General features: G+C 47.7%; 13 protein-coding genes across 13 annotated transcripts; 4 read left to right on the top strand and 9 right to left on the bottom strand.

The window, feature by feature from the left end:
- Positions 1 to 8,996: 8,996 nt before the first annotated feature.
- FOBCDRAFT_139104 (uncharacterized protein) lies at positions 8,997 to 10,121 on the bottom strand (the record flags this gene model as incomplete). Its single annotated transcript, XM_054706179.1, has 1 exon — positions 8,997 to 10,121. The coding sequence occupies one exon, from the start codon at positions 10,119 to 10,121 to the stop codon at positions 8,997 to 8,999; it is 1,125 nt and encodes a 374-aa protein (XP_054562154.1).
- A 2,029-nt stretch (positions 10,122 to 12,150) lies between these two features.
- On the top strand, positions 12,151 to 12,571 carry FOBCDRAFT_277317 (uncharacterized protein; the record flags this gene model as incomplete). Its single annotated transcript, XM_059611539.1, has 2 exons — positions 12,151 to 12,385; positions 12,534 to 12,571. The coding sequence occupies 2 exons, from the start codon at positions 12,151 to 12,153 to the stop codon at positions 12,569 to 12,571; spliced, it is 273 nt and encodes a 90-aa protein (XP_059467657.1).
- A 3,863-nt stretch (positions 12,572 to 16,434) lies between these two features.
- Positions 16,435 to 17,953, bottom strand: FOBCDRAFT_228296 (uncharacterized protein). Its single transcript, XM_054706177.2, is given in 3 exon segments — positions 16,435 to 16,878; positions 16,944 to 17,717; positions 17,730 to 17,953. 2 exon segments carry the CDS (start codon positions 17,487 to 17,489, stop codon positions 16,702 to 16,704), a joined length of 723 nt encoding a protein of 240 aa, XP_054562152.1. The 5' UTR covers positions 17,490 to 17,717; positions 17,730 to 17,953; the 3' UTR covers positions 16,435 to 16,701.
- Positions 17,954 to 21,987: 4,034 nt separating this feature from the next.
- Positions 21,988 to 22,683, bottom strand: FOBCDRAFT_204579 (uncharacterized protein; the record flags this gene model as incomplete). Its single annotated transcript, XM_054706176.1, has 1 exon — positions 21,988 to 22,683. The coding sequence occupies one exon, from the start codon at positions 22,681 to 22,683 to the stop codon at positions 21,988 to 21,990; it is 696 nt and encodes a 231-aa protein (XP_054562151.1).
- A 5,682-nt stretch (positions 22,684 to 28,365) lies between these two features.
- On the bottom strand, positions 28,366 to 29,147 carry FOBCDRAFT_296356 (uncharacterized protein; the record flags this gene model as incomplete). The annotated part of the gene is made up of 2 exons (XM_054706174.2): positions 28,366 to 28,805; positions 28,880 to 29,147. 2 exons carry the CDS (start codon positions 29,145 to 29,147, stop codon positions 28,366 to 28,368), a joined length of 708 nt encoding a protein of 235 aa, XP_054562149.2.
- Positions 29,148 to 33,247: 4,100 nt separating this feature from the next.
- On the bottom strand, positions 33,248 to 34,159 carry FOBCDRAFT_93791 (uncharacterized protein; the record flags this gene model as incomplete). Its single annotated transcript, XM_059612269.1, has 1 exon — positions 33,248 to 34,159. A coding segment is annotated over one exon (912 nt), but the record flags the coding sequence as incomplete, so codon positions are not given.
- A 291-nt stretch (positions 34,160 to 34,450) lies between these two features.
- On the bottom strand, positions 34,451 to 35,375 carry FOBCDRAFT_296346 (nucleoside phosphorylase domain-containing protein; the record flags this gene model as incomplete). The annotated part of the gene is made up of 2 exons (XM_059611885.1): positions 34,451 to 34,494; positions 34,554 to 35,375. Coding segments are annotated over 2 exons (861 nt in total), but the record flags the coding sequence as incomplete, so codon positions are not given.
- Positions 35,376 to 37,887: 2,512 nt separating this feature from the next.
- FOBCDRAFT_296340 (uncharacterized protein) lies at positions 37,888 to 38,358 on the top strand (the record flags this gene model as incomplete). The annotated part of the gene is made up of 1 exon (XM_059611884.1): positions 37,888 to 38,358. Exon 1 carries the CDS (start codon positions 37,936 to 37,938, stop codon positions 38,356 to 38,358), a length of 423 nt encoding a protein of 140 aa, XP_059467654.1. The 5' UTR covers positions 37,888 to 37,935.
- A 150-nt stretch (positions 38,359 to 38,508) lies between these two features.
- Positions 38,509 to 39,522, top strand: FOBCDRAFT_139552 (uncharacterized protein; the record flags this gene model as incomplete). Its single annotated transcript, XM_054706173.2, has 1 exon — positions 38,509 to 39,522. One exon carries the CDS (start codon positions 38,509 to 38,511, stop codon positions 39,520 to 39,522), a length of 1,014 nt encoding a protein of 337 aa, XP_054562148.2.
- Positions 39,523 to 40,238: 716 nt separating this feature from the next.
- On the bottom strand, positions 40,239 to 42,769 carry FOBCDRAFT_321522 (uncharacterized protein; the record flags this gene model as incomplete). Its single annotated transcript, XM_054706172.2, has 2 exons — positions 40,239 to 41,364; positions 41,427 to 42,769. The coding sequence occupies 2 exons, from the start codon at positions 42,767 to 42,769 to the stop codon at positions 40,239 to 40,241; spliced, it is 2,469 nt and encodes an 822-aa protein (XP_054562147.2).
- Positions 42,770 to 46,692: 3,923 nt separating this feature from the next.
- On the bottom strand, positions 46,693 to 47,643 carry FOBCDRAFT_242119 (uncharacterized protein; the record flags this gene model as incomplete). The annotated part of the gene is made up of 4 exons (XM_054706171.2): positions 46,693 to 46,717; positions 46,939 to 47,451; positions 47,504 to 47,564; positions 47,640 to 47,643. 4 exons carry the CDS (start codon positions 47,641 to 47,643, stop codon positions 46,693 to 46,695), a joined length of 603 nt encoding a protein of 200 aa, XP_054562146.2.
- A 6,766-nt stretch (positions 47,644 to 54,409) lies between these two features.
- Positions 54,410 to 55,651, bottom strand: FOBCDRAFT_139046 (gag protein; the record flags this gene model as incomplete). Its single annotated transcript, XM_059608023.1, has 1 exon — positions 54,410 to 55,651. One exon carries the CDS (start codon positions 55,649 to 55,651, stop codon positions 54,410 to 54,412), a length of 1,242 nt encoding a protein of 413 aa, XP_059465479.1.
- Positions 55,652 to 68,249: 12,598 nt separating this feature from the next.
- Positions 68,250 to 69,555, top strand: FOBCDRAFT_204572 (peptidase S8/S53 domain-containing protein; the record flags this gene model as incomplete). The annotated part of the gene is made up of 2 exons (XM_054706167.1): positions 68,250 to 68,546; positions 68,602 to 69,555. 2 exons carry the CDS (start codon positions 68,250 to 68,252, stop codon positions 69,553 to 69,555), a joined length of 1,251 nt encoding a protein of 416 aa, XP_054562142.1.
- Positions 69,556 to 69,881: the final 326 nt, after the last annotated feature.

The following is a 69,881-nucleotide window of genomic DNA, read 5'->3' as shown; positions in this document are numbered from 1 at the left end:
TGTTAGGCTTGATCAATGTAAAGAAGTTTTATATACTAGTGGTAATTGTATAGGGCCGACGCGATATGAGGTCGTCGTTGGTCCTGGAACGACGCGGTCCTGGAGCGCCGTCGTTCCTATACTTGTCGGTCCTATTCTGGTTGGTTGTTGAGGTGGAGATTTTTGTGGGGTACACGTGACGTAACCGCTGGGATCGTAACAAGACGACGATTAATACCATAGAACGTCACCGCCAGTACTAAGACCACATAAGCCTAAGGGGATTATCTGTTCTATGCCAGAATTAAAGGAATAAGCCAGGAAGATAACCCTGAGTTTTATTATTATCCTTATCTATAAGGTTAACCTGTAGTAAGTTATAGGGTTATCCTATAGTGATTTAAAAGGCTATCCTGCAATAAATCAGAAGGCAGCTAGGGTAAACCATAGGGTCATCCTGCTATAAATCAGAGAGTTATCTTATAGTAATTTATAGGGCTACTATAATAACAGACCCTGCCTAATAAAGCCAAGGCTCTGATACTTATCTTAAGTATTTATCTTTCTATATGCTATTAACTGCCAAGGGATACTAGGCAGAGACCTATCTAGTCTAGCTAATTTTATAAACCAGAAGGCTATTATAATAAATCAGAGAATTAACCTATAGTAAATTAGAGGATTATCTTAATAAGGACCTCGTTAAAATAATGAGGAGTGTGACGGTTGGGTTTCCAAACAGGTAAACTAGTCCGTACTAGGTTTATGTTTGCAGATAACGTAGGGCGTGATGCTGAGCGATGCGAAGTGTCACGTTTCTTAATGATCAAGTAATGCGTGTTAGGCTTATTGATGTAAAGATGCTTTATTGATAGCTGGTGAGCTAAGTTCTATGAAAGTGCAAATGAATGTGTTCTATATACTACTGTGTGTGATGTGAGGACGACGATATGTGCGGACGCTGTCGTCCTTGGGACGCTTCGTTCCATGGGACGACGGCGTCCCTACGCTGGTCGTCCCTGCATGGTTGCATCGTGATTGGTTCTTGAAAGGAGTGAAATTGTGGGGTACACGTGACGTAACCGCTGGGGTCGTAACACGATCTCTCCCCTCCGTTGGGCCTCGTCCTCGAGACCTGCATACCCTGTCCATCCCGAATTTCACTTGGTGCGTTCTAACCTAAACCTTTCATCATCATGTCGCGAAATGTCTGACCGTGTCTCCAAACAGTATTCTCGCAAGACCCACGCGGAACGTGAGTTAGAAAAATTAAAAAAGGAGCGTGACGTTGCCAAACTTGCTGAGTCCGTTGCGTTGTCCGGCGAGCAAGCGGATATGCCGTGCACCCGTTGTTTTAGGGCAGGTAATGGGGACAAATGTTTGATGTCTCCCGATTCCAGTCGTTGTAGCGAATGTGTGCGCAAGAGAAAACCTTGTGATGGTACGCGGGTGGCGTCCTCTCGTGAGTTCTTTTCTGTGTTTTCTTGTTTGTCGCTGATTGCTTTTAGTATCTTCCCTTATGAAGCAGGAGAAGAAACTGGAGGTGGATGAGGATGAAGCGAGCGATGACCTTTTGAAGCTTCATGAGGAAATGGCGGCCTTGCAATCTCGTCTTGCTGCGGCTGCTGGGCGTCTGTCTCGTATCCGGAAGATTCGTGCTAGGGTGAAGGAGAAACGTTCTGAGGCCACTCGCCGTGGTCTCCAAGAAGTCGAGAAGGAGGATGGTATCTTGTCCATGTTGGATGCTCATGAAGATGCCGTGGTGCGTGATCTCCAGGTGGATCATGTTCCTAATGATGTTGACTGGTCTTCTCTTGGTTTGGGGGATGATTTTCTGAACGCATCGCCTTTGTTTGATTTTGGTGAAAGTTCTTCAGGAGCCGCTGGGCACCAACAAGGTGCTTAGTTGGTTCCCACGTATTCTCGCTTTCTGGGTAGTTTTTCCATTTCACCAAGTATTCCTTTCTGCCGTTTTCTTTGCGCATCTTCCTGATTTCTTCTGCTTCGTATACCTCTGGTCCTGTGATTTGTCGGGGTTCGTTGCCGGTCTTGACATGTATTGTGTCGGCGGCTGATTCTAACATCGAGATATGGTAGATTGGGTGACATCTGATGTTCGGGGGTAGATCTAATTCGTATCTGTCTTCCCCTGTCTTCCGTTTGATCTTAACTGGTCCTAGGTACTTGTAGTCCAGTTTGTGACTTGGTCGGTCTGTTTTGATGTTTTTGGTGGATAAGTAGACCATGTCCCCTTCCTTAAAGGTTGGTCCCTTCAACCTTTTAGGGTCATAGTGTCTCTGCATCCTTTTTCTGACGAATTCTAGCTCTGTCTTGAGTTCGTCGTGTATTTCCTTCAGCTTGTCGCTTGCGATAATGGCTGCGGGGTTCACATTCTTGGGTTCTTGAGCGTCGTAGTACGCGTTTGGGGTGAATCCGGCGTTTGCGTCGAACGGCGTGAGTTTCGTACTTTCGTTGTAGGCGGTGTTGTAGGCTAGCTGGGCGTTCGGTAGTTTCTCAACCCAGTTATCCTGTTCGTAATTGATGTAACACCGAAGGTACTGTTCTAGCACTTGGTTCATTCGTTCTGTCTGTCCGTCTGCCTGTGGTCTGAAAGCCGTTGTGAGCCGGTGTTTGACTCCCATGAGTGCCATAAGCGATTGCCAAAATTTAGAGGCAAATGTCGGTCCTCTATCCGATAGGATTTCCTTGGGTAATCCTCGTTCTCTTACTACCCTGTCGTAGAAAATGTAGGCCATGACTTCTGCGTCCGTTGCCTCTCTGTAGGGTAAGTAGATTGAGAATTTCGTGAGTCTGTCCACGATAACCATGATACTGTCGTAAAAGATTCCGGTTGAGGGGTCTTCAGATAACGGTAATTTAGTTATGAAGTCCATAGTGATTGAACTCCATGGTCGTTCTGCAACTTCGATTGGTTGTAGTTCTCCGTAGGGTTTGTGTCGTCGTGCTTTCGTTCTAGCACAGACATCGCATTGTTTGACAACCTCTTCTACTACCTTTCGTGTCGTGCGATATCCTTGCTGTAATAGCCGTTTCAGGGTCTTGGTGACCCCTGGGTGTCCATGTAGTGGATGTGCGTGGAATTCTTGGATAAACTCTTGTGGATCTCCTGGAATTTCTTTGGTGTCTGCTGCTTGTATCCATCCCAATGTTTGCATTTGTTGGGTGAATCGGTATTCTCCCTTTTCGTTCTTTTCTAGCACTTGTTCTCTTGCTTTGGTAGTGCCAGTGTCGTAATCTGGTCGTCGACTGATTGCGTCTGCTCTTCCATTTTCGGATCCCTTGCGGTGGATGATTACAAAATCAAATTCGCATAGGTACTCTGCGTAGCGTAATTGTCGTCGGTTGAGTTCGTGTGTCGTGGCGAAGTACGAAATATTTTGATGGTCGGTGTAAACCTTGACCTGATGTCTACTTCCCATTAAGTAATGTCTGAACTCCTTGAAACAGTTGACAATTGCTAAGAACTCCTTGTCGTAGATTGGATAGTTAAGTTCTGCTCCGTGCAACTTGTGTGAATAGAAGGCAATAGGGTGCAATTTTCCTGTGTCGTCTCGTTGACCGATTTGCCCTCCTAGTGCGAAATCCGATGAATCCGTCTCTAGTTCGATTTCCTTGTCGGGATCGAACATCGCTAGTACGGGTTCGCTGAGGATTGATTGTTTGAGCCCGTCGAAGGCTTCTTGTGCCTTGTCGTTCCAGGTGAAGGGCTTATCCTTCTTCGTAAGTTCTGTTAAGGGGTTCGCGATCTTGCTGAAGTCCTTAATGAATCGTCTATAGTAGTTGGCAAAGCCTAAGAAGGCTTGCGTTTCTTTGACGTTGTTGGGTACTTTCCATTCTGCTACCGCGGATATCTTCTTCTTTTCCATTCGGATTTCTCCGGGTGTGATGGTGTGTCCCAGGAAGTCTACCTTCGTAACGTGAAAGTGACTTTTCTCTGGTTCGACCAATAGCTTGGCGTCTTGTAGTGTTTTCAAGACCTTGTGGACGTGTGTTCCTTGTGTTCTTTTTCGTTGTCCGAGAAGATTAGGATGTCGTCCAGGTAACAGACTACAAAGATGTCGAGGTATTGTCGAAGTACGCTGTTGATCATCCGCTGAACGTTGCGGGTGCGTTGGTGAGACCGAAAGGCATTACCAGGTATTCGAACAGTCCGAATCTGGTTCTGAACGCCGTCTTCCATTCGTCTCCTTCCTTGATACGGATGAGGTTGTACGCGCCTTTAAGGTCTAGAGCTGTGAAGATCTTTTTGCCTTGTAACCGATCCTTGAGTTCCGTGATGAGCGGAAGCGGGGTTCGATCTTTGATGGTTTTCGCGTTGACCGGTCGGTAGTCGATGACGGGTCTATCCTTTCCGTTTTTTTTTGGTACAAAGAACATGGATGATGCTGAGGGTGAACTAGATTCCCTGATATAGCCTTTTGCTAGCATCTCGTCGATGTATTCCTTCTGTACTCGTAGCTCTTTTTCGTTGAGCGAATACAACTTCTGAAATGGTAAGTTGTCGTCTGTGAGATTGATTTCGTGGTCCCATTGGCTGTGTTCGGGGACTCCTGTTTCTAATTCTTCTCTGAACAGTTTGTCGTATATCCGGTATTCTTTCGGAATGTTTTTTAGTCGGTCCTGGCTTGTCGTTGGTGGTTCGTCCTTTCTTGGATCTTGTTGTTGGAGAATGCCTAGGATTTCTGTTTTATTTCTTTGGCCTTTCTTGTGCTTGTGTCGTACTCCTTTTGGAGGTGGTGGAATCTTTGTTCCATGCCGGTCCACGCTTTCTCCTTTAGTCGTGGATTGAGATCTCTTCTTGCTCATCGTGATCGTTTTACTATCGCTGTCGGGGTCACTGGGGAAAGTGATCTGGCCGGTCCTCCAGTCGATGTGCGGGTTTTGTCGTCTAAGCCAGTTCATACCAAGTAGAATGTCCATATTCTCTCCCAAAGGTATGATGTCGAAGCTTATCCCTTGATTCTTTCCTCCGATACGGACCTTGAGGTGATCAATCTCTTGATCCACAATACCGTTGTTGTAATCAAAGTACTGTCCTTCCGCATTCACAAGTCGGTATGACAGTCGCTTCTTCTTCCATGGTAATCCTAGCTTTGTGACTATTCTTGGGTCGATGAAGTTCTTCTTTGCTCCACTATCGATCCATGCGTTTAGCCATCTTCCCTTGATCTGAGCTCGTAGCACTAGGCGATCGGGTTTGTTGTCTTGTGTGGCTCCCAGAGCACTTGTAGGTACGGGTCTTGTCCGTCCTTGTCTGGCGCTTTCCTGTGGCTCTGTTGTTACAGGAAGCGTATCTCTTTTCCCGAGGCGTCCTTGTGAGTTTGTTCGCAGTCGCTGTCTGCGCATTCTTCGCCGTCGGTGCAATCGTTGCTGAATTCGTCGTCGAATAGTCGCTGTTGAAAGCGTATTTCCAATTCTTCGTATTGTTTTTCAGATGTCTTTAGACGTGCTTCATATTTTTCGGATTCCGTCATCTGTCTGTCATGTAACGCTCCGATGTTTTCGAGGTATAGTTGGTGACATTTTTCCGGATCCGTACATCCTTCGATGTGATCCACCTCGCTTAGTTCTTGTCGTTCTTTCATGAGTTCTAACTCATATCTGCACCATCGTCGCCATGCTTTCTTTTGTTCGTCTGTTGGCTTCCCTCTGGTGTCGTGAGGTTTTTTGAAGAATTCCTCTATGGCTTCGAGTTCGCTGTCTGGCATCGTGTCCTCCGAACTGGTGTCGTCGATTGAAGCCTGATCGAATCCTTCGCCGAAGTCGATGGATTTGAAGGTGCTTCCTTGTTTCGCACATTCTTTCAAGGTCAAGGCTTCGAGTTCTTTTTCAACTTCTGTGATTTCCAGCGTCATTTGCTTGATTCCTTCGCAGAGGTTCTTGTTCTTTTGGATCTCGCGATAGTACGGCATATGGAACCGTAATTCCACTACTCCGAGATTTTCGTACCATAGGTGTACTAGGTATCCTTCTGTTTCAGTTGCTAGGTAGGGCTTGTCGTTCGGTGTGCCAGGAATCGTCACAGGAAAGCAGTCGTTGTCTTCCTTGTTTTGTCTATGTTCCTTACACCAATGATATTTGCATGAGAGCCACGATAGTTCCTCATGTTCTGAATGCGTTGGAAATGTTCTTACATCGTCCTTGACGTTGAACTTTGGTTCCCTGTGGAGTGGGTTTGTAGCAGTGTCCATGTGGTAGGCGCGTATGTTCAGGGGTGCGAGTTTGTTTGTTTCGCCATGTTCTCTGGCTTCCTGGGTGTACCTGTCTTCGGGTGAGGTCCACATCCTGCTGCCTGTTTCGTCGAACAGTTGTTCGTAGGGTTGTTGCCATTTCTGTTCCAGGCGTTCATCTTGTTTGCGGAGGTATCGTGCGGTTTCTCGTGCTACTCCTCCTCTGTGTCCCATGTGGCGGGATTGTCGATGGTGGTAGGTGCGGATCTTTGCTCCTGCCTCTCGTGCCTTTTGGAATGCCTGCTCGGTGTCTTGTAGGGTGACTCTAACTGGGATATCATCCACTTGTTTGAGTACTTCGGGTTGCTTGCCCTTGTTAGGGGTAGCGTCCTTCCCTTGTAGACCCTCTAGGTATTCCTTTGTTCCTTGTTTTGAGAGTCTTTGTTCTCTCATCATGCCTAGGGTTTCGGTGGGTGCATCTTGTGTGCTATTCTTCTTGTCTTGCTTGTATTTTCTGTGTCGGGCGTTTGTTCGTTCTCTGTATTCAGGATCGTCGCGAAGTTTCTGTTTTCTCCTTTCGTTGTATTCTGCCATCCTTTTGCGGTATGCTTCTTCGTCTCGCATCCTTTGTGCATGCCTTTCTCTCTGGAGTTGATTTTGGATTTCCCTAGTTCGTGGTTCTGGTTTCTCTTTGTTTGCTTCCTCGTAAGTGGGAAATATATCCCGGGGCTCTCTGATTGAGCTGTCCGGGTGCGGGTTCCATTCTTTTGCTGGCGTGTAGTCTTCATACAGGGCGGTGGTTTCCGCCATGTCGTACAGACTTCGTGTCATTCCCAGTGTCTGGGTCTTGATGGCCATCTGAGGGTCCTGTTCGTTAGTTGCTCCTAGTGTTTGCTTACCTCGATTAGGGTCTCTAGGTTTCTTAGGTTCCGGGCATTTGCTGGCCATATGTCCCATCCTGTTGCAATTGTAACACCTGATTTTGGACATGTCGCGGGGTCTTCTGTTGTTGTCTCGCTGTGTGGCCCCGAGGACCATGGGTCCAGGCTCAGTTCCGTGTTGAGTGTCGACGTGTCTCTTGCGTCCTTGATTGGCATTTTGCTGTTTGGTGTTCCACCGGGGGTTGTATGATCCTCCGTGTTTCTCAGCCTGTTTTTCTTTACGTCGTTCATACTGCTGGTTGTCGATTTCTACAGCGATGCTGGCAAGTTCGTTTAAATCCTTGGGCTTGGGCCTAATGTTCACCATGGCATCCTTTACTTCGGACTTGAGTCCCAAGTATACCTGTGCCATATGGGCCTCTTCGCCCCAGTTTAACTTGGCTGCCTGGTAGCGGTATTCAGCTAGGTAGTCTGCAGCTGATCCTCTTTGTTTGAGTTGCCGGATCTTCATTTCCGCCATTCGTTTTTCGTCCATGATTCCGAAAGCATTCCTGAGTTCGGATTCGAAATGTTCGTATTTCTCATAGACATATTTGGTCATTTGCTTCCGTTCGTGGGGTGGATTATTGACATAGTCGCGGATGATAGGCTCCATCATTCGTAACGCCTTGTCCTTGAGGAATCCCATCCCGTGTCGAACCCTCAGTTCCTCGGTGGTGAACTGAATCGGGTAGTACATTTGGTAACTCCGAAGGCTGGTGAGGAATCCTTGTAATTTATCGGCGTCGCCGTTGAACGAGTCAGGCTGACGGGGTCTAAGGATCTCTCCAGGGTCTTTTCCGGTAGCAGTAAGAGCTGCGGTGTGTTCGATATGTTCCTTGTACAGCTTCTGACTGTTCTCAGCTGTTTTTCCGAGTGACTCTGCAATCTCGGCGAGGTCGGCCACCTTCTTCTCCAAGGCCTCGATCCTGTTTTGCGCGATCTTGGCGTTGTTTTTGGCGTTGTCCAGGAGGGTGTCATGCTGTTTTCCCAGGTCACGAAGTCTTTTCTTGAGCTTCTTGACTTCGTCCTCATGGGAATTCGGATGAATAGGAGGACTCTGTATCTCGTCCTCTTCGTCCGTTTCCATTGGGACCTCCTGCAGTTCCTCTGCGAGGGGTCGTGGTTCCTCAGGGGGAGTAACGTGCTGGGCACGTCCTGCGGTTGAAGGGCGGTTTGGAGTAGCAGGTGCCATTGCGTGGATATTGCTCAGCGTTACGCGGTACGGTCTGAACAAGAGCTATCAACGTGTGACGGTTGGGTTTCCAAACAGGTAAACTAGTCCGTACTAGGTTTATGTTTGCAGATAACGTAGGGCGTGATGCTGAGCGATGCGAAGTGTCACGTTTCTTAATGATCAAGTAATGCGTGTTAGGCTTATTGATGTAAAGATGCTTTATTGATAGCTGGTGAGCTAAGTTCTATGAAAGTGCAAATGAATGTGTTCTATATACTACTGTGTGTGATGTGAGGACGACGATATGTGCGGACGCTGTCGTCCTTGGGACGCTTCGTTCCATGGGACGACGGCGTCCCTACGCTGGTCGTCCCTGCATGGTTGCATCGTGATTGGTTCTTGAAAGGAGTGAAATTGTGGGGTACACGTGACGTAACCGCTGGGGTCGTAACAAGGAGTAGATTTAAAAGCTGCTGCAGTGATTTAAAGGATTAACTTATAGTAAATTATAAGGCGGCTGTAATAAAACTAGATACTCTAGAGCTTAGGGTTAATCCCTGCCTGTAGGCGCAGGAGCTTGGGGTTCGCTTGGGGTTCGCTTGGGGTTAGCTGGCTTTTGCAGGTGGTTCTGCGTGAACTGTAGTTCTGCGTGAATGGTCTGTGCGCCCGGCTCTTTGGGCCAATCAGCTTACATGGGAGCTAACCCCAAGCCCCACCCGCCGCTGTGGTTCAGCGTGAACCCGCCCGGGACTGGCGGCCAGGCCGCTGGCCTCGGGCTGAACTGTGGTCACTACGGTCTGTCTCGCTGACGCCGTAACCGCTGCTGTCGTCGCTATGGTTGCTGTTATTGTCACTCCGGCCGCCCTCACGGCCATCATGCCACGACTCCAACCGCTTCCAAATCGACATCAACGTTTTCCACCACGCCTTGTATCGCTCCCACGAATCCGGCTCCATTAATCCCTGAAACGGCTTGTCCGTCGTGATGGATGCCTCCCTGCGCTCAATCTCAAACAACTCGGCTGTACCGGGAAAACACCGACTTGTGGCGGTATATGCCTCGTCTAAAACCCGCTCGAATATCTCCCACATACGCTGCAACACTGGTTCGTCGTCACCGATCGGCTGCAATAATGCCCTTATCTCATCACGCTCAACCCCTTCCAAATAACGCGGCCAACCGCACCGGTTCAACCAACGCTCGGCTTCCCACTTGTCGCTGGCGGCCTGGATTCTTGCATTGGCCTCGCTCTCGAACTGATCCCTATCTTCCTGCTGGATCTTGTTCAAAAACTCGGCCCTGCTCTTCAACTCGTCCCCTTCTTCTGCCTCCTCTTGCTGTGGCCTCCTCGCCCTCGTCTCCTTCTCTATGCCACTGTGACGGCCGACCTCGAACCATCGCTTACCGTGCCCCCAATGGCACACCTGTTGGCATTGCACACCGGTCCTCCACGGGCACGGTTGACGTGCCTGTTGGGCTCGGTATCGGACGTCTCCACCCTTCTTCCAATCATTTACCCAACCGTGCCTGATGCGGCAATGTTCCTGCATCCTGCGCACCTCCCCGACCACATATGGACATTCGTTGCAACCTAACTTGCCTTGCTGCGGGGGCTGAATATGCGGGTTTGGCTGGATGGTCGGCGGCGGCGGCTCCCAATCTTTTAATTCGGTCTGGTTTCTGGCTATGCCTTGGATGGCTGCGACTTCCTTCTTAATGCTTTTTATCTTCTGACGGGATATCTCGCTATGCTTGGCTTTTAAATGACGCGGAACCTCGCTCGTAACAAATCCGATTTTGCATTTGCGGCAAAATATAAATGGATACTCGGGCAAATAAACAAATGGCTCCATCTCGGGTGCTGTTGTGTGACGAATAACACGATGTAAATCTGGGCGGACTGATATGGTTGCTGTTTTCTCCTCTGATTATATATACTTATTTAAATGTCCTGGCTGTTGATATACTGGTGGTTCAATCCCGGTCTGTAAATGGGTTTTTATTTTGTTTTGGTGCTTGTTGATGTTCTGGCGGATATATATGACTTGAATTTGCTTTTGCGGTTGCTATGGCTTAAACCTTATTTTCTGGTTACTATGACCCTATCCCTTACTATTACATGGTAATGAAACCAATGCAATCTGGTTGATTTTAATGATATTTTAATGTAAATATATCTATTATATTAACTGTCTATTGGGCGGCTGTTTATAAATATGCCTCTCCTGGCTCCTTCTTTTTCTATTAATGTTATCGCTGTATTCTGCAATTGCACTCTTTCTATCCGTCTGGCTCTACACCTGCCCTTTTAATCTGCTAATATGAACCTTAAACTTGACCTTCCTCTTGCTACTGGGCCTCTATTTATGGCACTCTATCCCGCGTTGGGGCAATGGATACTATATGGGTTGTATCTGGCTTGCTGGACTGCCGGGTTGGTTCTTACCTGTCTCATGGGATTACTCTTATATTATTTATATGTGCTTTCTATAATAAATATGCTATGTGGCATAACTATAATCGAAATGTAACTGTATTTACTTATATTTAATTGCTATATTTTCGAAATACTGCTGTATTGGTTGATATACTTCTGATATAATATGGCTTGGACTGGTGGTAACCCTTACCCCAAATCGGTATTCCCATATTATCCCCTACCGAAAATCGGTATTCCTCCTACCTTGATCTGATGTACTGAAACGCACGGGCCGTGCGGACTGGCCAATCATATAACACAATCTCAATCTCTACAACCACATCAAAAGAAATTCACCAAACTTCAAACTCATCGCAACACTGCAATCTGGCTTAAAATCAATTTATAGTGTAGGAAAATACTTACTTTATTATTATCTTTCTATATATACTACTTTTATGTATTTTACTTACTATAATGTCTTCGACCTTGCCCTCTCACTTTTTTCTACGACCTTGCCCCCCATAGTTCAATAGCGTGGTTTTTTTTTCTATGGCATTTTCTACGACCTAGCATGCAAAGTCGTAGCTGAATGGTTGATAGGGGATTCCAATGATGCCCTCCACGCCTCCAACGGTTATCTGGAACAATGTCAACACACCTCAGCTTAATCTACGGCAAATCAAGCAATACGAAGGTTATGTGGCCCTTCGTATTGAATCTTCAATATCCTCAGGCGTGCCTCTGACCCCAAATGTGTTACATCTTAACGAAAAAGTGCGAAAAGCACACACAACCCTTGCCTTGAACGGTATCACAGCTACTCAGGAGATGCGCCGTTTGAAGGAGAAGAGCCTACGACGTTCAGAACGGGACGAAGGAACTATTATCATAGCAAATTACGGGCCAATTACAGTTTATGATGCCAGACTTCGTGTCGCAAAGGATCAACATAATAGACGGGCAAATCAGGATGCAGAGCTTCGTCGTTATTATGCCAAGGAGGTCAGAGACGAGGCTGTATATCTACGGCGGTGGCTTTTCTCTGTAAGGAAGCTACTACGGTCATCTTTGAAGGAATATCATCCTATTGAACAACATAGGAGTCAACCTTCATACTCACAGGAAGTGAGGCTATTCACAGTCAGTGAATTCTTCATCAAGACTCAATCCGAGCTTTGTATCAAGTCTACAGAGCTTCTAGCTACAAGATATTGTGCTCACCGTGAGATGCACGCAAAGATGAAAGAATCCAAGCTATTGGCCAAGTAAGCAAGAGATGCATAGCAAGAACATATACCTAAGATCTTCCCTTTTTACTGGAATCCTTCTTCCTTTTGACTATAATATTAATATAGTCAAAGATGCAGTCGATTTGATAGCCTTATCTTCGAGAAAACAGCGTGGAAAGCAGAAAGCGTTGTCTGTTGATGATGATGAATTGGATATCGATGAGAGTGAAGATGATGAAGAGATTGAAGAAGAAGAAGAAGAAGAAGAAGAAGAAGAAGAAGAAGAAGAAGAAGAAGAAGAAGAAGAAGAAGAAGAAGAAGAAGAAGAAGAAGAAGAAGAAGAAGAAGAAGAAGAAGAAGAAGAAGAAGAAGAAGAAGAAGAAGAAGAAGAAGAAGAAGAAGAAGAAGATGAAGAAGAAGATGAAGAAGATGATGATATATCAGTTAAAGATACTATTGAAGTTAGGTAGGATGTCTTAGTTGTTGCGGAAAAGAATGAATAACATACCTGATTTTAATGATATATTATGGTGTTGTGGTTGTGATGCATTTGTCCCGTAGATGCAGATGGAGGGGTTAGTCCGGTCTGAATTATGTTACTAACCGAGGGAAAGTCGGTACCTTCATTTGGCGGGTTTTGCAGCCAAATTGAGGTACCCCAATTTTCCCTGTCAGCAGACCCTTTTCCCAGTCAATGAACCCCCCGTGCTTGGGCACGGAGCTTGCGGAGTGATACCACAAGCTAAGGGGGGCCGGTCTCTAGGCCGTACCCAAGTACCCTAAATGCTCTTAATCTACTAAAGGCAGAGAGGGCTGATTTTGTTATTGTCTATCCCTTTTGGCCTAGCGTTTTGAAGTGGTGCGCTAGTCTCTAAATTCATTAGTAGTTGCACGTTTCCGAAAATGGATAGATTTTGACCGCGAAATTCATGACTGGCTGAATGCAGGCCCCATACGTCCCAAAATGGCCATATTTTGACCGCTAAATTTTGATTGGTTGCAATTCTCCGGGTCGACGACAAGGTCAACAATTTGCAAGATAAATATATCAACAACAAGCAAGAATTACTTAAAGAAATATAAGCAAGGTGGACCTAGAGGTTTTATTATATGCTTGTACTCAGTATTAATGAGTTTTACATTATATCTAGTGCCTAGTTTGAGTCGGTCAAAATATGATGTTATACCTAAATACCATGCAGTACCCACCTACCGGTAATACCCACCAACCGGTAAGCAAAAAAAATATTTCCCCATACAAAATGCCTAGTTTCATTTACGCAGTACTTTGTCAAAAGAAAAGATATTTTCATGAGAGCATGCCCGTTGTCTAAATCATTGCATGGAATTGAATATTAACATTGCTTCTTCAGTGACGCATGCGGCATGGTCGCACGGCACTAATGTGAAATGTCTCAAAATGGCCCCCTCGTCAACCAGCCTCCCTGAAGCTTCATTCAGAATTTTCTCTTTCCCATCTTTCCTTCATCGCCTCCAACATGCCTCAATTATCTTATACGGAGGATGAAATTATCCAGGCTATGCTGGATGTCACAGATAATGGCCTCTCCCAGAACCAGGCTGCCCAGAAGAATGGCGTGCCTCAAACCACTCTCTCTGACAGGTTAAGAGGCCTACCGTCAAGATCCGAGATCACCCAACCTGCTCAGCTTTTATCCACGTCACAGGAGTCCAGATTAGTCACCTGGATACTTCGACAAGAGGCCTTGGGCTATGCTCCTTCCCACAATCAAGTTCGCGCCACCGTCGCTGCCCTCTTGAGACAGCAAGGCCGGGAAAGGCATATCGGTGTACACTGGCTAGCCAGGTTCATCAAACGCCATCCCGATATCGAGACGAAGGTAGGAAAACGACAGGAAGCTGCAAGGTTCAATTCTTTTACCCCAATGGCCGTCAATTGGTACTTTGGTATCCGGGAGAGCGAATATGGCTGGATCAAGCCGGAGAACACGGTTAATGTTGACGAGGGCGGTATCATGGCTGGTTTTGGTAAGTATTGATCACTCTTGCTACAAATCTCACTAATCCACTAAAAAACTAGGCTTGGATTCCTTGGTTATTGGCAGTAGCGATCCCAGGAGGAAGGCCTTCCTTAAGGGCGCGCAGTCCCGCACTTGGACTACCTTTATCGAAGCCATCACCGCAGATGGCCGTCTTCTGAAGCCTGGGATTATCTTTAAAGGCAAAGAGCTTCAGCAGCAGTGGTTTAGGGACGAGTTCAGAAAAATCGCCGACTGGTATTATATCACGTCCGACAACGGCTGGACAGACAACCATATCGCAGTCGAGTGGCTCAAGGAGGTCTATCTGCCTCAAACACAACCAGCAGATGAGTCTGATGCAAGGCTCATCATATTAGATGGCCATGGAAGCCATGTATCTGTGGGTGTCTACCTGTTCTAGATCGGAAATACCGCTGGCGGCGCTGACCCTAAATCCAGGATGAGTGGATGGCTACGTGTTTTTTGAACAACGTATATTGCTGTTACCTGCCTGCACATTGCTCTCATGGTCTACAGCCACTGGATAATGGTGTTTTCAACGCATCCAAGGCTGCATATCGAAAAGAACTCCAAAAACTGGCAAGCCTGACGGATTCTGCGCCCGTGGACAAGGTCAACTTCATCAAGGCTTATGCCAAAGCCAGGGAAGTGGGTATGACGAAGAAAAACATCCTTTCAGGCTGGAGAGTGACTGGAAACTGGCCGATTTCACGACGGAAAGCGCTCCTGCATCCTGAGATTCAGTCGGACAAGAAAGAAACGACGCCCGGGTCAGACGGCCACAGAGACGGGCAAGTCGACTCTGATCATACGCCAACGACCAGCCGCCACATCAGAGATCTGGGGAAGAACAAGAGCCCATCAACAAGAAGACGTTATTCTGTGATATCGAGAGGGTTTGAAGCTCAAGAGTCAAAGATCGCCTCTCTCGACACCAGAATAGCCAGTCTGGAGGAGGAAGTTGGCCGGTTGAGCAGAGGCAAGAAGAGGAAGGCGATACCGAATCCTAACAAAAAGTTCATGACATTGGCCGAAGCTCTAGTGGCTGGTGACGCTATTTCTGAGCCAAACGAAGCAATTGAAAGGGCAGATGCTGTTGAGGATGTGATCGAGGTAGGAGGGATGGAAGAAGATGAGAGGTCAAATTCGGAGGAGGAAGAATTAACTGTGGTACGCACGCGGGCAGGGCGTGAAGTTAGAATACCGCGAAAATACTAAAATCCACTTAATTCTAAAACGAAATTCGAATGTTATTTCACTCTTGTTATTTTTGTTGGATTTCCTACATCTGGTTGAAAAATTGCATTTTGTATGGGGAAATATTTTTTTTGCTTACCGGTTGGTGGGTATTACCGGTAGGTGGGTACTGCATGGTATTCATTATTCTCTTACTAACAAAAATTGCCCTTTTGAGCAATCCGAATGTATCATAGCTCTCATGTTGTGCCACCAAACGATATTAGGTAGTCGCAACGTAGGGATCAAGAAAGAATGGTACCTACTTGCAGCCCTCGACAGCGCTCTTGAATTCGTCAGCAATGGCTGGGCCGCTCAACCTAGGTTGCCCCAAAGCGTCGCTGAAGAGCGATGACGAGGCATCGACCTGTCATTTTATCACTGAATCCTCAATATTAGGCTACCGGTATTAGTGGGCCCGACGTAGTTGTTAGTCACGCGTACGGCTGGTTCCCCCAACCCGTTGGTTTGTGAGGCAACTAGCCCGGTATGAAAACCACCTGTACTTGGCAATGATCCAAACGCAGCGGTAATGATAAGCGCCACACGCTCCATAGCTTGAACACCGAACTCCGGCAGAGCTAAGCGAGCACAAGCAAGGACTGCTTTCAGGAGTTTTACAAGTCCGATTCGAGTCCGCTAAACGCCAGATAGAGTACAACAGTCTTTAGTGGGTTCCTAAAAGGAAGCCCTCTCCACCCCTATTGTTTTGGGGAGTATCTGATCTCGGTTGTTCATTGTGCAGACGTAAGAACGTGGCGTTAATGGCTTTGGCACAGCTTTTGAGGCGGTCAACCGTATCCGTATTCTAACGTCATTAATGACACGGAGATCCTTATTTGTCAGTTCGAGTCCCATCGCCACTTGAGAGGGTACTATCACGGGTAAGACAGGAGTTAGCGCTATGATCCCGTCTAAGCGTCTGGGGAAGCCCGGGGCTGTTGCTGGCAAACGTGCTAACGCAGCATTCTATTGGTATAATCGAGACTGCGATGGAGGATAAGTTATGCTTATGTCTGTCTAACTTATAACCTTCAAATACGTTCTAAACAAAAATATAGCATAGTCTCCATCCGCGCACTTTGCAAGTTTACGAAGAGGGCAAAGTAATATGGGAATTTATTCTGGAACGTTTCTAATGGGGAGCTATCACACCAAGGAAAAAGGATGACTGCATGAAAACGCCAGAAGCTCAGGGGTGTATATAGGAGGCAACTAGATAACTGTGCTGTTAATTTGTCACGGCATATATTGGCCTAAATCGCAAGAGCTCTTCATCGGGGTGATTGGATATAGGGTTTAGATAGAAACGCTTTGGCACAGGTAAACCAAGGGGTAAAGCTCAAGTTATGGAAATCGTTAACTGCTATCTAACAGGGCATAGCCTCTTATCAGAGGTGGCCATGTCAAAATGTCGACACGAATTTTAACGCGAAAGCCTCTCATAATGCAGTCTGTATACCCTACAAGTTCCTCTACTCACGGCACCAAGTCCAGCTCAACAGCATAATTTCGTCCTTAATTACTCAGCGGCAGGATAATACACGGGACAGGTGAAGTCCACCGATGTAGTTGTGGTAGAAGTAATCGTGGACGGGGGCGAACCAGGGTTCGGGTCGTCGCATCCGGTAATTGTAGACGTAGGCGGGGGAGTGACGATAGATGTGATGATGTTTGTGATCGTAGTGAGGCAGGTGGTCTATTAAGTTCGGTCAGTTAGGCTGCCCTATTATGCGGACATTAAGCCCAAGACTTATCACGTACCGTAGAGGTGATGGGTTCATAGTTGATGACCACTGGGCACTGGCACTTGGTGTTAAAAGTCCAATATTTTGCACAGTTGCCGTTTGATTTGCCGTAGCAGGGACCTGATCCCCAGCCTGTCCCTGCGGTGAGAGAGGCATGTGTAGCGATGTAGAGCTTAAGATCACACGCACGCCATGAGTCTTGAATAGGGATTCTGCAGGTAGCGGAAGTTTTGTCTGCGGAGAGTGAGCAGGCTTTATTGCCGAGAGTGTATGGGAGCTGGCCAGGGATTGTTTCGGTGGGCATGGTTGTGCCGATGTAGACATGGATGTCGGAGTATGTGCCGGTTGTCAAGGTCGGGTAGGTCACGGTCACCATGCCGTCAGATATGCCGACACAGACCTGGCCGTAAGGCTTCAAGTCATTTCCAACGACAAAACCATTGCATGTTGTCGAAGGAACAAAGACGTCTCGGGGGCTGAGTCCGCCCAAGGACGGAAAGGCTTGAACGGGAGTGGCAGTGGCCAAGATGGCTCCAGCGAGGAGATGAAAGAGTTTCTGCATTGTAGTTGTTGAACTAGGTTGCGTTTCAAATAGTTGTGGAAATGTCTGTTAGGAGTCGACTTCGCTGGTCCAAAGAGAGCTTCTTTATCACTTTTTATAGCGTTTTTTCTGCTTTTAACTTGATTCGAGATTTCCCTTCTCAGTTTTATGCGATTGGTGAGCGGAAATGTGCTTCTGTTCGCCACGCAGTCCATAGCTCTGTCAATAGTTCAGTCAATAGTTCAGTCAATAGTTCAGTCACAAAGGGAATAGTTCAACCACAGCCTCAGCGTCCTAATGTAGTGCGAACGACCGAGTAAAATATCGTACACACATATTGGATTATCACCAACGTTCGCAGCCATCTTTCTAAAGAGGAAAACAAGGCCCGTATATCTATCGATCGCAATACTGAACAGAAAGTTGAAACTAAAGTCCAGAGCTATGAGGCTGGCGATACACTACGGGCATGCACCTTAACGACGTTCTGTCTCATGGAATAGTAATCGCACTCGTGTCCCAATAAAAGTGAAACAGAATCAGCCCATTTTCGGCCATGGCTGTCCCGCCGAGCTGAAAATTAGTATGCCTCCATCCACGTGTCTCTAAAAATCGTCGGTGGGTAACGCCACACCTGTGGATTGTTTGGTTGAGGATCTACGTTTCACCCAATAGTTCGTTCCAGGCCGTCGGAGCGGCCAATCGCCGGGGTTTCCGGCTCGCCTTGGGGGCCCGGACATCCGGTGGGGCGCTATCGGCTGACACTTGACCCACTCAGTTATTGAACCCACGACCCAATTAATGGCTGGGAGTGACGTGCGACATACAGGCCCAGACCTAACGAGTAGGGTCCAGATTTCCGTTTGTGGATGATCGTTGTTCACATTAACGTGTTCTTTTGCCTGTTAACTTGCTGAATTATGTAATGTCATGCCATGACAGCTGAGCGCGATGACTTCAGCTGGTCCAGCCCGTCCGTTCTCGATAAGCTGCTTTCTTTGTAATTTCTTACAGACAATTAACCCTACTAGTGAAGCATATGGCCACTGTGGACCGATTATGACAAACCAACGGAGCATCTCCTTGACTGCGCGGGGGCTACCATCGCGTACCGGACCCACCTTTTCTCTCGTAATGACGAGGGTACAAGCGGGGTACGGAAAGGTCTTTGAGAAAGAAATTACTGCCAAAACACTATAGAAATTATTTTGAAGAGACCTATGACTTCTCAATCAATTCCCGGCGAGGCGCTTAACGCTTCTGATCCAAGTAGCTATATCACAGAGAAAAACAGCCGCCGTGAGCAGCCTAACGATGTTACGTGCCGACCGGTCTTCAACCCGGCCACAAGGTGCGGCGCCTACTTCCTCCCTATGGAGATGCCCTCTCGCGACCCTGTTATCAAGTCTCTGCCCCATACGCCTCTTGAGCTTTTCCAGATTTTCCTACCCTATTCCTTAGTTAAAATATGGGTTCAATACACCAATCGCTGGGTTGAAAGCTTGCTCCAAGACCGTCATTTAAAGCCGGCAGCCCGGCTTAAAAGCTGGGTTGAGACCTCCGTTGCAGAGGTATATATATGGCTTGCCATCCTGATTTACATAGGAATTCATAAAGAAGCTACGATCCATAGCCATTGGGAGACTTCTCACCCGGAGCATTATGCTCCTGACCACCCAATTCGCCGGCTTATGACCTATGACAGGTTTCAGCTTCTGCAGCGGCATATACGAGTCTTTAACCCGTTTAATATCTCTGATATACCTTCCGAGGGTATTCCAAGCCGTGGACAACTGGTCTGAGCACATACAACGCGTATCTCTTGATTTATGGACCCCAGGCACGAATCTCGCTGTAGATGAGTGTATGACCCGCTTCACAGGAAGGTCCTACGAGACAACAAAGGTCCCAAATAAACCCACGCGTCTCGGCTTCAAGTCTTGGGTTGCGGCTCAAAAAGGCTTCTTCCTGCAGTGGATTTGGCACCAGCCAAAGAAGAGATATGGGCCAGTTGCCCTGGTAAAGAAGAAGGACCCCATTCAGCTTTCTCGTCAGCTACGCAGTCAGAGAAGAAGGGGACTCTATACGCCTCTGAATCCGACACAAAGTGTGGTCGTTGCCCTAGTTAATAAGCTGCCCAAAGCCAGATATCACGTCTTTATCGATAACCTATTTTCCTCTGCAAATCTCTTCACACATCTACGAAGGCTAGGCCACGGGGCTACAGGCACAGCCCGCCGCAACTGTGGTATTTACAAGCCCTTTGTGCAGCTCAAAGTCGATAACACTGCTGGCCGGAACCTTCTTCGATTTGGGGAGGTACGAAAGGCCCCAACAGTCGATCACAAGGCAAGGAAGAAAGACATATTTACATGTAATTCCCCTACTAATTTGTCACTAACTTGTCTCTTGGCGTGGCAGGTGAATCAAATCGCGTGGAAGGATAACTCCCTCGTGCTCTTCCTGACTTCTGTGTTTAAGGGAGACGAGCTCGTTAAGCGCAAGAGGAAACGGCCCAACACAATGGAAGCTCGTGCACGCCCCATACAGCGTTTTTTTGGTGACGAAGCCGTGAAGGACTTTAATATCCCTTTGGTGGCTGCTATCTATAACGATGAAATGAATCATGTCGACCGAGGAGACCAATTGAGGGCATCATTAGGTTATAATCACCGCATTCGTCGGGGCCCTTGGCAGGCTCTAGCTTGGACTTTCCTCCTTGAAATAGCTCTTGTTAATAGCTATCTTCTTCAGCTTCACAGCAACCCAAGTTGGAAGAGATGCAAGTCACAAACGGCGTGGAGAAGCTGTATTGTTGATGCCCTCATCGCCGCTTTCAGCCCTGATTACAAAGGAAGGAAGCTATATAGATCAGGTCACGATAACCTCAGTCATCCGGACCATCAGCTTATCTACAGAGGGCGCACCAAGAATAGCCGCTGCCACGCCTGCCTAGGCCATCGCTGTGGTGTTGCGAGATCACAAGCACAAGAGCGTGCCTTGGCCGAGATTAACGGGAATAGGGGCAGGAAGGAGGCGCCAAAATCGAGGTACGGTTGCGGGCTGTGTGACGTTGCTTTATGTAACTCGGTGTATTGCTTTGACTTATATCACCATAGAAAATAGGTGGGAAAAGAAGTACCTTTCATTTGCGGCATTTTGATTGGATCAAGCCCCTGTCCGGTACGCGATGGTAGCCCCCGCGCAGTCAAGGAGATACTGTAACTTATGAGTGCCCTCAAACCTGCACCACGTACCTGTTAGATACGCGTGTAGGGTTAATATCCAATTAAAATAGGGTTAATTTTCACACTTGAGGATCAATCTAGTCCCCAGGAGCTTCTGTCTCTGTTCTGTCCTTTTAGGTGTTTTCCCCGCTACCCGGTATTGATATATCTGGGGACCCACAAAATACACGTTTCTTTTATCGAGGCGCTATCACTAATCCAACAGTACCTTGCCCCACACCACCCCTGACATCACAAAGGCATGAGCGGGGTACAGTTCAATAAAGCAATTTCTGCCAAAACACCGTACAAATCATTTTGAAGCCAATAATGAATTTCCAATCAATTCTAGAAGAGAGTCAGGTACTTAATGCCTATGATGACAAGAGCTGTATTAAAGAGGATCACAGTCATCAGCTACACTCAAATGACCCTACGTGGATAGCTGTTTTCCCTGCCGAAACTGACCGCGGCACCAACTTCGAGCCTTTGTACGTAGAAATACGCAGCTTTCGCATCATCACACTGCCGCCAACACCTCTGCAGCAGTTCCAGCTTTTCCTTCCTATTTCCTTCGTTGAGAAACGGGTCCAATATACCAAAAGCTGGGTCGCGTAGTTTAAGGAAAATGACGTTGTTGATAGCTGGAAGCACCCGATGACGAAGAATGCAAGGCTGCGCGCATGGCAAGGAACCTCTGTTGCAGAAGTATATGTCTGGCTTGGAATGCTAAATTATATGGGTATACATAAGGAAAGAGCGATTAAAGCCACTGGAGTACCCAGAAGCCGGGGCAGTAACGCCCTGAACACTCAATCATCAAGTTCATGCCATATTGGAAGTTTCAAATCCTTCATCGCTCCCTTCGCCCCTTTTACCACACCAAGATCGATGAGACAGGGCCTCTTCCGAAGGTATTCCAAGCTTGTGATGAGTGATCTGATCATATAATGGCCGCGTCTGCGGAGATCTTCTTCCCGGCCTCTCATCTGGCTGTGGATGAGTGTATGATCAGCTATACGGGCAGATTTAAGGAGACAACAGTAGTCGCGGGCAAGCCTATCCCCCTAGGGTTCAAAATCTGAGTCATTGCACAACAGGGCTTCTTTATTCACTGGCTGTAGCACATCAAAGGGGCAAAATACGGTGCCGTCGGTGTTGAGCTTCCAAATCCGAAGTCATTCTCACGAGGCCGCGGTAAGAGGGCATCACAAGCACTAAAGAAGGAGCCCCAAAAAGAATACAAGCCTATCGCCTTAAACTCGACATCACCCCATTGTAGTATGAGAGTCTCACTGTCTCTTGGTCTTGGTCAAAGCGGAAGGCGCTCTGGGTCGATTCGAGTTGCTGCGGGCTTGCAATATTGGCGGTTGCCAGGTATAAAAGGTTATCGACGAACTTGATTGAGACTCTTGTTGGGACGATTGGACATGCTCTATTTGTGGACGTGATGCCAACGCCGGGGCTGCTGCTTGCGTGGGCTGTGGTATATCCCTTTGGTATTTCGAATGAGCATGTTGGGGAGACAGAAGCTGGAAATGATAAGCCTGCGAGACAGACGTGGGCTGCTGCGCCCCAGTCATCTGTGGACGCGCGCCTCCGCTACCCATGCGGACGAAGATAAGAGGAATCATGGCGGGCGGGACACCGCCTTGCAGAGATGTGCACAGCATGTCCATCTCGACCTTTCTCTGCTCAAGGCGTAGACTCTCCTGCCTCGTCCTCTCCTCTGCCTGTCTTCTCCTGTCCTCCTCGATACTGGCTTGCAGCCAATCCCTCATAGATTCCTCAGCTCCTCGCCATCGCTGGGGCGGGTCGGGGAGCTGGGGCCAGGAATCTCTCCGCTGATGACTCCGGGTTAACGAAGGCGGCAGCAGACATGGAAGAGGCGTACGGCACGTAGGCGAAGGAGGAATGGCGGTTGCAGGACGCTGGGGAGGAAGGGTCATGGTCGTCAGAGGAGGCAGGCCACATTGAGGAGCCGGCATCGCTGTGTTGGCGGGCTGGACCCGGATAGATGGCCGGCACCGATTTTTTGGCCAACTCTTCGATCAGGCAGCCCCCTCGAAGCCCGAATTTCGGGATCCAGCTGACCTTAAACCATCCGATATGCAGTATTTCAAATTGTAGTCGCTTTGGAAATCGATGGATGGAAATAGGGCGGAGATAGACGCATACGTGAGAATGAACAGGGAGTAGGCGACAATTTGGGGTACACGACAATTAAGCATAGAAGAGTAGGGAAAGCTGTAAGAGAGAAGTCTGTTGACCCCACAACCCCATTTTGGTGACCGATTTGAGTCAAATCGCCTGCGAGTAGTACCTCGACTTAATCCGGGCTTCAAGCTATATTGAGCATATTGTCCCTATTACATATAGTTAGCACCAGCTTCATCCAGATCATAGGCATGTCTTTATGCAAGATAATGCCGCTGCCCATACTGCAACAGAGACGATCGCTGAGCTTGAAGCTCGAGGGATTAAGATAATCGCCTGGCCACCTTTTTCACCAGATTTAGACCCAATTGAGACTGTATGGAATGAGATGAAGGAATATATTCAGACACTTCCCAGAAGATCAATCGTATGATTAATTACGAGCCGCAGTTAAGGAAGCTTGAGAATCAATTGATGATAGCTTCTTATTACAGCTATTAGAGTCGCTAAAGGATCGTTGCCAAACTGCTATTGAAGCTAATGGAATACATACTCGATTCTAGATGACCATAGCTAATTTTGAAGACGATACATCAGGAGCCGGGAAAGTGACCCCTCTGATTCCTGGTTCCGTGTGCGGCGAGCTAACATCCTTTTGCCCTCACGTCATTGTAACCTCGACAAGCCAGCCGCCATAGCTGGTGCACCACACGGTGGCAGTCCAGGTAGCATCCAAAACCAGCTGTGCACTGGTTTTGCCGCCGCCACAGATCATAAGCTTATCACAGGTGACGCTGCAATCAGGATTTCAATGACACTCTGGAGCGCTTTGCTGGTGATGTTAGCCCCACAGGCCGCACTAGGCGTCGACGATGACCACCATAGGTATAATCGCTGCTGTAATAAGTGCAAAGCGCTTCATCATGGTATATCACCCTAAAGGTTACGATTATGTCCGGATATCAGACTTTTGCAACACTGTGGCCCAGTTACAGTAGGATACCACCACCCTTAAGGCCAGATGACAGCTCAGGGATTCATACTACCTGCCACGTAAAGAATTTCCCTAATGGAGTTATATAGAATGGTAAGCGTGACGTTGAAGAAAAAGCCATATACACGTTCCTATTGTAAGTGGCTAAGCTATCTACTTAAGCATGCTTTTGTGGAACACCCTGAAGTAAAAGTGGAAAGTGTATCTCTACGTGTTCGGACTGTTTGAACTCTCATCTGAGAGCCTGCCTTCTAAGAGACTCTTGAGTTAAGTCTCTAACCATTGATTATCAAAAGCATCGCCGCACACTGAAGTAAGTTCTAGATACAAGAGAGTATTGTATATTTCTAGCTTATTTTAACGGGTTTAGGCTATAGGCTACTTACCAGCCGGCTGGATGCTAGCATTAGAATCGTTTGATCACACTATGTGGCTCTTGTATACGACAACTGTTATGCGAAAGGATCTTCAAGAGCAATCCTTTGGCTTTAGCATTACGAGTAGTGTATCCAAGAAGAAATTGCAATTGACATTAGACCACACCTGAAAGCATCGCTTCTCGTACACGATTGGATAGTAAGCCACAAAAGACAATCACTTGCTGATGACTCAATATGACATAAGGTTATTTACCGTCCAGATGGGGCTGAACTTTCAAGGCAGCAAAGGTAGATGCGGGGGATAATTCGGTATCAGCTGTAGCCCTGTCGAAATAAACACAATATCTAGCACTTCAACGGTAGTCCTGAAACTTCCTCCAATAGGAGCAAGGGGAGTGACGTGCAATCTCAGCTGAGCTCAAGAGTTTTGGCCGCCTTCAGCTAGCACCACTCGCACGCTCCTCGGCTTTTTCCGTCTGCGTTGCTTTCTTTACGCTGTTCTTGGAGGGCGCGACCTTCAGCAGCTTCGCGTAGGTATTGCCCTTCCCGAAACTGCACCCACCATCTTTCGGTCTCTTCCCCGGAAGCTAATGAATTTGTGGGGGACGATGGCGGATGTTACCTTCCGTAGTCGGGCAGAAATCGATTGCTCTTGCGGAGGAACAAATCCCGACCCATTCATAGTCTTGAAGCCAATCTCGCAAGTTCAGATGCTGTAGAGTCGAATGTACCAAGAGATGCCAAGTCGGTAGGTGCAAAACGAGATCGTTCAGCAATTGATGGAAAGGTTATTTGCCTGAAGATCTGCAGCAGCTATTTTCCACAGAGCCCTCGTCCAGATTACGACTTTCAGGTATCGAAGAGTTTTACGCGAGTGAATATTATTATGATTTCATGCATACAATAAAGGAAATAAGCTTTTGAAGTGGGGTTGAGCGCTTCTGGCAATAACCGTGCGTTTGCGCCATCATCCTGGGCCACCCCATTCCCGTAGCAGAGTATCCACGATACAGCCCACTGTTGAATCTCAGAGATTCTCATGTGGCGTCCTTTCATGTTGGTGGCATCTGGACTTGTTCTGGACCTCTGGTACTTCTCTAATAGTTGTTCTCCTTATTTTTAATTACAAGCTGAAAGACGTCCACTTTATTGCATGACGCTCGTGTTTGCAGAACTAACGCTTGGCTGCTGCTGGCTGTGGAAGTCGAGATCAAGTTTTGTAAGACGACTGTGGATCGGGACTAGAGCCAGCCTTGGTAAATGATAAGCTACATAGATATGATAAAACATCGTTGCATTTATTCGATGCAGGTCTGTGTTGGCTTTGGTTGCGTCCGCTTTACCAATAGGAGCTAACCGGACATAAATGCCGGGATGGGGCGGTGGGGTGCAGTATGACGCTGATAAGCCGATGATGAGGAGGCTTTGTGTCCTTAGGTTCCGGGACATCGGCTGCCGGATGTCGGTACCTACGCGGGGCAAACATGTGATGAGGCTGGATTATGTAGTTCCTTAGTATTGTCAGACATTACGTGTATTCGGTTCATTGATGTGAATTTTTTTTGGTGTATTCATGTTGTGTTCTGCTGAAATCTGCCCCTTGGAGGTTTTACCATTTCGGCTGTAATCTTAAAGTATCCCTGCTTGCACGTGAGGCCCCAGCACCTGTTCAACAAGTATCAGCTACCTTAAACTTATTTTTCTCTATCTGTAGCTGGCCGCCAGGAGGCAAAAACCGGCATAAGTAGTTTAAAGCTATGTCATAATGACTGAGGTGAGAAGTCCGAAAATTTAATAGATAGCAAGGTTTTGACGGATTGAATACATAGTCTAGTTAGATGCACAAGTAAAAATAGGCGCAGTAAAGAAGTATAACTTGGAAAGTTTCTTGCCCTACCTGCTGGAAGTGCAGGCCTGTAGTAAAACCTATCATGGCTTACGATACACAAACTTTGCTCTGCTGATATATTCTTAATTGTATAACTTCAACTTTCTGGTGGCTTATATCCGGAAGCCTAAAGTAGGTCTAGCCTTGGTTTGACGATAAAATGACGAAAACCATTTTCTTAGAAGGCCAGGGTTACACTAGAAGAGAGTAAATTTCTATACTTAGAACCCCCAGTTGTATATAAAATGGGACTCATCGACCGCTCTCTCTTAAAAAGGTTCCATTTCTGAACAGCAATTATTAATTCTTCAGTTCAAAAACTGAGCAATATTAACCGAAGTCGCATTTTGTTACCTCCAAATATTGTTGAAAAATGCATTTCCAGAACATATTTGTCGTCCTTGCAGCTATCACTGGGGCATATGCTGCTTGCTCGGGAACCTGCACCAAGCAATGCTTTTGCAGTTGCCCAGCACAGACGGTGAACTACGATAACGCCGCCCAGGGTTGTTCGTCGTCAGGCCCTAACCAGGGGATTGTTTGTCCTGCAGCCTCGGGACCCACAGCCGTCGGCGCCCGCGTGCCTTGTGACAGCCCTTGTCCTTCTTGTAACAATTGTCCTCTGGGTACACCCAGCTGCAGTGACCCAACTTCTGAGTCGTGTGCGAAGGCCCTCGTGAGATGCAAGGACGCGGTTTGTACTTGTTAATTGTAAACGTGGTAGGTAATTCCAGAATTTATTACTTAGATCCCATTCTGAATATTACTAACATATCCAAGCCTTTCCTTTCAAACCATCTCCTCCATGGCCATGGGGAGTAATTGAAAACGATGGGGGGAAAAGAGACATATAAGGAAGATTTGTTGCAGGTGGATATTAAGTGGAACTGGACAGGTTCGGGGCCTTTCAACCCGTGTAACTATCCATTACTGTGTCAGGTGCCAAAGCCGCTTAACCGGTTTTGTCAGAGATCTAAATCGCAGTTCAACCTCGCGTCAATAGTTATCAGTAATTATAACATCATTTATTAGCCCCCTCAAACTAGACAATAGATATGATATAAAGCTTAATATTACTAGGGAACTATATAATATAATAGCATAAGACCTCGTATACTTATTTCCTTCTTAACTTTTCTTGCTTATTGTTTAGATATGCCTATCAACCATTCAGCATTCATGTTGGGGGCTACATGATTGAAAAATACATACAAATTGAAATGGCGCTATTGAACCATGGGGGGCAACATTGATTGAAAACGAGGGGGGCAACATGTAAAGGAACCCGGTAAGTAAAATAGCCCAAAGTAGTATGTATTAAAAGGCAATACCGGTAGCCCTTGTCAACTGTTTTATAAGTGACTTAGAACTAAGAGACCATTTAAAGAGAGAAAAGTTTCTGCGTTCTCCTCCATATATCATACAGAGACAGACAGCTACTAAGTCCCCGACAGAATACGCAGGTGATTGATGACTGTAGCTAAGCACTCGAATCTGATTCTAGCCAAGAGGGCAGGGGTTCAGTTTTTCAGCTGGGGCTTCGGGCACGGACCTATCACATCTCCACTATCAAGCCCGGTCCTGACGCCAGCCCACCATAACTATGCGTTCCGCTACTTTAGGCAGCGTTGACAGGAGCAAGTTCTGATGACTCCATCTTATCAATGTGGCTACATATTTTGGTGAGTAAAAGATCTGCAGAGTTCTGCAGCCTCGTCCTGATCCAGGGTCGTCTTCACTTCCCGACTCTTGGCTGTGTATAGCAGCGCTAGCATCGAGTTGCACTTTCGACAAGTGCATCAGCTAAAAGGCAAATTGCTAAAAGGTATCAAGGACTACTTTGGCGTGATGGAACTAGCTGACCCGAAGCTTGCTACGTAGCTGGAGGTGCGACTACAGACTGCCCTCTATGGAATACTTATGTGCGCTACAAGAGTCCTCCTTCATCTCAGTCATATTCTCTCTCCTCCCCATGGCCTACAACATTCGTCAACTCATTGGAAGCATGCCTTTGCACACAAAGTTTGCCATAGTGGTCACGAGATATCTCTACTTCCCTCCCTCCATCTCTACGTCATCTCACTCTTCTGATATTTGCGCTCGCATCGGTAGGAGTATTATAATATACAAACAGAGCTTGCTTTTGACCTTAAGGTTTAAGTAGCAATTTATAATTCCGTTTATCCCGCTCTGCAAAATCCTCATAAGAATACACTTTCAACAGGCCTATAGATACTTTGACTATTTAGCTTCAGTTGCGGATATACTCTTCGACTGCCGGTATAAAGTCGTGTGGAATGAATTTCACTTTATCAATCCTCTCCGACTTGATTCCAATCTTGGAATCTAAAACCTCTTCGAATTCCTCAGCCCACCCATCTTTGTTCCAGTCTAAGTCGATGAAGTCTGGCCGAAATGTCATCTGCTGAATAGGTCCTCCAGTGCAGCCACGGACGGGAAAATACTCGCCATACTTCGTCCGGCCCAGACATTCATCGTCATCGGAGGGGGTCATACCAAGATGCGACTCGTCGACGCCGTCACTGATGGGAAATACCCATGTCGCAACCCCATCAGGCGGGAATAAGCGAGCATTCTTCTGCATCAGTTCGCGTGAGCGTGAGGACAGCTTTGTCATTATGCTAAGGGCACCCCCAAGGATTTTACGATGCCGTCTATCTAGCGCGGTATCTACCAAAGCAAAGGATTAGCATGTAGCTAATGTATGAACAGAGCTTCTTTGCGAATTCGCGTAGGTGACTTACCGATAAACTCAGAGGTTTTCTCCCCAGCCTCCTTCATCAAAGCGTTCTGAACATCCCAGAAGAGCACAAGCCTCATATCCGTCAAATGGCCAATGCCATCTACCAATCCGATACCAACAGGACACGAGTTTCTTGAGAACATATTCTTTTTCCAATAGCACGGTTCGAATCTAAAGGTTGCGACTAGCCTCTCATCGCCACAAAGCTCAAGGTTGCCCAGCAAGCTTGGTTGAGGGTCGTATTTCTGTTTAGTACTATTATTTCCCATGTTGAGGTGAAGATAACTTCTGTCAAAAAACGCATCCTGGCATGAGGATCGTATATGATCCTTTTTAAACAACAAAAAGTCACAACTATTACGGATGACCACCGCGACACCACCAGCCTAGACCGGATAATACCGCTCAGCTCCACAGGACTTGCAGTGTGTGTGACAAAAGCTGGATCCTCCATCAAATGATGCTTGAATCCTGATCACTATTGGCCATTTAAAGGCTGCGATGGCTTTTGGAGGCGCTTGGCTTATCCCATATGTGTCTGATTAACTTCTCAGCTGACTTGCACATCACAAATCGAACCTTACTAACTGAAATAACTTTTGGTAACAGTTCAGACTATTCCTTCGATTTGCTGTTGCCTATCAAAACGCAGGACCGGGCTGCCGTCAGATCAGGTTAACAATCAGACATATCAATCAGATCAATCAATTCAAATACAACGTCCGTACATCTGATAGCTCTGAATGGAGAGCAGCTACCCTAGATACGCCGGGTTATTTGTATGCTCCGGCTCCGAAAGCGTGACTCTCCCTAGGAAGCCGTGATGTTATAGGGGTCAGCCGAGCTGATTGGTCCTGGACCCTTGCCTGCTGGGGTCTCAGGTAGAGGGGAATACGAAGGTAGGTGATGCACTTTGCGTGCTTTAAGGGTTAAAGTAAATGTGTTGAGCAGCAGTAAATGTGTTGATTGATTGTTCTTTAGTTGTCTCTTGTGCGGGGCATTCCATCCGCACAGTTACTTAAAGCATATAGCTAGATTACTAATACAGTTGTTTCCTGAGGCCGTGAAGATCATGCCTACTCTGCGACACCATCTGATCTGCCGTGACAGGGGTGTGTGGCGTGCACGGGCCATGATTTTGTGTATCAGGACCCAGTACCAAAGGGCACGGACCATCAAATCGTGTATCAGGACCTGATACGCGGGTTAATTGGTACAGTAGGGCTAGGTATAGGTGCGGAGCGGACCTATCTGCTTGCTTTGGTAGCTCGTCTGGATCAGGAAAATGCAGGGAAATGACAAGTAGATTAAGCTTTTGTCGGTGCTTTTTAGATATGCCATGTTTCTCTTTGAGGTGACATCCGACGCGATCATCGTCTGTCTTCAAGGCAAAACCACAAGGCATGCAAATGATAGCTTGGTGTGAGATATCATAATAAAGCTCCAGTCTCCTAAGCGTCTGTACTTGGCTGGGCGTAATATTTTGCTGGTGAAGTAGGCTTCTAGAGTATGCCTGGAAAGATATGCTAAGACGTTAGGACACTTAAAGGTTTTCTAGGATGGATGTGAATGCTGAGATTATCAGTAGAAGAAAGGAGACGCAGCAGTCTAGAAAGGGTTATTATGATTAAGGTCAGCTAATTCCAGAGTCTGCCTGTGATTGGTGCTTTGCCTCGTCACAATGATTTCAGCATGGGTGGCACGGATCACCATGCCATGTAACGGGCCCCGATTCGCGATCTGGTAAACGCGACCTGAACAGAAACGGGGCCCGTTACGGGTTCCGAGAATCCATGTTAGTTTCCATGGTTTTGATTGGCTCAAAACTGGTAACGGGCCCCGTTACCGACTGGAATACTAGAGTAGAACAGCCGGGCCCACCACACCATAGCAGCTAGCAGACCGGTATATAAGTGCGGCTCTATGTAGCCCATCGGGCGTGGCTTAATACCAAGTGCTGCACAGAAGCATAGTAGCGAATTCATATATACATTTCCACCGACGTGAGTTTTGATCGAAGCCACGATAAATCGGAAGACGGCTCGGTCTAGCGCATCCTGTAGCGGGCTAGTCATACCGTTATTTTCCTGCTCGCCGTCATCCTGATATTTGTCCTCGCCCTCATCCCCATCTTCGTCTTCTTCGTCTTCTTCGTCTTCTTCGTCTTCTTCGTCTTCTTCGTCTTCTTCGTCTTCTTCCTCCTCTTTATCCTTAGCTTGTCGCTCTCTGCCGTTGAAGAATCCACTGTCGTGACTGCTTGGGGCCCTATCACTCTCGACCTCTTCAGCAACATCCCCTAATAAGCTCCACTGCTCGTCCGTAAAGCGAATAGCCCAGCGTTCGAATGCTTCCTTCCGGCCGATGCGATATGCCTTCCAGCAGAAGCTTAAGTAGCGGTGACCGACAGACTTATACTGGCTCATCGATTCTTCCTTGCCTTTACGACCAAACGGCACGCCGCTCGGAGTTACTGATGAAATGCTGTTAAGCCACTGCAACGTCTCGGTCGGGACGCTATCGAGTCGCCAGCAGCAACGTTCCACCTCACGATCGAAGCTCTCTCCAAGCCGCCTGAGTAACAGTCATTCACGAGCTGCCTCCTCGTTTTCGTTCAACCTTGGTACAGTAGGGCAGACTAGCTTAGATAGTTGTCGCAGGGTAGGCATTAGTAATCTAGCTATATGCTTTAAGTAACTCTGCGGGATGGAATTCCCCGTACAAGAGATAACTTAAGACATCAATCAACACATTTTGCTGCTGCTTATGATATTCACTCTAACCCTTTAAGCACGCTCAGTGCGACAATAGTTTAATACTAACCCTATCCCAACCCTAAGTGACCGTTCAATGATGCTTCATGCAGTGGCGTCGATTCATTCTCAGTTACAGCTGCCGCATCTGCGCCCTTCTCGAGAAGCATCTTCGCTATCTCCAAGTGACCGTTCCGTAATGCTAGATGCAGTGGGGTCGATCCACCCTTAGTTGCAGCCGTAGCATCCGCTCCCTTCTCGAGAAGCACCTTCGCTATCTCTAAATGGCCATTCTTTGATGCTAGATGCAGTGGCGTCTCTCCATACTTATTTGCAACTGCCGCATCTGCTCCCTTGTCGAGAAGTATCTTCGCTATTTCCAAGTGACCATTCTTTGATGCTTCATGCAGTGGCGTCCGACCATCCTTAGTTGTAGCCCCAGCATCTGCTATCTTCTCGAGAAGCATCCTCGCTATCTCCAAGTGACCATTCTCTGATGCTTCATGCAGTGGTGTCTGTCCATACAAATTTGCAGCTGCAATAGCTACTCCCTTGTCGAGAAGAATCTCCGCTATCTCCCAGTGACCGTTCTGTGATGCTAGATGCAGTGGCGTCCGTCCATACTTATTTGCAGATGCCGCATCCGCTCCCTTCTCGAGAAGCACCTTCGCTATCTCCAAGTGACTGTTCTCTAATGCTACATGCAGTGACGTCCGTCCATACTTGGTTGCAGCTGCCGCATCTGCTCCCTTCTCGAGAAGCATCTTCGCTATCTCTAAATGGCCATTCTTTGATGCTAGATGCAGTGGCGTCTGTCCATTCTCGCTTGCAGCTGCCGGATCCGCTCCCTCGTCGAGAAGAATCTTCGCTATCTGCAAATGGCCGTTCTCTAATGCTTCATGTAGTGGCGTCCGTCCATGCCTATTTGCAGCTGTCGCATCCGCTCCCTTCTCGAGAAGCATCTTCACTAACTCGATATTGCCATTTCCCACAAATCTCACGAAGTCCTCCACAACGATTTGTGCACCTTGGTCCAGAAGAAATGCAGCAATAGCCAGATGACCCTCTTCGCATGCCCAAGAAACAGGGGTGTGATTCGTCTTTACTGAGTCTATTTTGCTCTTGAGGCCATCTGTAATGTCGATACCATTATGGATGCTCGATGATAAACCCAACAAGGCTATGACACTATCTTTGTTGCCTTTGGCCATCGCAGCTAGGAGCGGATGACAGTATCTTCCTCCTCCTCCGTCAATTCCAGGCTTAACTTCGAGCCTCATCCGAATGAGTTCAGGATGTCCCCTGTCTGCGAGAATGTAGATGATGTCTGCTCCTTCACTATACTTTCGAATTTTATGCTTTTCAAAGATATTGAACATACGCACCCACTTACATACTGGGAATTCACTAATGAACTGTTGCTGGGTAATATTGTAGGCAGCAGCATTAGCATGGCCAAGGACAAACTGACTGGCGTACTCGAGAAAGGGGAATTGTTTTAACAAATCATCCTTTATACTCTGAGCTTCAGTAGACTGTTGTCCGTCAATAGCCTTCCCTATGGTCTCCTGAAATACATAGGCGTTGCAGCATAACTTGAGCCTCTCGTGAGCTTGGCTTTCCCAGTCTGCCCCAAGTTCTGGCCATAGTTGATACAGACCCTTGTCCCTGATCAGGAAATCACGGACAGACTCATGTATAAACTGCACTGTAGGCTTCTTGGCTTTGGTGATTTCAGCAAGTCCTTTAGAAGAGCTGATGATAAATCTTTTGATACAGCTACTGGCGTCTGAGATGTTGACGGGCGGTATGTCGAGATCTACAAGGCCTTTCAGTGATAATCCAGACCAAAGCGCATGATAGTACTCTTCAGGATTCAACGGTCGTTCTGCAAGAAGAATCCAGAGAATAGAGAGTAACAGATCTTCCATGTGCTCTTGATCCCGAGTCAGGATGTCCTTGAAAAGCTCACTCAATTCACTTGGTACCTCTTGCAGTCTTCTCCGAAGTGCTAGGCGTCCATGGCGATCCTCTTTGTTTAGAATCTCCACCACCAGAGCAACCCAGAGGAAAACACCAGCCGCCTTCTCAAGCATCATCTGCTTCAACTCATCCACAAGGGCGGCATTCTGAATCCGCAGGTGTTTGCTGATATAGAGCTTTAAGTCTTCATTGTGACCGTCTTGGCCTTCTAATGTCAATCGAATCCCCGACTTGATGTCAATGTAAGGGTAATGACGGCTCGAGAAGCACACTTGAAACTTCACGTTATCTTCCACACATTGTTCTGCGACTTCTTCGAAGAGCTCAACCATGTCCCTAACCTGTTGTTCATCACACTCGTCCAGGGCATCAACAAAACAGGTAAGAGCTAGCTTCCCGAGAGATGAGATGGCGGAACGGAATAAGTCTTTGAGGATGTTCAACGGTGGGCATGTGACCTGGTTCCGTGGTATCAGATCAGGGTCGTCCAGGATTGTCTGAAGATCGGGGAACCCTTCGAGAAGCTGTAGAAGTAAAGACCGATACATGCCCGAGACTGACTTCTCTAGCAAATCTCCTCTAGCATTGAAAAAGAATGAGATAGTAATGGCTTTCATTGGGATGTCTGTCTTCTTCCGTTTTGCGTAGATGAACTTCATGATGATCGATTTACCGGCACCAGGCTTGCCTCGGATCCAAAGAAAGCCATGATTTTGGGATTGCTTTTTTGTATCCAGCCATGTCAGGTAGTCAGGATGTTTGAGGAACCAGCTGCAGGTCTTGGAATAGGCAGTTTTGATTGTAGTCCTTCGTGAATCGATTTGATCGAATTCGAGAGACTCCATTAGCTGTTGTCGACGGTCACCAGGGCTTGCTTGCTCGGCTGTAATGACAAGTTAGCTTCTCTTACTTTACTAGTTGCAGGGTAAATGGCCAACATACGAAAACGGGCACTGGGAGGACGTCCATCAACCCTGCAGCCTCCATCTCGAAGCATATAATGTCCAGTTCGTGGGCGAGACGGTCGCGGGTAACTGCATCCTTCATGACCTGATTGCTGGAGGCAATTGCTCCATAATGGATCTTTGGCTCGCAAGATCTTCGTGCCTCTCGTTGCTCTAGCTGCGACTGGTCGCAGGTTTGGCAATTTGCCATGGAGGGGTCGTGTTCATATGATGCCTGAAATAGATGGTCAGGTGCGCTTGGACGGTGGTATTCTGCATTTCTCTGCATTCTTTCCCATAGAATAGCCGGAACACGAGTAGGGTATATTTCATGGCTGGCTCGCAGGTTTGCTACAGCCGTGCACAGAGATTGCTCGGGGGATTTAGGGGTGGCTGTTCGCTGAATCTCACCACCACTCAGAATCTTCCCAAGGTCATATTGCATGACCCTTGTTCCCACAACGATATCGCCTAAGCGAATGTCTTTTTTGGCAGGTGCTGCACCGCCGATACCGACCATTAACCCATGGCGGATTGATGGAAAGGTACGCTTCATGTTTGTTAACACACTTGCGGCATTGATAGTCCCATATTGGCCTTCAGGCAAGCATGCGATAACGATATTATGATTCTCAATACTTCCAAGCGTATAGGCATTGTGATCATTGAAACGTCTCGGTAGTTGGCCATGAATCTCATCCATCATAGCCAAAGCGGCAGCCATCTCGAAGTGAAGCGCGCAAATCCAGGCTATAGTATAACGATCGTATAGCAGGCCGTTCTCCGCGCTCGCATACGACGTCTTCTGTCGCTTCAGGGGCCGGGGGTAATCTTCGTCATCGCGGTCATGTAACAAAGCGGGGTTCATGTTGACAGAATTGCTCTCAGGCTGCGCGTCACGGTCAACGCAGCGGACCTAGTTGTGTGGCAAGGCAAAGGGGGATGCTGTCTTGGCGCTCAGTAAGATGGTCGTTTCGACCAAGACTGGAGATGCACGAGGAAAAGATGGCGAGGGCATGGAGGCTGGGGTCAGGCTGCGTTAAAGGACTTGCCGAATTCACGTGACCTTTACACTGCCACCGCCTCATTAGCTTGTCGTGGTGGCTATACCTGTCATGCTCAAGCTGTGAGCTGTGAAGTCTGGTTTAAATTGGTTACAGAATCATTTCAATCATAAAAGTCAATTGGGCGATATAAATCTCAAGCTGGAGCAGAACTACCCTTGCTGTAACGTAAACACGAACTAAGCCTTGAATTGCTCATTGACCCGCTCTTCCCTCGGTAGATCGCCAGCATTTCCCGCTTGAAACCGGGGGATAACCGGGATTAGACATGCAGTTAAAAAGCGAACAGGGGTACGCGACAATTAGGAATAGAAGATAGGGTTGCTTCCTCGTCTCCTTACTTCCCAGCCAACCTACCCGTTGTTGCCTTCGCCTATAGCCACTGGGCAGCGTCGTGAATACGGATCAAGTCCCGGAAGCCAAAGTGCCGTACCCGGCCTAGCCTCTTGACCCACGGCGAATCACGGTCGATATATCCTTTCAAGTCCCCCTTCCGTAGTCGTGCGGCGTCTGCTTCCTTCAATCGAACCTCACCTGCAGCAATGAACTCATCCATAGCGCTCTGATGTCTAGCATCAGCTTCATTAGCCGTGTCGGACGGGCCGTTGCTGTCGTTGTCGTCTCGAACAATACAGTAGCGCGCATAATGGCCTCCCATACAGCTCTGTAACTGTACATTAGCCCATCACTCCTCTGCTGCTCCATGCTCTGCCTCTCTCAAGTGTTGTTTATATTGCGCAGTAGTGCTAGGTGAAAAAATATATTTTATGAAACTTGATTGTTCATTAGTGAGATGAGAGTTCTTCTCAGGTTTATATCGCTAAATGATTTTATCTAGGACTTTAAACTTTAAATCTAGGACTTTCAGACTGTTAGTCTGAATCCTGATGGGAAGGGGGATCCCCGGATTTTCCAACATCAACTGGCGGACAATATTATCTCTTGCGATAGTAAGATCGGCTTGCATTGCAGTTGTATACGTGTGAGATAGTAGGCTGTTCAATTGCCTGACTGTTATCTTCGGGTCAGCTAGTTCAAGTGTGCCGTAGTAGTTTTTGATGCCCTTGAGCATGGGATTTAAATGGTGCTAGTCATTGGCTTAATTGTATATAGCTTTAAATTCTACTATTTACTCTGTCCTTACTCCTATTGGACTTATATCTTGCTAGTTTCCTATATCATTTACCCTTGCACTTTTCCAAACCATTTGTGACCACCATCTCAACTGCCTCATGATTTCAGAGGCCTCTACACCTGTTACGGTTATCTTCTTTCCTAACCACATAGCCACCGACTCTTCATCAAGATCATTTAAACCCTCCTCTGATATACTCTCCATAAGCTCTATACGGTAACGAGAGTTCTTGCAGAAGAAGAAGCCAATGGCAGTATCGTAAGCTTGGCTTCCGTACTGGCAACGAACTCTTGGATGAAAACACCACTCCCCAGATGTGTCCTGTTCCCATGCCTCACAAACTTCCCGAGTCTGGAGATACACGAGGAAAAGATGGCGAAGGCATGGAGGCTGGGACCAGGCTGCGTCAAAGGCCTTGTCAAATTCACGTGATTTTTACACTGCCACCGCCTCATCAGCTTGTCGTGGTGGCTGTGAGCTGTAAAGTCTGATCCAAATTGATTACAGAATCATTTCAATCATGAAAGTCAATTGGGCGATATAAATTTCAAGCTAGAGCGAACTACCCTTCCTTGTAACATAAACACGAACTAAGCCTTAAATTGCTCGTTGACCCGTTCTTCCCTCGGTAAATCGTCAGCATTTCCCACTTAGACCGGCATCTTTGTACCAAGATTTTGACGGAAGTTAAATTAGCCGTTCGATGACACGAGCTCGTAAAGATCGTGGGAAAGAAACCTCGGACTGAAATTACAGTAAAGAGGGTTTATAAAGTATGAAAGCTAAAGTACGCATATGACGCGCGTGCAGATGGTCGATCGAAATGGGACAAATCAATCGCCATGGTATAGATTGAAAGGGAATAGACCGGAGATAGACAGGTACTTAAGAAATGGACAGGGGTATGCGACAATTAGGAATACAAGAGTAGGAACTGTAATATGTATTAATGATAAAATGCAATGTTCTTTTTTGCATGAATTTGCAGGTATCAGCTCGGCTTACAGAAGTGTCTAGCTGGGTGATTGGTGGGTGGCATTGCTGACTCATGCTGTCACCTGGTCAACAACACAAAGCCACTAGATCGTCATCATCAATTTGACCATTTCCAATTCCGCTTCCCCGTCCAACATCAACACTCATTGAGCATACAAATTTCCACCATCGAAAGCAACACAACCATGTCCAACGCGACCGTCACGCCTTCAATGCGCGCTGTCGCTTGGAATGTCCATTTTACTATCGGCGAAGACGAGGACCCCGGCGCCTTTGCCGGAATCCACCAAGTTCCTGGGAGCAATTTGGTGACCTTTCGCAACGTTTGCGACGAGCTACGCCTTTGCTTCGAATGCCCATACGATATTTCGGATAACGAGAACGAGAAAACCTGGACTGACATTGCCTTCTCGTTGAATCAAGACAATTCCCCGAGTTCTTTGGATCCCGGCTTGTCTTTCGTGACGGAGGCAAAAATGGATCAAGCTGTACCAAGTCTGGCGCCTTTGTGCCCCAAAGAACAGAACGTCTTAACATATCATATATACTATCATAAGAACTGCACTCTACCTTCCGGCTCACCACTCAAGTCTCACATGCAGGGTTAGCCATACAGCCCATCAATGCCATCCCGCCATATAGTTTTACTAACCCTCTACCCAGCCAAATGCGCCAAACATCTCCCGAATCCTAGTCGCCGTCGCGATCGACGATACCTACCGCCGAACAAAACACCTTCCGATCCGAAACTCACAGTCATGCCTCTGCGAAAAAAGCTCAAAGCTCGCTCCGTGTCTCCGGGCAAACGATCAGCATCTGGATCGACTTCACCTACGAAAGAAGTCGATGACGAATTCGAGAATGTAGTTGCACCTGCGAGCATGGAAATCGACCTCGATGAGGCTAGAAAGGTCACCAACGAATTCCGGTCCTCGTGCCTCAATAGAGCAACATCATGTGCTGTTTCGGGCGAAGGAGAGTCGTGGTGTCCAGGTCCTCCCATTGGCCCTGGCATTCAGGCTTGCCATATCATCCCTCAACACCATTACCATGTATATCCCGTTGCCGGCGGGGACGCAGATGACGATGTACCTCTTGAAGCGAGTAATCGCAGGCTGAAAGAAGCATGGCAAAGCACATGGAGCCCGAGGAACGGCATCCTACTCATGAAGCACCTTCATGACTTTTTCGACGCACGACTCTTCTCCATACATCCTCGCACACTCCGCATCCGAGTTTTTGTCCCATATAATGCTCTGACGAGATTCAACGGCCAAAGAGCTTCAGTACCTAATACCATCGATCGAAAAGCCCTACGCCATCACTACGAAATGTCATGCATTGAAAATATGGCCGCTGAACGACCAATCCTAGATGTAATCTCGCCTACTGCAAGTAGGATGACTTCAGGCATGGCGACGCCGCTTACCGCGAAAACTGACTTGCCTGCAACACCGACAACGGGAGATCCAGGCAATGAGAGGGTAGGCGACCCGACTAAGAAATCGAGACCGAACTATCCCGATCAAAACCAAGAAAGAGATAGTTCGATGCCGGGTGATTTGCTGCATACACTTAATATAGCAGAGTTGGTGGATGAGCGAGGGCAGAAACGGAAGGGACTGGATGACGATGAGACTTGTTCGCTGGATGAGTGGCTAGAGCAGTATGCGGCGGATCGTTTCATTACATCCGACAATAGTGAGGAGTTCCTGAAAGACGTGAACTGGGAACTACGTAAGTTCAAGAAGAGACGTCAACGCGTTGGTTAAAATGTGGGATTAAAGGACGACTTACTGCTATTAATTCTAAGTGGATGGTGAACTGCTCTATGACGAGAAGAGTACCTGCCTCATTCTATTAGATTACATAGCTTCAGGATTCAGATATATATAATAAGTGGCTGGTCTAAGTTATACATATACACGCATCGTGGAGATATCATAGAAATTTTTCTGCTTCATTATCTTTTCCAGCAGAAAACAGCCGTTCCTTGATTTTATTAACTGGATGTTGTCGGGACTTTGCGAAATAAGCAAAGGCTGAGCTGAGAATACTATCAAGATTAGAAAAAGTACGATGACTGCTTGTTCACTTCGATGCTTGTCGACGGACAGGAGAATTCGCTTGATATCACGGGTGGACCAATAAGAGTCGATCTCAACATCCTGGGTTTTAGAAACTGAAGCATTGCCGCTGCATAGTCTCGAGTGGCTTTATGGAAGCCACCTTCGGGGCAAAATAAGCAAATAAGAAATAATAACAGGGTCCTGCGGATGACAGCATGCAGCCAGTATATTATACTTATCTGCAATTTACGCGACAGGACGCGTCGCGTTTCACTCTGAGCCCTGTCTTGATCAGCGCCTCCATTTCTATTTGTATAAAAGTATAAAATCAACTCTACATCCTGGCAATAATCAACCCTACTAGGTTTAAAGTGGGCCGATAAAATCAACTCTACTAGAGTTGATTTAGCCATTAGTTACTAGGGTGTTGATTTTGGGCCTATTTGAGAGAGTGGCGAGAAGAGAAGCGCGTCGGTATGCTCGATATGAAAGCATTTACGCAAGATTGATATCGCGACTGGCCGTATATAGACGAGGTACTGGAAGATGAGTCGGGAAACAGGATTGGAGAAGAAGCGTACGACATAAAACTCGTTGTTGGTTGCCAATCGAGCCTTGTGGTGCCTAGTGATTGAGCACATCTTTGAGCCCCATAAGCCAATACCTCGCTCTCTTGAAGCAGTGTTGAAACACTCTAGCGTTAATAGCTCTGAGATTCGTGCAAACTGACCGCCGTCAAGGTTACATAGTACCATGAGTCCCTTCAGATGATCATCGTGGGCCTCCAAGTACGCTCGAGTAGCTTTGATATTCCAGGTACCGTGGTCTTTGCCCTGTACACGGAGCAAGCTATCGATCGGGGATATGCATGCTCTCAGCAGCAATTCGGGGTAGGCGCCTGTTAGGTTATTGGTAGGATCAGACACGAAAGAGTAGCCTGGTGTTGTCGTTGACAGATTATCCCGAATCAGCGATAAGTCGATGTGAGTGGGCTCCCAGTCATACATCAAACGGGAGCAGGATGCCGTGACTGAACGCAGCACTTCACGAGCCAGGCCGCGGAAGTCTACCATCGAAAGTCGTTGGTTGCCATCCCAGGACAAGACCTCGCCATCATCGCTCCAGTAGAATCGGAAGGATGACCCTTGAGACCGGCGAAGAGCGTTACCATATGATAATAGACTTAAGAATTCGCCCATGGGCGATAAAGTGCCATCACACATATATTCCCGGCGGGCCGCATTGAGCCTTCGCAGCAGCCCATGACGCGGCGGGTGCGCAAAACCTCCATAGATGTGCGAGAAGCGCGGCAGCACGGCCTCGAGAAATATCAATCGAGAACAGTATATGAGTTTCGCCAAAGTCGGGGTGAATCGGTGAGGCTTCAAGTACTCATCTCCTTCTGGGGTCGTCAGCCCACGCACGGCACTGAAATACACCAGCATCGTCGAGCTCGCGACACCGCCGTCGTAATCCTCAGTAACAGCAGAGTAACAAAAGCGCAGTAAAATATCAAGCGCAGGGTCTGGTGGGCGATCCTCTTGACTGTTCGAAGACCAAGTGGAAGTTGTCTCATCATCAGATGGATCACCCGTGTCCACAACCACCTTTCCTGACTTTCATCTTGAATCTCGCTGTATCTTTCATCATCTTCACTTTCGTCATCATCTTGGATCTCGTCATCATCTGGGAACTCGTCCTCATCCTCATCCTCATCCTCATGCTCCTCTTCGTCCCCATGGTGTCCTCCATCCTTGTTAGCAGCAGGGTCTACATCGCCATATTCTGCAGACTTCCATATTTCATCCCCCCAAAGCTCCCGTAGGACTCTGAACTGATGCCTTTTCAGCCTATGACCTGTAACCTTCTGAAAAGTCGCCGGCAATAATCGGAATAATCGGAGCCAGAAACAGACAAAGCGTTTCAGTTCTTTCCGGTAAACCTTGTCGGAAGACGGCCTTGCAACCAATTCGAAGGGCATCTTGTAGGGGCGGTCTGGATACCTGCCGCGGAGCCACCTTCTCAAACATACATCCGTTGTCCGGACTGTCTCACCGCATTGATCCAGGAGACGATCAAGCGCGGCTATCATAAATAATAGCCTTCGTTCATCTCGTGCCGGACTGATGATGGCTTCTCCTTCAACGACACCAAGAGGCAAGGGTCGGTTATCCGTGCAGTGAGGTAGCGCTGTGAGGCGAACTAGAACATCACAACGCGCTTTTCTAAATGTGGTTTCCCAGCCTGTGCGCCGCAGCCAGTTGGTCTGTAAGGCGGAAGAAGCTGTCGTCTCTTGAACACGCGACCTTCGACCTCCACTCTGCTGGTTTTCTAACCGATCATACTCCTCGGTGAACAGCTTCTGAGCAAGAAGCTTGATGGGATCAGGACTGGCCTGTAGAAGAATACTGCTGGGTATAGACCTGCTGTTGACCTTGTTGTCACTTCTGACGAGCCATGACCTTCGAGTATTATTCGCTGTCCAGCTCTGGAACAAAACTTCTTGTTGAATATGGTCTCGAAGCCAGTGCTGTCGGCTTTTCTTTTCAGCCGTGAGTTTCAACTTGTCGCGGTGTTCGGCCCTGAGGTGATCCTCCAGAACCTTCCCACTAGCAGAGTGGAGACCGCAGTGCTTACAAGACAGGCCTTTTTGTACGGCAAGGTACGGGTGACGTCGTGATCCATGAGGTCTGGGGGCCAAAGTGTCTGGATCTGGGAGGTTCAGTGAGGACAGGAGGGGCTTGAGGCCATGCCGAGCAGATCTGGCAATGCCATGCTTTTTGCCGGGATGCTCCGATGCGCGTCTGGGACTCAAAGCAAAACCGCATTTGGTACATATGATAGCTTGCTCTGGCGAATTGTAATAAAGGCCGAGCGTCTCGAGCTTCTGCACCTTTGTTGGGGATAAAATGGGATGAGTACTTTGCTCCTGAACAGGTAAGGGGTCCATTATGACTAAGCTCAAAGAAGTATATAACATGGGATGAAACGGAGAATATCGAGTAGACGTTTTACGAAGACGATAAGTATGCCAGATTCAGCAAGCAATAGCAAAATTATGCCGTTGTTTGGGTCTAGAGCGATTAAGTTCAACAAGTTGACAAGGGTCAGCCGACGGAAACGCGACGCGTTTCGTGTTTTAGGTTTTCTAATTTCATAAGTGCGGTAGAAGAAACGCAGTGCGTTTCCATCGGAGAAATGTGGGTTAAAAACCCTACACGATGATTGGTCTAAAACAGGAAACGCAATGCGTTTCTGCTAGTAATACTTGAGTAGGGTCAGCCGACGGAAACGCGACGCGTTTCGTGTTTTAGGTTTTCTAATTTCATGAGTGCGGTCCAAGAAACGCAGTGCGTTTCCATCCGGGAAATATGGGGCGAAAATGCTAGACGATGATTGGTCAAAAACAGGAAACGCAATGCGTTTCTGCTAGTAATTCTTGAGTAGGGTCTGCACATTTGTATTCCCTGATAACAACAATTGCGAGATGGAAAACTCGCCCCATAAGTATGGGGTGGATCCTTGTTTGAAGCCAGGAATCTTGATTAGCTGAGAAAGCTGGCTGAGAAATGGGACGATGAGCCAAACATAGTATAAAAGAAGTTCCCCAACGTTGCTCGGTAGGTATCGATGTATGATCTTGGTTGTACCAGTGACGCTATATCCCTTATGATAATATGTCACGAAGCTAACGAGGCCATTTTCAACAAAGATATTTCGACGGCCTCCCGACCCGTCTCTAGGGTTAGAGTGCTGAATACAAAGTAGTTCCGTCCCGCGTGCTGGCTGACCCCCTGTAATATGTACAAGAAGTAGCAACCGCTCGAGGAATGCGTTGACTGTAGTTAAGTACCGGCCTATAGTTTGCAGCCTCCATTTACCTGTTAATTCATTATCGAAGAAGTCCCGTCGAAGGAAAGCTTCTTTGAGTATGCGGTCAAGAATCCACCTCCGATGGCCATGTAAGACCTCGTTCTGGGGATGGCAAGTGAAGTTCCAACCTGGGGCCCCTTCCGACGGATCATCCACAACTGATCGCAGGCTAACCTGGGGCACAATATGCTTTCTCTCTGTGTCAGGTGGCACCAAGAGTAGATCTGCTAACTGGTTCTGCGCTGCTTCTACTTCTGCAGAAACCAGGTCACGAAGTCCAGTCATTGAGAAGCGCATTTTTTTGTAGCTTAGAATCTCGTTATCGTCTGACCACATGATGTAGCCAAGGCTTGTCGTGTTATCTTTTACGGCTTTGCCGTATGCGCGAAGCTTTAGTGACCAGCTTATCGGTGACCTCGCGTCTTTTGTCATAAACCTGTCTTGCATTTCTTCCAGTGGGTGAGCCGGGACGTCTGCTTCGTCGAGTTCAACCGCAAGAAGCGCCCTCTCGGCCACAAGAAGCTGGCCCATCTTGATGAGCGCCGATAACTTCGGAGTAAACTCAGCAGCCTCCGACAATTTCTGCGCGTTGCTGGATGTCACATCTTGGCGGATTCCCATTACTGCCAGAAAGCTGACAACAATGCTATCATAAACATCGCCATATAACTTGTGGTCTAGTAGAGAAACCATTAGAATAAGGCACTTATCGTCAAGTCTCTTTCTGATTTCCTCAGCATGATCGGGATTCTGTCCATCGCCGCTGGCACCACTCATTTCTGACGCTGTGTGAACAGCGTCCATCATCGCTACGGCCTGTCCCTCGGTAAGCCGGTAGTGTAATTTTGGACCCCTCTTTAGCCATGCTAGTCGAAAAATATAGCACATTAAGTGCTGAAGGACGCGGCTGTATTTTTTATACGTGTCTTCTCTTAGGTTATGGATTAGTGGCTTCCGGGACGAGCGACCAGCGATGAATGAATTGAGTCGATGTTGGTCGAAAGCGTTCAACGTGCCGTCCTGAAGCGAACTCCGTGATCGGGTGATCACGCGCGAAAGGGAATCAAGAAGAATAGAGAGTAAAATTTCAGAACTGCCTGGGGAGCCTAGCTCATAGGACTTGGCTAGGTTTGGAAGTGAAACTAGGGCAGCGACCTGAGGGAGCTCTTGTTTGTGGGGCTCAAGGAAGCGGGGCCATTCCGTGACTCGAAGCCACTGGGATTGATGTCGCGGGTCCGAAGATAGAAAGCTTATGTTAAAGCCAGTCTGGTTTGATATTGCTGAGTTTTCGTTTTCCTGCTGAGCGAGCTGAAGGTTTATGATGTCCTCGAGTCTAGGTTGAGTAAACGCAGGGCCCATGTTAGTTGCGTCACTTCCTGCATCAGATCCAGATGGGCTTTCCTCTATTTCCTCGTGAACTTTGCGGGCCTTGACGATAAAGTACCTGCATCGTGTGCCGTGAAAAAGGGTCTGACAAGCGACTGGAGTCCGGACCAGACCTGCCTGGGTCAAACCTTTGACCCCTCCGGCCTCTCCCCTTCGTCTACGCCCTGGTTGGCGCAATGGTTGATTATGAACCTTTCTGAGATGATCTTCTATTGCTGTGCGACCTCGGCAGACATACCGGTCTCGGTCGTCTTGACATAGTAGACAACAAATTCCACCGTGAAAAACATCAAGGAACCGAATCGGATCGGCGATCGGCAACGGTCGCACGTTCTTACATATCTCATCGGCGTCTCGTATGAGAGGTAGATGGTCCAAACTTCGCTCAAATAGCTTGATGGCAGCAACCTTAAAGGCACGCGTCGCGTTGTGGTGCCGTCGGATATGCCGGGTGATATTGGTTTGCGGTACAACGCCACACTGTTTGCAAACAATGATACGCCAAGAAGGATCGTAGTAAAAGAGATCTTCAAGTTCCATAGTGAAAGTCGTTTATAGTCCACTAGCCTTTCGATGGTACGAGCTTTTAAAAATCGTTGGAGGAAACCTTGAATCAAAATTACAGCAAAGAGAGTAGATGATATAAGAAAAATGAAGTACGCGTTTACGCGTGTTTACACGCGTAAGTAATGCGCCCGCAGACTGTCGATCGAAATGAGAAAACATAAGTCACCATAGTATGGTCATGTGGGAATAGACAGGATATAAACAAACACGTGAGAAATAAACAGGGGGTACGCGACAATTAGGAGTACACGACAATTAGGAATAGAAGAGTAGGGTATCGAGGCGAACTGTATTTGCACGAATAAGAGCTTCGACGTTGCTGTCGTGATGGCGCTCTGCGCAAGCTGCATGGTACAGAACAGCCAGGATACGGAAGGTATAAACTCGCACGCTCGTGGATTGCTTGATGTAGATGGCTAACACTCGGAGTAATAGATGTCGATAAGATTATGTCACAATGCTCCTTCACGTCAACTTCATACGTGCGCTTAGCTACGGCCATAGTCCCAGGCTTCAGGTTCAGGCGACGAAGCCAGCCACGACTGTGACTAGGCCTTCTGATTTTACTTCCACGGTTGGTGCGTCGTCCTCCACTGACTCGGCTGATAACGTCGCCGGGAATATAGCGGTCCCTATTGTAGCGGTTGTATGGGCCGGGTTGGCTTTGCTGTTTCAATTATAAAGAAGGTCCGGCGGGGTGTTGGAAGTGGTGTCTTAGTGATGAATAGAATTGAGTCTGTTAGCTAGGTAGTCAAGTATTCCTTACCCGCAGCGGTAACGGTATCATAGCAAGGTCCTTACCGATCTCAATAACTACGCGGACCATTACCTGGCTGAATCAAAAGCGTTATCTACATTAGCCTATCTCTATTAGCCCCCTGGGTCTCAGATGTCACAATAAATTAGGGCCTTAACCTACAGGCGAACCAAGCTGTTGACCGCAGTAAAAGTTTTATTGCCTTCGTCGTGATTATATGCTTAGATGACCTAACTCCAGTGCCCTTTTCTCTCAAAGACGCATAGGTATAAATGAAATTACTAGTAAGTTTAATCACGGTTCTTTATGAAATAGCTAGGATCCAATGGTTGAGCTTCTAATATGCGGGAGGCATTCAGAGCAGGGTCTATCAAATGGATGCCTTTATTAGCATCTCAAGAGTGCAAAATAGGACAAGGTTAAGCTTCGATCCGGAGCACTCGTCATTCACCCACTCACTAATACATCGCAGCTCATTACACATGGTAAGATCGCCAATGAGACGCTTGTTGACGCTCTGGAAGAAATAGTCGTACATATCGCGCCACGAGCTATTAGGTGGTGTCCAGTGACCATTTTGCAACCTGAATGGACTGACTAGCTCGTTGATGGGCATTATCACCTCACGGTTGGAAACCGTCTTTCCCAGGGAGTGAGCGTGGAGCATCAAGTGCAGCTTGCCATTCTGCATGCGAGCCACCTTAACCCGCGTCTTACCCAGATCCTTCAGCCCGATCTTCTCAAGGTCGTCCAGCTGCTGAACCCTTGACAGATCAGGAGTCATGAGGTCCCGCTCATTTAAAAATCTCATGTCTTTCTCAGACAACTCCTCTGCCTTCCTCTCCTTCTCGTTGAGCTTTAGCCCGACGAATAGCACGGAGCAATGCTTCATGTCGAAGAGTTCATCGTAATCCGTCTGCAGGACGTTGGATATGATCTTTGCCAAGTTTATCGAAAACTTGTCAATATTTCGGCCGAGGAGGGCTTCCACGAGTGAGTACGGGTTGGCAGCACCGACTCTGGCATCCTTAGGCGGGGCGCATGTTCCCCTCCCTGGAGAGTCTAGCCTCAATTTTCATGTCAAGGTCATCGTAGCCCGACTGAAGGCTGTCGGAACCAACAGATGCTGGCTTGGTAACTTTCTGGCCAAGAAAGGCTTCGACTAAGGCGTATGGGTCGATAGAAAGAACATTGGAGCCCTAGGATGCGGAGTCCGGGACAAAATATCGGATGTCACCCATGTTGTTTGACGATAGAAAGAGTAATATAAGATGATTGAGAGTATTGAAGAAATTTAGCAAGTGGCCAGGCGAAGAACACGTTACTGTGTATCGTGAACAAGATGTCAAGAAGTGCCATTGCAAAGGGTTTTATACCTTTCATCAACACACGACTTGCAATATTACTTGGTTTTTGGTCGTTCTCGCACTTCTGGGGGCGATTCACGACTGTGTCAACATCAACCTAAATCTGCACACTTCTACCACCGTCGTCAAGTTCCGTAACGCTCTCGCATCATCGGCTGCAGATGCCCTTTGCGGGGAAACTTTCAAATCGTGGCATACATTTCCGGTCAAGAAGGTAAACTTTGCTTATGCTGAAGTCTGGGCCCAACTATGTTACCTTGGGAACAATGTCATCGTTACGACGTGTGCTTCCACAAGGTAAAACCATCCTATCAGTGTTGATGCAGAGTTGATGTTAGATGAAGGTTTGATATTCAGCCCAATGCTGGGAGTGGCATAATTAACTTTAGATGTTGCGCGCAGCATGTGGACCTAACCTTGGTAGTCTAATAAAGTTTCGTAACAGACCTGGCAGATAGCAGCGGATATGTGCTCCCAACAAATTCGGATCTGCATTTGCAAAGCTCATTGCAAAGCTCATTGCAGAGTATCATGAGTAAACTACAACATCAGACGGAAGTTGAATTAACTGGCCCAGTTTCAACGTGCGCATTGGTTCTGACCCAATAAGTCCTTGAAGTATCAGATCTATACGTGCTTTTACACTTCAGAACCCTGGGGGGGCGTTAAGAAGTTGGTCAGTCAAGAGATGGTAAAGGGCACTTTGTGTGAGTTGGCTTCTAGCGCCAAGCTCAGGTGCGATAGCCGAAGTAAAGCATGGGACGCCTCACAGAACTATTGGAGTGTGGATTGCTACAGGGCGGGTAATATTGGAAGCAGTGGAGATAAAATGTGCCAAGGACGAGGCTTTTCTCGAGCGTCTCGAGCAAGCGACATGGCGCTTTTGACTTTGCGTTGAGGCATGATAAATACTTCCGTAAGAAGTGACGCAGAACCACATCACCGCCGTTACAAGGAATGTTTACTCCGCATTGAATGCCTTTATGGACACATTAGAAACCAACTAGTAGCGTCAGGCAGATGCTAAACTCACCAGAGAACACATTCAAACCATGCAATGGCTAGATAGCTAGGGTACGTTGGCCTAGAGCAACTTCTTCCTAATAGAGCCCCACCCTCTTTCATACGGATAGAGAATCCAGGTACGGCAAATGGCAAGCTCACGGGCATAAGGGAGGACGTTGATCCCCGGAAAACTCATCAAGGACTAAGGCCTTTTTAGCGACGCCATCATGATGTCGTAATGAGATATTCATTGACAGCGACATGTCGAAGAGTGGATGTGATCCCCGCTTTCTCGTTACTACAGTAATTGTAGTTTACCATGTCCTGGACTGAAGTCTATCTTCAATTGTGGAAAGCCTACTGTCCCAGTTACCACTGGTAATGGCCCCAATACCACGTTTTGCGGCCCGTGCACACGGCCTACTTCCAGGGGTGGTCAATAGGCGGACAGGTACCCGTCCTTCTAAAATGGGTCGGCCCGTTCCACTGGTGAAGACGAGACCGGCTAACCGGAGACCGAGCTACCAGTCAGAGAGCTGTCTCAGCACTATAACTTACATAAGTTATAGCTATTAAGCGATGACTAAGCTATATCTTTTTTTTGGCTCCCACTGGAACGGCGCCCGTGCCTAGTGACTTTCTGTAAGAAACTGAATATGCATAGATAAGTCGGTGGCGTTTGCTGAACGGTCCAGGCATACAAAATGGTTACATTACTTCGTATCGCAAGCCACAATGACGAATTTTCGAATCACCCTATCCTTCTATTGTAAATTGTCGTGTACCCCAAATTGTCGTCTAACCCCACCCCCCGCGGCTCAGTTTCATGTGACTGTATATCTCCCCGATCTATTGCCATATTGAACGACCCTTATTCTCACAACATTCGTTATTCTCACGTGGGCAGAATCAACAAAGGAAACATGCAAGAAACTGCAAGATGTACTCAACATTGCGGAGAAGTGGGCGGCAATACACGCATCTATTGTAACGGTCGTACCTAACCACTACGCCATTACAGTGGTGCTTACTGTCGAACAGTAGGGTGGCCGCAAGCATGGTCACGACCTATCGGCCATCTGTCAGCGAGGCTAGGCCTGTTTAGAAAAGCATAATAAGAAGACCCCTTTCTGAGGAAGGGAGGGGACACAGTTCCTCAATACAAATACAATTAAGGACATCAAAGCACACGCGATCCGTTCACCTTATATCGCCGTTTCTGAAATAGCTTTTAAATATAAAACTAAGCTTGAAACAGCTAAGAATTTTGATATAAGCTTATTAAAACTAGATCTATATATGAAAAAATCTTGGAAATTCTACTAATGTACACGATAAGCAAGTGGCACAACATACTGTGCTGCTAAGAGTGGCTTACCTTATAGCATTTCAAGACTTAAATAAAATAGCTAAAAATCTTTAAAAAATACTTTTAATAATAATATAATTAAGTCTATTAAGAAGTATTTTTTAAAGAATTTTAATTATTTTATTTTATATAGAAAGCTTTAGTTATACAGTGTATTTTACAGTATAAATATACTTTAAAGTTTATGTCAGACATTACGTGTATTCGGTTCATTGATGTGAATTGGTGTATTCATGTTGTGTTCTGTTGAAATCTGCCCCTTAGAGGTTTTACCATTTCGGCTGTAATCTTAAAGTATCCCTGCTTGCACGTGAGGCCCCAGCACCTGTTCAGCACACCCCCCCAGACTGGCCATCGTGGCTCAGTCTGTGCAGTCCGTATTCCTATTGTCAGGTTGGCCATCCTTCCGATCCCTTATTCGGCTCTTCCTCCATCGAGATGTTCCTCTGTTCTGATAAAGTCCTCCGCAGTGAGTTCCTTGGTCCTTCTCTCTTGAATCCTGTCCTTGATATCCACTAGGCCAACCTGTGTGACGAACTTCTGGAACTGCTGAGCGGGTAATGCCTTCGTGAGGCCGTCCGCAATCATCTCGGTGGTGGGAGTATGCCGGACCAAGATCCGGTTAGCGAGTGCTTCCTGGCGTAGCCAGTGGTTATGGATGTCGACGTGTCGAAGTTTGGTCTGCAGGAGCGCCACGTCGGAATTAATAAGCCGAATGGTCTGCGCGTTATCGCACTGAATGATGATGCTTCTGTTGTCAAGGGTCACGCCGAGCTCGGTGATTAATCTGGAGATGAACATGGACTCCTTCGCAGCCTGCGCAAGTGCCAGCAACTCCGCCTCTGTCGTAGAGGTAGTCACGGTGTCCTGCTTGTTGGCGCGCCATCCAATAGTCCCTCCAAATAGCTTCATCACGTAGGCTTGCGAGCTTTTCCGATCGATTGTGTTGTCGGCAAAGGAAGCGTCACTGTACACATCAAAAGTGTCTGTTCCGCCGAGTTGTAGTGCGAGTCCCCTGGTGTTTTGCAGATACCGCAATAGGTGGTCCAAGGCCTCATGGTGATCGTCGCTCGGGTTCATGTTGAATCGACAAAGTCGAGAAACAGCAAAGGCAATATCGGGTCGAGTGATTACTGCCAGGTAGAGCACTGATCCGGTCTTGCGTTGATACTGCTGTATTGACGCTGCTGATGCGCGCTCTCCGTTCGGAAGAAGTTCTTTCGTGGTCATTGGAGTGAGGGAAGGCTTTCCCCCTTGAATCCTAAAATGACTAGTGATCTTATCCACGAATGACGATTGCGACAGCCAAATCAGACGTTGGTTTCGGTCGCGAATAATCTCAATTCCAAGAAACCACTGTAGCGTATCTCCTCCAGAGAGTTGGTATTTTTCTCGAAGCTTGCCTATTGTCCATTCGACCGATTTTTGATTGGTCTTCTCGTAGGCAACAATGAGGTCGTCCACATAGAAGAATATCAATATTCCTCCTTTCGAGAGACAGCATGGCTCGTGAGGTACAGACTTGAACCCAATGTTCGTAAGGGTGGTGGTTAGTTCCTTTTGCCAAAGTAATGGTGACTGGCGCAAGCCGTATAGTGCTTTCTGAAGCTTGAGAATCAGACCAGGCTTTCGGTAGCCTCCGGGCATCCGCATGTAGACGTCCTGCTTTAGTTCAGCATTAACAAAGGCGTTGACGACATCATACTGGAGAAGTTCTAAATCAAAGCGAGCAGCTATAGCCATGAGTGTTCGGAAAGATCTGCCGGCAAGTGTGGATGCATAGGTATCCTCGTGTGTCGACTTGGCCTGTTGATCGCCTCGTACAACGAGCCGGGCCTTGCACTTGGTGAACCATCCGTGCTTGTCGAACTTGTACACATAAACCCACATGCAGTCCAGGAGTTCCTTGCCTGCGGCTTCTTCTCTCTGAACCTCACGCCAGGAGCGCATTTCTTTATGGCTTTCAGGATGAGTCTTTTCTGCCTCGCGGAATAGGTCACCTAGTGGATGGTTCTTGAGGTCTTTATGCCTTTTTGGCAATATTGGCATGTCTCGCCGGTGTATTCGGCGTTGGCCGTCACCTAAATCTGTCAGCTTTGCAGATTGTGTTTTGCGATTGGGAGAATCCATCAGCTTAGTAGATTCCCCTCGACTTCCCGTAGACTGAGGTTCTCCGCTATCAGGGTGGCAGCTGGCCGAGCTCGCCTGCTTCTCGAGCTTCCGCTTACTCACCACCTTGCCATTCCAGGTCCCTTTCACAGATGCGAGTCGACCGGCATTAAATGCGGCCTCCCAGTAACTGCTCGGAGTTGAAATGACACGAGGGGCTCCATTTGCGCCGTCTCGTCCCGGGGAAGTGCCAGCGCTAGGTGGGACATGCACCATCTTGGCAGCTCGTAACTGAGGGGGGTTTTCCCCCTCCTTCCTCACGGGAGGTTCTCTGATAGTAGCGACCAGAAGGGCAGCAGGCCGTAGAGGGCAAGTCTCCGGGGTCAGGTAGGGAGTGAATCGAGCGGTCGTGTAGGGGTGATCAGTCCCGTCAGGCTCTTCTCGATTGCGATCTCCTACGACTAGTGTCCTGCCAGTCTCACCCTGCGTGATCGTGGGATCACGTTCAAACCCTATATGTGGATAACTTGCAGCCTCCCGCTCAAACGCTAGTCCTTCAGGCAAGGCGCTTAATTCCTCGTCTTCTTCTTGGGTAGAAGCATCCAGATTAATGCTAGATCCCTGTGGGACCTCAGCATCAGTGAGATGCTGAGTCAGTTCTTCCTCGGTTAGTTCTTTTAAATCATCCTTGAGGTGTTGGATATCCCCAGAGAACGTCTCCTTCTCGTTGAAGATCACATCTCTAGTGGAGATGACCTTGTTGGTCAACGGATTCCAGACCCTGTAGATGTTTGTCGAGTTATACCCGACCAGGTATCCTATCCACCCTCGGGGATTGAGTCGTCGTCGCCGATTCTTCTTTTTCAAAGCATCGGTCGTCATCGCGAAGGCTTTACAGCCATACACGCGTAGGTGTGTTTGATCGGGCTTACGCTCCGTGACAACCACGCCGTCCCTAAAGGCAAAGTAAGTGTAGAAACGCTCATATGGCGTCTTCCAATTGTAGATATACTTGGGTGTCCTATTGTATAGGTATACGGCAGCACGCCAGATCTCAACCCAAAGGAACGAAGGCAGCTTTGCTCCGGTTCTCATCGCGCGAGCTTTCTCCTTGATCACACCCCCCGAGCGCTCTGCGCCGCCATTTTGACTTTGGGCATATGGCGCGGAGGGCTCTAGGCGCATCCCGTTTTTGATACTGAGGAAGTCACTTACCTGGTGACTATCCGGGATCTCGTTATCACACTCGATGACTTCGGGCCTACACTGGAGTTGTCGCTCTAGTGTTCTGAGTAGATGCTCAAGTGCACCGATAAGCGTTGGTGCAGTTCGATCGGGAAGATAATAGTCCCAGATATAGCCAGAGTAACGGTCGGTGACCAGCATAGCTGAAGTGTAGCCTGGATCCCCACTCATGTCGTGGAAATCAATAGCGAGTCGGATTCCAGCCTTCTCAGGTGGAACTCGTCTTTGTCGACGGACTTGGCGCTTCACCTTCGCCATTCCACAAGCATCACACTCAACCGTGGAGATCCCTCTGATCTTCACCCCCCGAGATTGGCCCACGAGGTGCTTGAGTGCTTCAGGCCCTGGGTGTCCAAGTCGAAGGTGCCAAAAGGTTTCGTCTCCACTGCGAGGAGGGCGTTTAGTCCACGAATCATACTGTTTCCGTTTGGCTAGGAATGCTGCTGCTGTTGTTGACTTGTCGATATACTCCAGTACGTACTGGTCGAAATGATCCGTCAATGTGCAGAGGATTGAACCATCTTTCCTGCGGATTTGGTTGTTTTTCCCTTTGGTATCCCAGTAGTAGCCCCTTTTCCGCAACTGGCGGTATGACACAATATTGCATGCAAAGTTTATGCAATGAGCTACATCTCGCAATCTGAGAAGAGAGGGTCCTTGAGGTCCTTGAACGCGAATATCTACGTTCCCGTACCCGTGAATGGCCACTGGTGACTCCCCTGCGTAGACGAAGTCTCCAGACGGTGCCGGTCGGTAGTTGAGGAACCTGCACACTTCATTGAAGATATGGATTGTCGATCCAGAGTCAAGGATGGCAGAATGTCTGAGAGGGTAGGGGGCACAATTGAAGGCTGCGATAAAGTTGTGCATCACTAGGTAGGTTGCCTTGACGTGTGCCATACCCCGCCCAAGTCACTCGTCCTGAGTGGTTCTGTCTCGACTTTTGGACAATCGTTTGACTTCCTCCACCAAACCAATATCGTTCTTGAGACGGTCATTTATTAATCGTTGTATCGATTGGTTGGGCTCCCATCCTTCGGCTTTCTGGGCTGGGAATAAGTACCAGCAGCCTTTCCAGTCATGGAAACCTAAACATCCTCGACAGGTAGGGCCATCCGGGTTCGGATTGACGGTCGTCTCTGCTCGTTTTCGTTTTGTTGATACTCCTCTTCCGCCGCCTCGTGCTCTACGCCCACGGCCTTGGCCTCGCGTATCTCGATGTGCATAGGATGTTTCGTCCGTCGCCCAATCTGAGGCGTCTCCTTGGACTTCAATAGTGTCATTATCGCGGTCTGTGACTGCAGGTCTGTCGTTCCTGGATGCAGCGCCGTATGTGGCTGCGAATGCGCCTCTCTTGATTCCTGACGGCCTTCCGCTAGCGTTGGCCATTTTGGCTTCGTATCGAATGTCGGCAGCGACTTCTCGATAGTTGAGGGAATTATTGAGGATTTGAGGGCGTCGGTGTTGTCGGAAAGTAGATGCCCAGCTGGGGAGGACGTGATACATTGCTCGGTTCAGGTCTTCCGCCCAGCATTGCGCATCGAGAGCATCAGGGACTTTCTTGCTGATCGCTTCGGCCATGGTCGTCTCCCACTCCGTTACCCACTCGTTGAGTTTGTTGATCTTCGGGGCTGTATGTACGGCTTTGTGGTACTTGTCGCGCGCTTCGGGTCGAAGGCGTTCGTTGTATACCACTCCAGATCTTCGTAGCTCCTGATACCACTTGTCCAATCGGTCTCCCGTGACGCAGGATGTTTTCTGATACGTGGCCGAGACCGTCTTGAGGACAAACTCGACCAGCTTCTGCTCTTGTTTCTTCGTCTCTCTATACGCCGTTTCTTTCAGAGAGTAGATCCTGATATCATGCTCGTATTCCGCTCTTCCTTCAGACGTCAACTCTCCGATTCGCCGGGGCGGTACGTAATCTGAGCCGGGCGTCATTGTGCCACTATCGGGATCGTCCGGATCTGCTTGTCTGGGGTAGTCTCGGATTTCTGGAAGTTCTGGTCGCTGAGGCCATCGGATACGATCGGTCGGATCAATATACTGCCATAGGTCGTAGGCGTGCGCCAGTTTCTTGAATTCGTTGGACCAGGAGTCCCAATCCTCCGGAGACGCGTAGCTAATGGTCCTCTCGGCGTGTTTGGCCGACATGGTGATAGAATGAACCGAAGGTCGTATGCATTTGGGTGCGCGGGTCGCTGAGATGCAATTGAGACTCTTAATTGTCAGACATTACGTGTATTCGGTTCATTGATGTGAATTGGTGTATTCATGTTGTGTTCTGTTGAAATCTGCCCCTTAGAGGTTTTACCATTTCGGCTGTAATCTTAAAGTATCCCTGCTTGCACGTGAGGCCCCAGCACCTGTTCAGCAGTTTATAGCTATATAGGATTTTTTTTTAAAAATCTAGAAAAATCAGTATAGCTTATTTTAGGACTTATATATAAGCTCTTAAAAACTTTAGCTATTTTAAGCTTAATTTGAATTTTTAAGAACTATTTAAAAAACTGCCTTTAAGGTGAAAAGTGGGGTGTGCCACTCGCTTATCGTGTACGTTATTTCTTTTAGAATTGAAAGCCTTAAAAAACCCAAAAAAGATATAAAAAGACCCACTATTTAAGGTTTATAGGGTTCCTATAGGGTAGAATTCCTGAGAATTATTTTCTATATAACTACTCCTTATATTGATTAAGCTAACGTTATATTCAAACTTTCAGCTATATTAACCCTAGTTTGAACTTTTAATAGCGTTTTTAAAGTCGTGATTCAAGATATAAGTACTAGTGACCAACTCACCTATGAAGTACATTATACCTAGTAAACCTTTAAATACATAACGTGGTTGATAAGTAAGTGGGACAGACAAGTAAGCGTGACAGCTTAACCTATACCTTAAAAGCCATTTTTTAAAAGCTAATATAAAATCCAAACTAAGCCTAAAATAGCTAAATTTTAAAAGTTATATATTTAACTAACGTACATGATAAGCGAGCGTCGCAGACAAGCGAGCGTCGCAGTGTTACGACCCCAGCGGTTACGTCACGTGTACCCCACAATTTCACTCCTTTCAAGAACCAATCACGATGCAACCATGCAGGGACGACCAGCGTAGGGACGCCGTCGTCCCATGGAACGAAGCGTCCCAAGGACGACAGCGTCCGCACATATCGTCGTCCTCACATCACACACAGTAGTATATAGAACACATTCATTTGCACTTTCATAGAACTTAGCTCACCAGCTATCAATAAAGCATCTTTACATCAATAAGCCTAACACGCATTACTTGATCATTAAGAAACGTGACACTTCGCATCGCTCAGCATCACGCCCTACGTTATCTGCAAACATAAACCTAGTACGGACTAGTTTACCTGTTTGGAAACCCAACCGTCACACGTTGATAGCTCTTGTTCAGACCGTACCGCGTAACGCTGAGCAATATCCACGCAATGGCACCTGCTACTCCAAACCGCCCTTCAACCGCAGGACGTGCCCAGCACGTTACTCCCCCTGAGGAACCACGACCCCTCGCAGAGGAACTGCAGGAGGTCCCAATGGAAACGGACGAAGAGGACGAGATACAGAGTCCTCCTATTCATCCGAATTCCCATGAGGACGAAGTCAAGAAGCTCAAGAAAAGACTTCGTGACCTGGGAAAACAGCATGACACCCTCCTGGACAACGCCAAAAACAACGCCAAGATCGCGCAAAACAGGATCGAGGCCTTGGAGAAGAAGGTGGCCGACCTCGCCGAGATTGCAGAGTCACTCGGAAAAACAGCTGAGAACAGTCAGAAGCTGTACAAGGAACATATCGAACACACCGCAGCTCTTACTGCTACCGGAAAAGACCCTGGAGAGATCCTTAGACCCCGTCAGCCTGACTCGTTCAACGGCGACGCCGATAAATTACAAGGATTCCTCACCAGCCTTCGGAGTTACCAAATGTACTACCCGATTCAGTTCACCACCGAGGAACTGAGGGTTCGACACGGGATGGGATTCCTCAAGGACAAGGCGTTACGAATGATGGAGCCTATCATCCGCGACTATGTCAATAATCCACCCCACGAACGGAAGCAAATGACCAAATATGTCTATGAGAAATACGAACACTTCGAATCCGAACTCAGGAATGCTTTCGGAATCATGGACGAAAAACGAATGGCGGAAATGAAGATCCGGCAACTCAAACAAAGAGGATCAGCTGCAGACTACCTAGCTGAATACCGCTACCAGGCAGCCAAGTTAAACTGGGGCGAAGAGGCCCATATGGCACAGGTATACTTGGGACTCAAGTCCGAAGTAAAGGATGCCATGGTGAACATTAGGCCCAAGCCCAAGGATTTAAACGAACTTGCCAGCATCGCTGTAGAAATCGACAACCAGCAGTATGAACGACGTAAAGAAAAACAGGCTGAGAAACACGGAGGATCATACAACCCCCGGTGGAACACCAAACAGCAAAATGCCAATCAAGGACGCAAGAGACACGTCGACACTCAACACGGAACTGAGCCTGGACCCATGGTCCTCGGGGCCACACAGCGAGACAACAACAGAAGACCCCGCGACATGTCCAAAATCAGGTGTTACAATTGCAACAGGATGGGACATATGGCCAGCAAATGCCCGGAACCTAAGAAACCTAGAGACCCTAATCGAGGTAAGCAAACACTAGGAGCAACTAACGAACAGGACCCTCAGATGGCCATCAAGACCCAGACACTGGGAATGACACGAAGTCTGTACGACATGGCGGAAACCACCGCCCTGTATGAAGACTACACGCCAGCAAAAGAATGGAACCCGCACCCGGACAGCTCAATCAGAGAGCCCCGGGATATATTTCCCACTTACGAGGAAGCAAACAAAGAGAAACCAGAACCACGAACTAGGGAAATCCAAAATCAACTCCAGAGAGAAAGGCATGCACAAAGGATGCGAGACGAAGAAGCATACCGCAAAAGGATGGCAGAATACAACGAAAGGAGAAAACAGAAACTTCGCGACGATCCTGAATACAGAGAACGAACAAACGCCCGACACAGAAAATACAAGCAAGACAAGAAGAATAGCACACAAGATGCACCCACCGAAACCCTAGGCATGATGAGAGAACAAAGACTCTCAAAACAAGGAACAAAGGAATACCTAGAGGGTCTACAAGGGAAGGACGCTACCCCTAACAAGGGCAAGCAACCCGAAGTACTCAAACAAGTGGATGATATCCCAGTTAGAGTCACCCTACAAGACACCGAGCAGGCATTCCAAAAGGCACGAGAGGCAGGAGCAAAGATCCGCACCTACCACCATCGACAATCCCGCCACATGGGACACAGAGGAGGAGTAGCACGAGAAACCGCACGATACCTCCGCAAACAAGATGAACGCCTGGAACAGAAATGGCAACAACCCTACGAACAACTGTTCGACGAAACAGGCAGCAGGATGTGGACCTCACCCGAAGACAGGTACACCCAGGAAGCCAGAGAACATGGCGAAACAAACAAACTCGCACCCCTGAACATACGCGCCTACCACATGGACACTGCTACAAACCCACTCCACAGGGAACCAAAGTTCAACGTCAAGGACGATGTAAGAACATTTCCAACGCATTCAGAACATGAGGAACTATCGTGGCTCTCATGCAAATATCATTGGTGTAAGGAACATAGACAAAACAAGGAAGACAACGACTGCTTTCCTGTGACGATTCCTGGCACACCGAACGACAAGCCCTACCTAGCAACTGAAACAGAAGGATACCTAGTACACCTATGGTACGAAAATCTCGGAGTAGTGGAATTACGGTTCCATATGCCGTACTATCGCGAGATCCAAAAGAACAAGAACCTCTGCGAAGGAATCAAGCAAATGACGCTGGAAATCACAGAAGTTGAAAAAGAACTCGAAGCCTTGACCTTGAAAGAATGTGCGAAACAAGGAAGCACCTTCAAATCCATCGACTTCGGCGAAGGATTCGATCAGGCTTCAATCGACGACACCAGTTCGGAGGACACGATGCCAGACAGCGAACTCGAAGCCATAGAGGAATTCTTCAAAAAACCTCACGACACCAGAGGGAAGCCAACAGACGAACAAAAGAAAGCATGGCGACGATGGTGCAGATATGAGTTAGAACTCATGAAAGAACGACAAGAACTAAGCGAGGTGGATCACATCGAAGGATGTACGGATCCGGAAAAATGTCACCAACTATACCTCGAAAACATCGGAGCGTTACATGACAGACAGATGACGGAATCCGAAAAATATGAAGCACGTCTAAAGACATCTGAAAAACAATACGAAGAATTGGAAATACGCTTTCAACAGCGACTATTCGACGACGAATTCAGCAACGATTGCACCGACGGCGAAGAATGCGCAGACAGCGACTGCGAACAAACTCACAAGGACGCCTCGGGAAAAGAGATACGCTTCCTGTAACAACAGAGCCACAGGAAAGCGCCAGACAAGGACGGACAAGACCCGTACCTACAAGTGCTCTGGGAGCCACACAAGACAACAAACCCGATCGCCTAGTGCTACGAGCTCAGATCAAGGGAAGATGGCTAAACGCATGGATCGATAGTGGAGCAAAGAAGAACTTCATCGACCCAAGAATAGTCACAAAGCTAGGATTACCATGGAAGAAGAAGCGACTGTCATACCGACTTGTGAATGCGGAAGGACAGTACTTTGATTACAACAACGGTATTGTGGATCAAGAGATTGATCACCTCAAGGTCCGTATCGGAGGAAAGAATCAAGGGATAAGCTTCGACATCATACCTTTGGGAGAGAATATGGACATTCTACTTGGTATGAACTGGCTTAGACGACAAAACCCGCACATCGACTGGAGGACCGGCCAGATCACTTTCCCCAGTGACCCCGACAGCGATAGTAAAACGATCACGATGAGCAAGAAGAGATCTCAATCCACGACTAAAGGAGAAAGCGTGGACCGGCATGGAACAAAGATTCCACCACCTCCAAAAGGAGTACGACACAAGCACAAGAAAGGCCAAAGAAATAAAACAGAAATCCTAGGCATTCTCCAACAACAAGATCCAAGAAAGGACGAACCACCAACGACAAGCCAGGACCGACTAAAAAACATTCCGAAAGAATACCGGATATACGACAAACTGTTCAGAGAAGAATTAGAAACAGGAGTCCCCGAACACAGCCAATGGGACCACGAAATCAATCTCACAGACGACAACTTACCATTTCAGAAGTTGTATTCGCTCAACGAAAAAGAGCTACGAGTACAGAAGGAATACATCGACGAGATGCTAGCAAAAGGCTATATCAGGGAATCTAGTTCACCCTCAGCATCATCCATGTTCTTTGTACCAAAAAAAAACGGAAAGGATAGACCCGTCATCGACTACCGACCGGTCAACGCGAAAACCATCAAAGATCGAACCCCGCTTCCGCTCATCACGGAACTCAAGGATCGGTTACAAGGCAAAAAGATCTTCACAGCTCTAGACCTTAAAGGCGCGTACAACCTCATCCGTATCAAGGAAGGAGACGAATGGAAGACGGCGTTCAGAACCAGATTCGGACTGTTCGAATACCTGGTAATGCCTTTCGGTCTCACCAACGCACCCGCAACGTTTCAGCGGATGATCAACAGCGTACTTCGACAATACCTCGACATCTTTGTAGTCTGTTACCTGGACGACATCCTAATCTTCTCGGACAACGAAAAAGAACACAAGGAACACGTCCACAAGGTCTTGAAAACACTACAAGACGCCAAGCTATTGGTCGAACCAGAGAAAAGTCACTTTCACGTTACGAAGGTAGACTTCCTGGGACACACCATCACACCCGGAGAAATCCGAATGGAAAAGAAGAAGATATCCGCGGTAGCAGAATGGAAAGTACCCAACAACGTCAAAGAAACGCAAGCCTTCTTAGGCTTTGCCAACTACTATAGACGATTCATTAAGGACTTCAGCAAGATCGCGAACCCCTTAACAGAACTTACGAAGAAGGATAAGCCCTTCACCTGGAACGACAAGGCACAAGAAGCCTTCGACGGGCTCAAACAATCAATCCTCAGCGAACCCGTACTAGCGATGTTCGATCCCGACAAGGAAATCGAACTAGAGACGGATTCATCGGATTTCGCACTAGGAGGGCAAATCGGTCAACGAGACGACACAGGAAAATTGCACCCTATTGCCTTCTATTCACACAAGTTGCACGGAGCAGAACTTAACTATCCAATCTACGACAAGGAGTTCTTAGCAATTGTCAACTGTTTCAAGGAGTTCAGACATTACTTAATGGGAAGTAGACATCAGGTCAAGGTTTACACCGACCATCAAAATATTTCGTACTTCGCCACGACACACGAACTCAACCGACGACAATTACGCTACGCAGAGTACCTATGCGAATTTGATTTTGTAATCATCCACCGCAAGGGATCCGAAAATGGAAGAGCAGACGCAATCAGTCGACGACCAGATTACGACACTGGCACTACCAAAGCAAGAGAACAAGTGCTAGAAAAGAACGAAAAGGGAGAATACCGATTCACCCAACAAATGCAAACATTGGGATGGATACAAGCAGCAGACACCAAAGAAATTCCAGGAGATCCACAAGAGTTTATCCAAGAATTCCACGCACATCCACTACATGGACACCCAGGGGTCACCAAGACCCTGAAACGGCTATTACAGCAAGGATATCGCACGACACGAAAGGTAGTAGAAGAGGTTGTCAAACAATGCGATGTCTGTGCTAGAACGAAAGCACGACGACACAAACCCTACGGAGAACTACAACCAATCGAAGTTGCAGAACGACCATGGAGTTCAATCACTATGGACTTCATAACTAAATTACCGTTATCTGAAGACCCCTCAACCGGAATCTTTTACGACAGTATCATGGTTATCGTGGACAGACTCACGAAATTCTCAATCTACTTACCCTACAGAGAGGCAACGGACGCAGAAGTCATGGCCTACATTTTCTACGACAGGGTAGTAAGAGAACGAGGATTACCCAAGGAAATCCTATCGGATAGAGGACCGACATTTGCCTCTAAATTTTGGCAATCGCTTATGGCACTCATGGGAGTCAAACACCGGCTCACAACGGCTTTCAGACCACAGGCAGACGGACAGACAGAACGAATGAACCAAGTGCTAGAACAGTACCTTCGGTGTTACATCAATTACGAACAGGATAACTGGGTTGAGAAACTACCGAACGCCCAGCTAGCCTACAACACCGCCTACAACGAAAGTACGAAACTCACGCCGTTCGACGCAAACGCCGGATTCACCCCAAACGCGTACTACGACGCTCAAGAACCCAAGAATGTGAACCCCGCAGCCATTATCGCAAGCGACAAGCTGAAGGAAATACACGACGAACTCAAGACAGAGCTAGAATTCGTCAGAAAAAGGATGCAGAGACACTATGACCCTAAAAGGTTGAAGGGACCAACCTTTAAGGAAGGGGACATGGTCTACTTATCCACCAAAAACATCAAAACAGACCGACCAAGTCACAAACTGGACTACAAGTACCTAGGACCAGTTAAGATCAAACGGAAGACAGGGGAAGACAGATACGAATTAGATCTACCCCCGAACATCAGATGTCACCCAATCTACCATATCTCGATGTTAGAATCAGCCGCCGACACAATACATGTCAAGACCGGCAACGAACCCCGACAAATCACAGGACCAGAGGTATACGAAGCAGAAGAAATCAGGAAGATGCGCAAAGAAAACGGCAGAAAGGAATACTTGGTGAAATGGAAAAACTACCCAGAAAGCGAGAATACGTGGGAACCAACTAAGCACCTTGTTGGTGCCCAGCGGCTCCTGAAGAACTTTCACCAAAATCAAACAAAGGCGATGCGTTCAGAAAATCATCCCCCAAACCAAGAGAAGACCAGTCAACATCATTAGGAACATGATCCACCTGGAGATCACGCACCACGGCATCTTCATGAGCATCCAACATGGACAAGATACCATCCTCCTTCTCGACTTCTTGGAGACCACGGCGAGTGGCCTCAGAACGTTTCTCCTTCACCCTAGCACGAATCTTCCGGATACGAGACAGACGCCCAGCAGCCGCAGCAAGACGAGATTGCAAGGCCGCCATTTCCTCATGAAGCTTCAAAAGGTCATCGCTCGCTTCATCCTCATCCACCTCCAGTTTCTTCTCCTGCTTCATAAGGGAAGATACTAAAAGCAATCAGCGACAAACAAGAAAACACAGAAAAGAACTCACGAGAGGACGCCACCCGCGTACCATCACAAGGTTTTCTCTTGCGCACACATTCGCTACAACGACTGGAATCGGGAGACATCAAACATTTGTCCCCATTACCTGCCCTAAAACAACGGGTGCACGGCATATCCGCTTGCTCGCCGGACAACGCAACGGACTCAGCAAGTTTGGCAACGTCACGCTCCTTTTTTAATTTTTCTAACTCACGTTCCGCGTGGGTCTTGCGAGAATACTGTTTGGAGACACGGTCAGACATTTCGCGACATGATGATGAAAGGTTTAGGTTAGAACGCACCAAGTGAAATTCGGGATGGACAGGGTATGCAGGTCTCGAGGACGAGGCCCAACGGAGGGGAGAGATCGTGTTACGACCCCAGCGGTTACGTCACGTGTACCCCACAATTTCACTCCTTTCAAGAACCAATCACGATGCAACCATGCAGGGACGACCAGCGTAGGGACGCCGTCGTCCCATGGAACGAAGCGTCCCAAGGACGACAGCGTCCGCACATATCGTCGTCCTCACATCACACACAGTAGTATATAGAACACATTCATTTGCACTTTCATAGAACTTAGCTCACCAGCTATCAATAAAGCATCTTTACATCAATAAGCCTAACACGCATTACTTGATCATTAAGAAACGTGACACTTCGCATCGCTCAGCATCACGCCCTACGTTATCTGCAAACATAAACCTAGTACGGACTAGTTTACCTGTTTGGAAACCCAACCGTCACACGCAGTATACTGTGCACCTAAAAGCAGCTTACCCTATAGAGCCCAAAAGTTTAAATAAAATAGTTAAAAATCTAAAAAAAGTAGTTTTAAAGTTAGTATAGTTAACTAGGTAAAAGAATATTTTTTAAATATTTTTATCTATTTTATTTCCTATATAAAACCTTAAAACACAGTGTATAGCACAGTATAAATAGACTTTTTAATATAACTCTATTAAGATAATAGGTATAATTTTTATAAAGATTATACTTAGATATATAATAGTTAGGTATATTATATTATAATTTGAACTAATTTAAAGCTAAGTAGACTTTTTGAGAGTAGTTTAAAAAAGTCCTTTTAAGGTGAAAAATGGCTTGCGACGCTCGCTTATCTGCGACGCTCGCTTATCATGTACGTTATATAAAAAAGCTATAACGTACTTGATAAGCGAGTGCCACAGACAAGCGAATGCAACACCAAGCGCGTCCCCACGCGTTTTCAACTTCAATTACGATTTTTCCTACAACCAAAAATGCGGAACAAAAGTGACGAATCAAAACTAATTTTAGCTCTTCAGGCTCTTAAAAATGACCCTGAACTAAGTATACGAGCTGCCGCAGCGACTTACACAGTAGACTTTAGCACCCTCGCTCGTCGGCGACGCGGCCAATCTTCTCGGCGCGATATCATACCCAATTCCAGGAAACTAACGGAGTTAGAGGAGTCGACAATCATTCAATACGTTCTCGATCTAGATTCGCGATCATTTCCTCCTCGCCTGCGCGATGTGGAAGATATGGCCAATAAACTGCTCGCAGACCGCGACGCGCCTCCTGTCGGCAAGCGCTGGGCTTCCAACTTTGTCAAACGACAACCCGAGCTAAAGACGCGTCGTTTTCGGAGATACGACTATAAAAGAGCAAAATGCGAAGACCCAGAGGTTATTCGTGGCTGGTTTAGGCTTGTGCGAAACATAATTACCAAATATGGCATTGTAGAGTCGGATATCTACAACTTTGACGAGACTGGCTTTATGATGGGAATTATCTCGACAGGCATGGTTGTCACAAGCGCAGAAAGACGTTCTAACGCAAAATTGGCTCAACCTGGAAACCGCGAATGGACTACAGTAATTCAGGGCATTAATTCCCAAGGATGGTGGCTGCCACCATTCATCATCGTTGCGGGTCAATATCACCTCTCGACATGGTACCAGGATAGCCCTATACCGCAAGACTGGGTTATCGCCACGGCTGAAAATGGTTGGACGACGAACGAGATGGGTCTAGAATGGGTTCGGCATTTTAATAAGCACACTAAGCCACGTACGACTGGTGAATATCGCCTCCTCATTCTGGATGGTCACGAAAGTCACCTTTCAGTCGACTTCGAGCTCTACTGCAAAGACAACAAGATTATCACGCTCTGCATGCCTTCTCATTCATCTCACATCCTTCAGCCCCTCGATGTCGGGTGTTTTGGCCCGCTCAAGCAAGCATACGGGCGACAAATCGAGAGGAAAATGAGGGCGGGTACAACGCACATCTCCAAGGAAGATTTCTTTCCGGTATTTTTAGTCGCATTCCAAGAGTCCATGACAGGAAAAAACATCCGAGGGGGTTTTCAAGGAGCAGGCCTTGTGCCTTTAGACCCTGAAAGTGTAATTTCTAAACTAGACGTGAAGCTACGCACGCCAACACCAGTCGAGGGGGTCGAAGAGCTACCTACACCTTGGGTCTCTCAAACGCCACACAATCCGACAGAGGCAAGTTCACAATCCGAATTCATCAAGAACCGAATCTCTCGGCACCAAGGAAGCTCTCCGACTTTGATTTTACATGCTGTGGACCAGTTTGCAAAGGGGACGCAGGGGATCATGCATCAGATGGCTTTGCTGAGGTCGGAAAACCAGATCCTTCGGCAGGAGAATGAGATACTTAGTCGACGTCGACGTGCCAAGAAAAAGCGTCTCCGACAAGGAGGAAGTCTAACTCTAGCTGAAGGGCAGAGTTTGCAAGATCAGAAGGAGGTTGATGTGCAATTAGAAGAAGAAAGCCGTCGAAATGGTGGTCGGAGGCGTAGGCCCGAAACGAAAGAAAGACGATGTGGCATGTGCGGCAAGACAGGGCATAATGCGCGAAGATGTCCGATAAAGGTAGCAAAGTCTTGAGAACTCATTTCCAACAAGTTTGGGCCGATTTAGGACGGTATGGTTGACTTTACAGGGTAAAGACGGCCAAAGGTGTAGTAAGGTGTGGCATTCGCTTGTCTGTGGCACTCGCTTATCAAGTACGTTATAGTTAATTTATTATTTAAATTATATATAAAAAAGCTTATTTATACTCTTTACACTGTGTAAATAAGCTTTATTATATAAAATAAAATAGCTAAAAATCTACAAAAAATATATTTATATTACGTATAGTTATTTATTTATAAAAATATTTTTTTCGGATTTTTAGCTATTTTATTTAAGGTAGCTAAGTGTTATAGGGTAAGCTATTTTTTGCTGTACAGTATGCTGTCCCACTTGCTTGTCTGTCCCACTTGCTTATCAACCACGTTATAGGATTTAATCCTTAGTAAACCTATATTAATGATATTTAACCCTAACCGGGAAATCGAATTAAATGCCCGCAGCTCATCCTGTGCCTGTAACGGTTGCACAAGTCGTTAAACCACAGGGCAAAAGATCGGGCCATAATCGCTATGCAAGCAATTATAGGTGTGCTACAGCTGCCTTATAGAAGCCTTACAGCGCTGTTACGGGCACGAATCGTAACAGTGCCAGTATGTCATGTCGTCCTACACTTCACAAGGTCGCATCTCCCATCGCCCAGGTATAGATCATAATCGACATGCGTAGATCTCGCTCCAGGCCTAGATTTTAAATCCATCAAAGAGATGGGAACCGCATGACCTGCCTAGGCTACTTTTTATCTTCTTTTAAGATCTGTCTACCGCCATCTTCAGCGCGAATGGCCATTAGTGGCAGGATGGCGCTCGATCTAGATCCAGGGTCTTATGGCTTGCCCGAAAGGAGGCCCGAGCGGCTGAGAGAGGGGGGGTTATTTTAAGGCTGACTACAGATGCAAGAACACCAACATGACCCTTGAGCTTGAGTAGCGCCATACGTTAGCGCGCACGCTGACAATTCGCGATCAGTGAACGGAGTATTCTTCCGATCTTTTTGCTGTCCCTTGTGTGAATGTTCCGAGATTTGATTCTACAGCACTCGATTAGGAACTGGGCGCCAATGACCTTCGTTCCTTGAGGGAGGACGCCCCGTTCCGAAGTGACTATCAGTGTGATTAGCTGTGACAAGCCAGCGAGGTCGTCTGGCTCGACTAATTGGGATCTGGACCATGTCCGTTCTAGGCAACCGAACGGGGGTGGATCCCTGTTTCCGGCTATCGAGGCTGAAAGCTAAAGGCCGTTTGAAGCGTGAGCCTTTCTCTGCTGCCAAGTGAGCCTTGTCCCATTAGTCTCTAGGTCGGGCTGTTTCCCGCGGAAGTCCTTGTCAGTCAGCCATAACAGTATGTCCGAGCGTTGGGCAAGCTGGAGAGGGAGCATAGGGTGATGGGGAATGAGAATAGTTTAAGAAGGCGCCGTAGACCCCCTCATCCGACTCAGACTCTCTCACTGGCAGCGCATTCCACAATACACTATCCATTCCTTATCTTAGACAATCTTTCTCTTTTGTCTCTGCTTTGACAGCCAACAGAACTATGAAGTTCACCACCGCTCTTTTCGGTCTTACCGGGCTTGTCGGTCTGGCCCTTGCCCAGGCGCCCATCAAAAACAACGAAGTTGACTCCGAAATTGTTGTCCCGGACAGCTACATCATCACGTACAAGTCCAGCGCAACGCCCAGCAACAAGAAGAGGCACGAAGAAGCCATCACCAAGAAGGCCAAGAGCAAGGACAAGGAGGGTGTTGTTGACAGCATCAACCTCGACGGCTTCCAAGGCTACGTCGCTGAGATTCCGCCCTCGGAGCTCAAGGATGTCGTCAACTCTGACCTGGTCAGCACTCTTAACCTTGAGTCTTGGCGAGACGGATGCTAACTCCAGTGACTAGGTCGCTTATATCGAGAAGGATACTGTGATCAACATCACTGCCGTTGCCGCCCCTACCTTCGGCCCGCTCACCATTCGCGCCTACACCACCCAGCTCCACGCCCCTTGGGGTCTCGCCCGCATCTCGCACCGCTCCACCAACAACGGCGGCGCCTTCGACTCTGGCTACTACTATGATAGCACCGCCGGCGCCGGCGTGCACGTGTACGTGGTGGACACGGGCATCCGAACCACCCACAGCGAGTTCTCGGGTGGCCGCGCCATCTGGGGCGCCAACTTCGTCAGTGGCTCGCCTAACACGGACGAGTTCGGCCACGGTACCCACGTTGCCGGCACTATTGGTGGCAAGACCTATGGCGTGGCCAAGGCCTGCAAGGTGTATGCCGTCAAGGTGTTCGACAAGAACGGCTCCGGCACCATGGCTGGTGTGATCCAGGGCCTGCAGTGGGCTGTCAACAACGCCAAGGCCCGAGGCGTCGCCAAGAAGGCCGTTGTCAACATGTCCCTCAGTGGCTCCTACACTGCCGCTGTCAACGACGCCGTCAAGGCCGCCACCGATGCTGGTCTCACCGTCGTCGTTGCTGCCGGCAACTTCAACGACGACGCCTCTCTCTACTCGCCCGCTTCTGCTCCCTCTGCCATCACTGTCGGTGCCGTTGACGCTACCAACTACCGCACTTGGTTCTCCAATTATGGCTCCTTGGTCGACATCTTTGCGCCCGGTAGTGGTATCCTCAGCTCGTGGCACCTCAGTGACTCTGCCAGCAGGTACCTTGCCGGCACGAGCATGGCCTCGCCGCATGTTGCTGGTCTCGCTGCGTACTTCATCTCCAAGGAGGGAATCCAGGGTTCCGCTGCTGTCACCAACAGCATCCTCAGCGCTGCCGTCACCAACGTTGTTGCTGACCCTCAGGGCAGCAACAACCGTCTTGCTTACAACGCTGGTGGTGCTTAATCGACGAGTGTTTCATATATATGTATGTATGTATATATAGAAATCTGTGCTGTGGATATTCTAATATATTATATATTTTATTTCCTATCTAGCAGGCACTAAATATTAAATCAGTGACTAGCGCCTAGCGGTAATCGTTCTGGCCATGTCGCAAAGAGATTATATAAGGCGTTATCGTTAACGCTGTAGTAGGGCTTAGGATCGAAAGGGGCCTGAGCCCGATCCTGAGATGCATGTCTCCGGCGCTTGCGTGGAGGCATGCTCAGGAGGGAGCTATTGTTGCTATCACTGCGGCTGAGAGTGCTTCGGTTTTTTTTTTGCAATCT

This window comes from Fusarium oxysporum, chromosome VII (assembly GCF_013085055.1).
Source record: "Fusarium oxysporum Fo47 chromosome VII, complete sequence".
In the NCBI taxonomy this organism is placed as follows: domain Eukaryota; kingdom Fungi; phylum Ascomycota; class Sordariomycetes; order Hypocreales; family Nectriaceae; genus Fusarium; species Fusarium oxysporum.
This window is presented reverse-complemented; position numbering and strand designations above follow the sequence as displayed.

Excerpts from the sequence above, each read along its gene's own strand:
- FOBCDRAFT_228296 (XM_054706177.2), bottom strand. The coding sequence starts at position 17,489 with ATGCAGAAACTCTTTCATCTCCTCGCTGGAGCCATCTTGGCCACTGCC. Across the intron at positions 16,879-16,943 it reads ATGAACCCATCACCTCTACG|ACCACCTGCCTCACTACGAT; the intron begins GTACGTGATAAG and ends CGAACTTAATAG.